Source organism: Pleurodeles waltl, chromosome 5, assembly GCF_031143425.1.
Source record: "Pleurodeles waltl isolate 20211129_DDA chromosome 5, aPleWal1.hap1.20221129, whole genome shotgun sequence".
In the NCBI taxonomy this organism is placed as follows: Eukaryota; Metazoa; Chordata; class Amphibia; order Caudata; family Salamandridae; genus Pleurodeles; species Pleurodeles waltl.
The window spans coordinates 1822194644-1822266732 of record NC_090444.1 but is presented as its reverse complement, the minus strand read 5'-3'; positions in this window follow the sequence as shown (position 1 = coordinate 1822266732).

Here is a 72089-nt window from a genome sequence, read left to right as displayed (position 1 = left end):
GGGTGCTTCACATAAACCATCACAAACCCCACTTTAAGAGGTCTGAAGTCACCATGCTCTTGGTGACAGCTGACTTAGTGGGAGAGAAGGTTGAACCTCTCCCTGACCTCCTGTCTACCCAGGAACACAATGGGTCATTAGAGGGTGTTAACCTCTCCCCTACTCTGACCCCAGAACAGCAAAGTGACTGTCACCAATTACTAGTGCATTTTTCTTCTCTGTGCTTCCTCCCCCCCTGTGGATACACATTTGTGTACCTAAGACATAGATAATGGAGACGTTTTGTCTGTCAAGAACGTAATTTACAGACTGTCGGATAAGGTGAGAGCCAGCATCGAAGATGAGGTCTTAGTGGTGATTGAGCCCTCCAACAGTCCTTGGTCCAGCCGAGTGATGGTAGTCAAGGCTGCCCCACTGGGTGCCACTCCAGAACGTAGGCTCTGTGTGGACTATAGGGGGCTCAATTCCGTCACTAAGATGGACGTCCACCTAATTCCCCAAGCTGATAAGCTCACAGACAGGCTGGGTGCTGCCAAATTCCTCAGTACTTTTGACTCACATCAGGGTAATAGCAGATTGCTGTGACTGAGGGGGCAACAGAGAGGTCTGTATTCTCAACCCCAGAGGGCCACTTCCAGTTCAGGCCGATGCCCCTGGCTTAAATAATGCTCTTGCCACCTTTCAGGGGTTGTTGCAAATAGTACTGGCTTGGATGGAGGCATTCTGTGCAGCCTACATGGACAACATAGCTGTCTTCATTTCTAGCTAGGAAGAACACATGTACCACCTCCAGGAGGAGCTTCAGGCCCTGCAGCAGGCAGGCCTGACTAGTAAGACTGACTGACTAGGCCAGTAAGTACCAGATAGGGCAGGGTACCATGGTGTATTTGGGCCACATGGTGGCTTCATTTCTAGCTAGGAAGAACACATGTACCACCTCCAGGAGGAGCTTCAGGCCCTGCAGCAGGCAGGCCTGACTAGTAAGACTGACTGACTAGGCCAGTAAGTACCAGATAGGGCAGGGTACCATGGTGTATTTGGGCCACATGGTAGCTGGGGGAAAGGTGCGGCCCCTCCAGGCCAAGATTGAGACTATCCTGGCCAGGCTGCCTCCCTAAACACCCCAGATATTACAGGTTTGTTAAGAGTTATGGCACCACTGTTGTACCACTGATGCCCCCTTAGCTGAGCTGACTTCAAAGAAGCAGCCCAAAAAGGTGATCTGGACAGAGGCGTGTCAGAAAGCCTTAGACACCCTTAAGGAGACCATGTGAACAGCGCTTGTACTCAAGGCTCCTGACTTCTCCAACGAGTTGATTGTGTAGATGGAAGCTTCAGAGCATGGCGCAGGGGCTGTCTTAGCATGGTTAAATTAGGAGGGCTAAGACTAACCTGTAGCCTTCATTAGCAGGAGGTTACTTCCCTGGGAACATAGGTGTTGAGAGGTAGGCCTTTTCTGTGGTCTGGGCACTGAAGAAGCTGAGACCATACTTATTTGGGACTCACTTCAGGGTTCAGACAGACCACAAACCCCCTCAGATGGATTATGCAAATGAGGGGTGAGAATCCCAAGCGGCTGAGGTGGTCCATCTACCTGCAGGGTAAGGACTTTACGGTGGAACACCGTCCTGGGTCAGATCACTCCATTGCTGATGGTCTCTCTAGGTTCTTCCGCCTTAGTGATGAGAAGTCCCAGGAGGTTGGGTAGTTCTTCCGACTTTTGGCTGAATGGGACACAAGTTAGACCTATCAGACTTAGGATGGTCGTCCCCCAAACATTTTGTTTTACTTTCCAGTTTTTGCTGATCTTGTTTTTGTTAGCCTTAGCACTTTGTGCATCTTACCACTGCTAATCAGTGCTAAAGTGTTTGTGCTGTCTCTTTTAAACATGGTGAAATTGGCTTATACCTGATTGGTATATTTAATTTACTGGTAAGTCCACAGTAAAGTGGTAATACACATACCCAGGGTCTATAAAGTAAATGTGTGTGCAGTTTAAAGTGCCATTTCTTCCTGGCAACATAAACCTTTTGCCAGGTCTAAACGTTCCTTTTTTGTAAATATTAGTCATCCCTCAGGTAGGCCCTAGACAGCCGATAGAGCAGGGCACAGTGTATTTAATAAGCTGAACATGTACTTCTAACTTTTGCATGTTCTGGTAGTTAACAACTCTTAACTTTGTTTTTCACTAATGCAAGGCCTACCTTCACCTTAGGATACCATTGGGTTACCCTATTACATTTAATAATAACTCTTAATTGAGGGCAGGTAAGAATATTGAGTTTGTTGGCTAATTAATTGTAATTTAAAAACCTTTTTAATGGTAAAGTCAGATTTTAAGTCACAATTCTGAAAATGTCACTTTTAGACATTTGGCATTTTGCTGTCCCAATCATTTGGTGTCTGCAGCCTGTTTCCTGGGTTACATGACGAGCTGTAGCTGGCAGTGGTCTTTTTATATTGCTCCTAGAAAGATAAAGGAGCATCAGTGTTGGCAGAATGACCAATCTCTGACTTGATTAGGGGGTGGATCAGTCACCTCCCACACTTACACATCACAAAGGATCTGCGTGACCACACTCACAAAGGATTTGTTTTGGACTTGGCCCTTTTTAAAGGGTAATCTTTAGACCTTTTGCCTTCTTCCTATTTTTGCTGATCTTGTTTCTGTTAGCCTTAGGATTCTGTACATTTTACCACTACTAACCAGTGCAAAGGTGCTTGTGCAGAGCTCATATACCACCCCAGAGATGAAGCCTGGGAAATTATAACCCCTCCTCTGTGGTCACTTTGAATCAGTTCAGGGGGCAGCTCATCCACACTGTGATCGGAAGGTGCTTGACTGGCGGAATGAAAAAGGGGACTTGTCAGGTGTCATTTAACATCTACCTTTGAAAGTAGATGCCCCTTTAAAAATAACTGACTTCCTGGGCACTGTTCAAATTGTCATCCTGCCGGAGGAACAGAAAAACCGGCCTACACCAAGGCTTTTTGTCTTCTGCACTATGAGCAGTTTTCAAACCTCAATCAGGGTTGAGCACTGAGAGAGACGCAGTTTTGGGCCAATGTAAATTAACCTCTACAGGCTTTAGGCAGGGAAAAGGTAACTTTATAAAAGAACATTTTCCTTAACATTAATTAAAACTACAACTACTTTAGTAAATTTGTCTTATACTAAATATTGCAAAGAGTTCAAGAATAAAATTTGTAGTTGTTTCCTAGTCGGAGATAGCATTTAACATTTAATACTGCATCCCCATGAAACAGATAGCTTCGCTACAGTGAAAATAGCTTTAGGGCTTTTTCAAGGTAATGAAGTGTTTAAGTTCTACATGTCCTACTTTCAAATACCATACACCCTGCTTTATGGACATTAAGTTCTACTTAGGAGTGACTTATTAATATTTCTAAAAAGGTTGATACCTGTTAAAAGGGTTTATTTTGATAGGCTGAATTTTAGTTTAAAAGCGGCTTTATTTAGGCTACAACGGTAGACCTGAAGCCATGTTTCACACTGTATCTATAGTGAATGGCAAAATAGGTGCTGCAGTCCACTAGTGACACTTAACTTACAGGCCCTGGGTACACTTTCAACCACATGCTGGGGACTTACAGGTAAGTTAACTATGCCATTTAGCAGTATACCAATTTCATCATGTTAAACGTGGAACACAGGCACATTTCCACTGTTTACCAGGGGTGAAGTGCATAGAGTTCTACAGCCAGCAAAAACAGTTAAGGCAAAGAAGCTGGGGGTACACCACACAAAAGATGGTCATTTCCTACACCAGGAAATCCCTGCATAATTTTGGTATAGAATTCCTATAACCAAAGAAAAGATTTTAATGTTTTTAATTCTCAGGTTTAGCTTAGATAATGGCTGATAAAAGGCAAGGTAGAGGAAAAATTCTCCTCCTGGACACTAAGGCCCATATTTATAGTTGGTTAGCATCGCCTTAGCACCATTTATTTTGGCACTAAAACAGCTCTGACCTAACTCCATATTTATATTTTGAAGGTAGACCCGTCAAAATATTGGAGTTAGCGCCATTTGGAGGATGCGTGACCCCACCTTGCGTCAATGAGATGCAAGGTAGGACTTCCTGTCCTAAAAATGACGCTAGCCCCCCCAGCGCCATATTTACCTCCCAGTGCAGAAACTATGCACATCTAGGAGGCGGGACTAAATAATGGCGCTAAGCCTGCTTAGCGGCATTATTTAACGCCTGGGTCAGACCAGGCGTTAATGTCCAGGTAGGCTGATTTCCATGGTGAAACACCATGGAATGGGCACAGAGATCCCAATCCCAAGTCCTAGCAACACCACCACCCACACCACAGGGACACTACAGGAGGGGGGACCCCATCCCAGGTAAGGTAAATATATTTTTGTTTTTTTTAAAGTGCCATTGGGGGCCCTTTACATCGGGCCCCTGTCTGGCACTGAGTATTTTGGGCTTGCCCAGGGGACACCGGTCCCCTGTGGTGGACGTTGGGTGGTGGGCATAACACCTGTCTAAACTTAGACAGGAGTCATTTTTTGGCTGCATGTGCATCAGAAAATTATGCTAGGCTGAGTAGCTGCAGAGATTTTGCCGTTAATCAGCCTAATGTTATTCTGACCCACTAGCGTCATTCCCCCTGGTGTCTTTTTTTTTACGCTAGCCATTCCTTAGCACCATCCTGCGTCATTCCATAAATATGACGCACGGATGGCTTTAGCCCGCGTTAAGAAAAATGACGCACAACTGCATTAACGCAGTTGTGCACCATTTTTCATAAATATGGGCTAAGTGACCTTGGCACTACACTTCTTCACCTTAGAATACAAGTCTTTATTAAGGGTTGGTCCTGTGTGATGAAAATAGTTAGGGGCAGATTTAAAGAAAGTGGCACTGCACCTAGTGCAGTGCTACTTTCCTTGCACCCCTTGGCGCCCCCCTACCACCACCATGTGTGCACTGTATCTAGGATATGGTGCACCATGGCACAGGGTAGGGGGCAATAGGGTACATTTTTTTGACTCTATTGATGGACTGTTCAGGGTTTGCACCAAAATGTTGGCACTAACCCTGAACAGTACATAGGGCCACTTTGTAAACAATGTTGTGCCCCCTTTTAATACCTGCTCTGAGCATGCATTAAAAGTGCCGAAAAAAATGATGCAGATAAATCTCTTAGAATTCTTTGTGCCATTTTATCCCCCCCCCCCCCCCCCCCAATGGCTGAATGCCGCCTTTGCATACATTATGACTTGTGCAACCATAATGTAGAACAAAGGGTTACAAAGTGGCGCAATGCATGCATTATGCCACTTTGTAAATCTGGCGCAGAGAAAAGGCCACCTTAGCACCACCTTAGTGTAAAGAAATGTGATGCTAAGGCAGCGCTAAAGTGGTGCTAGGCTCTCTTAAATCAGGGCCATATTACCTTTTTCAATGTAACATTGTGGAAAGTTTTCTCCTTTCAAAAAGTAATAATTCATCTTGAGACGTGATCACTACATCCAGATCTATGAATAATTTAGATACCAACCTCTGAAACACATACACCACAAGGGCCATGTGCAATGGTGTATGATAAAACTAGCATAAGCCATCTGGCATGAAAAAGCAGTAAGGTGTCTGCAATCTGCAGCCATTTGATATGGTGATTGGCAGAATGCATGTCAAGTTTGGAAAAAAATCTTGGCACAGGAAAGTTTAATAAGTTAGGGCCAGATGTAGAAAGATTCCAAATTGCGATTTGCAATTTGCGAGTCCCTGCGACTCGCAAATTGCAAGTCGCAATTTGGAATGCAGAAAGGTGTCTCAGACACCTTCTGCAACTCGCTATGGGGTCGCAAAGACCCACCTCATAAATATTTATTAGGTGGGTCGCAGTTTGCGACCCCATAGCGAGTCTAGGCACTCACGGGGATGGTGGCCTGCTGGAGACAGCAGACCACCATCTCCGTGACTGCTTTTAAATAAAGCAGTTTTTTTTTCTCTTTGCAGCCCGTTTTCCTTAAAGGAAAACGAGCTGCAAATAGAAAAAAATACCGAAACCTTTTGTTTCGTTTTTTTTCAGAGTAGACAGTGGTCCATAGGACCACTGCCTGCTCTGAAAAAATAATTTTGTGAGCATTCACAAAGGGGAAGGGGTCCCGTGGGGACCCCTTCCCCTTTGCGAATGAGTTACCATCCACTTCAAGTGGATGGTAACTGCGAGTTGATTTGCGACCGCTTTCGCGGTCACAAATCAACTTAAATCTCGGTGCGAGTCGCAAATAGGAAGGGAACACCCCTTCCTATTTGCGAGTCGGAAACACATTTTGCGAGTCGGTTCCGACTCGCAAAATGTGTTTCTGCATCGCTTGAGGGCTTTTGCACCTCGCAAACTGCGTTTTTCGCCGTTTGCGAGGTGCAAAAGCCTACCTACATCTGGCCCTAGGTTTTCAATCTGTGGAAGGAAAAAAATATCCATCCAAATGGCATGATTTACAGGAGATCAACACATACCCTTGAATACTGAGTCTTCTTTTCAACCATCACTAGAGGAAAAATCCAGAGAGAAGAATCAATGAGTTCTAAAATACCCTCATCGAGATGGATTTTTTTCCCTCTGGATAATTATTTCCTAACACTTAGGGACATGTTCCTCAATTGCTGTTTAACTAGTGTGCTTCTATCGTTTTATTTAATAATGTGTACAATTCCCAGAAATGTCTCCATGTGTTTGGAAATACATTGGATTCTTGCTTACCATAAGCATGATATCACCCACCATTGTTTACCTGAGAGATAGGAAGTCCTGAGAAGATTTAACATCTAAATCCTTACTATTCAAAAATGGCTAGCACCTGTTCTCAACACCAGTTTAAATTGTCCTTGATGAATCCATCTGAGAATATCAATCCCTTTGTGTGCAGCATATTCTTATCCATTGATTCTTCTGTTTGGTAGTTAAATATTGGTGGGAAAATAACTTAAGACAGCAGTTCCCAACATGGGGTCAGCGCCCTCTCCCAGGGGTCTGTGACGCATTCCCAGGGGGTCACAGGCCCTGGCCAGCAGGAAGGCACTTTTCCAGCTGGGGACTCTGACAGAAAAGTGTGTGTTTTTATATTTATTACTTTCTTTCTGCAGCAGTTTTCAAAACAATACAAAGTTCCTTTGGGCAAAAATAAAAGTGTCAAGATAGCTCTGGTGATTAATGTACCTGCTGGAGTGAGATGGGAGTTTTGTCTGGCGGCAGTTTTGACTCATCTAAGGGAACACAGATGGTTAATATGCCTGTTGCAAAGAATGTGTATCATGCAAAGAACAGTATTTAATGTGCATAGCGCAGTGAGTTACTGCTTTAGTTACAGAGATTCCTTTGTTACTGAGCATTTCACAAATTACAATTGTAATCTGGCACAGTGAGCTATAACCTGCCACCAAAGAGCTGCATGCAAACTGCATGACACAAATAAGAAAGTTATGTTTTATTTCCCACTTTTTCATTTACCTTATGCTACTAAAAGAGGTTCTTCTTGCGTCGAAATACATTCTTATTATTAAAGTCAACGCCAACCACTGTGTTATGTGCTTCTCCAGACCAAGCACTCTTAAAAAATGCCTACCAGTGTGAATGACATGTGAATCCTACACCTTGTAGTCCCTTGTAATGTGCTCCGACACCCTACACTGGTATGAGAGGTGCTATAACACAAATGAACTACATGTGAGATAGAGGCTATGGAGAAATGAAAGGTCCTTATGGTTTTACTTCCTTCCCATGCCACATATTTATGTGAAAAAGTTTTCTCAGATCTTATGTACCTAAATAATAAAAACAGAAATCACTTGGGAAATGTAAAATCTTACTTGAGGATTCAGCTTTCCTGAATAAAACCAAACATTGAAAAGTTAGTCGCCGAGATACCGCTTCAACCTTCCTATTAAAATGTTTCAATTTTTGCAAATTTTTAAAATATAAAATAATTATATCTGTAGTGATAAGAGTATTCGTTTGGTGTGTACTTTTTGCAAATTACTGTTTTAATTTAAAATTTTAATTGTGCAAACTGCTTGGGGGTCCCCGGCTTTCAGTAATGATTCAGTGGGGGTGCTCAGCAGTCAAAAGGTTGGGAACCACTGACCTAAGATATTCAACAGCTGATCTCCATATTTCCTGGGACGAGCATCACTTGAAAACAGATCAAGGGCCTCATTATCAGATTGGCAGTCCTAGGATCACCAAACTTGTGATGGCAGTCCAACCGCCAGATTATGATCCTGCAGATCGGACTGTCAGGAAACCACTGCCTCCACCAGGATCAGGTATCCCGATGGGTTGGCAGCGGTAAAAATCATGGTCAGCCACAGCGGTGCCGAGTTCGGCACTGCTTTGCTGATTACGTCTTTGCTTTCCTGCAGCCTTTTCATGGTGGCGTACCCACCATGAAAAGGCTGGCAGAAAGGCAGAGATGGGGGCCCACAAGAGGGCCCCTGCACTGCCCACAACCATGTTGTGGGCAGTGCAGGGGCCTCTTTGCAAGCACCCTCAGAATGTGCACTGTCTGTTATGGCAGACAGTGCACATTCTGAGGGTACTGTGTGTGACGGTATTGGCCTTGGCTCCCTGAGGAAGCTGAGGTCAATGCCCACACGCTGTTTTCAGTGGGCTGGTCGACAGGAATGTCGTAATATGACGTTTCTGCAAATCAGCACAATCGAAACATCGTAATACGATGGTGGTGAGTCCGCTGGCTTGATGGCTGCCTCACCACCACCATATTGGTAGTCTCTGCAGCAGTGCCACCAAGATCGTAATCAGGCCCTATGTCCTGGAGGCCACAAACCAAAGAAAGTTGTGTTTGACAGGACGATGGGTTTGGAACATGAATTCATCAAGTTCATCATGTTTCGTTTCACAGTACCGCATATGTAAGAATCACTCTACGAGATATTATAGTCATGAAATGTGTGTCATGTCCGTTTCTTCATAGAAGTTCACTACATCCACTGCGTCTGTAGCATCACTATCTAGCCCTTTACCTGCATCATCAACAATCTGCCAATGTTCTCTTCTGTATTGCTCATATCTCTGACAGAAAGAATTAAGGTATCCATTTGGTTTGTTATGCAGCTTTGTTCTACTTCAACTTTGGTAGCATTCACCATATTCTTTTAGTATTCCTGCACACACGGGCAAAGTATCCCTGTGTCTGCATGGCTTGCATTCCACTCTAAACACTGGGAGTTTCTTGAAATTCACAAAGTGAAAAATACTCCCACTTCAAAAGCATTATTGACATCATCAAACTAGACTTGTTCTTGAGAGGTCTGATCACATTAACATTGCTTGATGAAAAAAAATAGTATTCTGTAGGTGATCTTAATTATTCTGTTCATGATTTAGTAAATTCAATAATTTGGCCTCTGTTGGAGGGGGTGTTTCATTCTAATAGCTTCTCCTGAACTAATTTATAAATGCATTTAGTTGTGAGCTGACCAGAGTCAGCTGATCCCAGAAAATGTAAAACCCACAAGAGGCAGCAAGAATGTGAAGGGGTGCTACGTGTGAGTCAATGTTTACATTTGGTTGTTAAATTTGTGTTAATTTACAACCATACAAGACTCTATGTCAAAATGAACTTCTAAACGACTGATTGCATCTTCATATTTATCAAGTTCATCATTACCTGAATCTCCTTTTGTAGGGGGTAACGACAGCAAGTGCTAAGTTAGTTATACCTTCAAGCACCAAGAGGTAGAAACATTTTCCTGTGTGGTCAGAATCTCATACTATCAATCGCCACTGAATAGGTATTCAAGACACACATCCACATGATTAATGTTTAGTTTAGTTGAATAGATTTATAGAGCGCATGGCTACCCAAAAGCTTCCCAGGGCTAAGAGGAAGATTAAACTTTAAACAAGATCTACACTATGAACAGGAATGTCTTCAGCTTCTTCTGGAATACAGATTCTAATTGCTCTTGCCGGAGATCCAGAGGAAGCAAATTCTACAGATATGCAGCTTTGACTAGGAAAGAACTGCCTCCCCAGGTTACTTTCTTGAAACGTGGTATGGTCACCAAAGAGACAGAAGAGGAACTGAGTGCCCTCTGAGGGACATAGGGCGTGATATTCTTCCTAAGCAACATGGGACCTTTATTATGAAGAGCTTTGTGTGTTGTGCAGATATCCTTGAAATTGATCCAATGCTTAATTGGGAGCCAGTGAAGAGAAGCCAATGCTGGTTTGGCTGATAGCTGTCTGGGTGTGTTCCTGAGCAGGCGTGCAGCGTCATTCTGCACAACCTGCAGTCTATTTATTACATAGTTTGGAGAGCTGAGGAAAAGGGAGTTGCCATAGTCTAGGTGAGACAAAATCAAAGCTTTAATGATAAGTCTTCTGGCAATAAAAGGGAGAATATCAAGAATTTTCCTCAGGGATCTCAACATGGCGAAACAAGATGTGGCAAGATGTTTAGATTGACAGTCAATCCGATGGCGCAAGTACAGCCAGAAACCCAGACTTTTTATGTTTTCCTTAGGTGAAGGAAAATTTGTATAATCTTCAAGAACCAGAGAAGGAGATTTGAAAAGGTCTGGGTTTCCAACTATCATTATTTCAGATTTCTCATCATTCAATTTAAGCTTAGAGATGGTCATCCATCTGGCGATATCCACAAGACATGCAGATAGATTAGATTGAGAGGTGTGGCTGGTATTAGAAAGGGATACTACAAGCTGGGTGTGATCTGCATATGACACCGAGGAAAGACCATGGGGTTTAACAATTTTTTCTGGAGGAAGCATATAAACATTAAAAAGAGTGGGACTCAACGAAGAGCCCTGAGGGACCCTGCAGGTGAGAGGAAGCATATTGGAAAGGTATGTCCGGTTCAGAACTTGGAAGGTTCTATCTTCCAAGAATGACGAGAACCATTTTAATGTTGTACCCTCAATTCCTACAGCCAGGAGTCTTTGAAGTAATATATCATGATCAATTGTGTCGAAAGCAGCACTGAGATCAAGTAAAATTATGTCTGCAAGTATGCTTGAATCCAATAGTTTCCTAGTAATTTCCACAACAGCTAGCAGTGCTGATTCTGTACTATGCTGTGGTCTAAATCCCATTTGTGAAGGGCGGAGAAGCTTGTGATCTTCAAGAAAGCCTGTTAATTGTTTATTTATATGTTTTCCATTATCTGTGATACAATAGGAAAGAGGGCAATTGGCCTATATTTTGAGAGGAGAGAGGGATCAAGCTTGTCTTTTTTTTAATAGAGGTTTAACAACTGCATGTTTTAGGGGATGTGGCACAAAACCAGAAGTTAGGATCTGGGTCAGAATATTATTTAAAACGGGAGAAATTATGATTGAGACCGAGGATAAAGCATGTGGGGGAGCGGGGTCCAAAGGGGATCCAGATTTTATAGTACACAGATAGTTGATGACTAAAGCTTCAGTTGTAGGCTGGAAGGAGGCAAAGTAATGTAACAATAAATGCAGAGGAAAATGTTAATGTTTGATGTGTATATTGAGGATGTATATGTAGATTTTGTGCCCAAATGTAAGTATAACCTGCACCCTCACCATGCACTGCTAATTACCCCACATAATTACAACAGTCATGACATCTTCTATGACATAATTTATAATATCACAGCAAACATTTGCAATAAAATTATTGATGAGAAAACTGTGCCTGGCAGGGGTCCGAGTTATAGTTATCTTACCACACGAGTTATAGCTTCTTGTGGTAAGTATAACTATAACTGCTGAAATTCTATGGTTTTGTGTGTGTAAAATCTGAACTGAACTATATTGTCCCTGTAACCTTTGTTTTTTTAGTTACTTTCTAAGGTTTTTTAATTGCAACCTTTGTGTTTTGTCAGTATATATGTATATATGTATAGGAGTCTGCATGCTTCACCTGTTTATGCCCATGGGGATTGCAGTAAAGACTTGAAGTGTAAGCAGTTTTGGAGTGTGCGTGTACTTTCCTGGCGAAGGGAAGTTGAGTTTGGAATATATACACACACACATATATATATATATATATAACTAATTGATATGCAGTTTAAAAAATTTAAATGGCAGAGTTATGAAAAACAAATAATTTGAAATTTAACTAACAAATGGAACTACAACAAATGGTAAACATTACACTTAGGGGCTAATTACGAGTTTTGCAGTAGAGGTCTGACCCCCAAAGACCTGGCGGCGCGGATCGCCAAAATTATGAGTTTGGCGGTCATACAAATACAAGACTGTCAACCTTCTGCTGGCACTGCCAGCCAGAACCGGCCGGCACGGTCACCAGGAAGTACAAACAGTCCGGCGTAGACCATGTTTCCACCAGACCCATTAAGAGGTTGCACACTACCAATGTGACCGTGGCGGTCCAACCACCAGGTCCTAGTAGATGAAACGGGCAGTATAAAGGGAGACACTCACCTCCAGGAAGCCGTACACGTCCAGAGCCACCATGGAACCACAACTAGACGTCATCCCGCTGTTCCTGCTCATGCAAAGACAACAAACTCAACGTCGACAAGAACGACAGTAACCACATACACATACTTGTAACAACTACCTTTATATACACCAAGCAGCGCAGGAAAGCACATTATGGGGGGCGCTACATGCAGCACACACTCACAAAGACACTTCTATATGGACACCTATACTCCCACAAGACCCACACTTCGGACAACAAACACACACTGCACCGCAACACAACACTTCTACAAGCAACCACACAGCTCAGGCACAGGGACACTTAAGGCCACACAACAGTCACAAACACCTACAACAACACATCCACTGCACATATACAAATACAATGCTCATACTCACAAACAACACAGGCCAGGGACTGTTCACACATGGAACACAAATAGCCATCAGTGTGGCATGGAACACATGCAACACCACCATGAACCTACCGTGCAGTTGACACACACATCACAACACAATGGAAGCACGATGCCATGCACAAAACACAGACACAAAACAAAATAAAATAGGGCAAGGAACTCCATCAGTAACATACCAGTACAATTGGGATGGGAGTATCAGGACCATACATGGAAGGAGACTGCACACCACGTACAGCAGGGCCCTCAAACCACATGCGGACAGAAAATAGCGCTACATAGATCACAGGGACAAACCATACATAAACCAATTGTCATGCACACCAACACAATGGGGAAGGGCAAGTCTACAAGTCTACAAAGCACACAGAATTCACACTCCATGAAACACAACCCTACACCAACCACCTGCAAGTGACACACACATAAATGGGCACATGCACACTCAATTGCAATGCTACATAGCACCACTCATCGCACTCCATGTCTGCACTGACAAAACTCAAGGAGACACACATCACATGTACACAACAGTCACATCATGGGCACTAGTCCAACACCATACATGCCCACACTGCACAACACAAACCCAAATACTTATAATAACAATCACTATATAATGTCATTATACCAACACAGCAAATACAGCCACATATCAATCACACAACACATATCCTGCACTGCACACAAACTCACATACTGCATACAATGGAGCAACAAGCAGACACAAAATCACACAACTACAGGCACACTACCAATGTCACTCAGGAACAACAGAAACCTAGGAAAGTAACTGCAGGATAAAGGTGTACTCAACAAACCAACAATTGGTTGGGTTTATTAATAATGATCCTGATAAAAGTTCAAGGCCATAGGCCAGTCCAGAAATGGTCCAATTCATGGCACTGTGATGTGCCCAAACTTGACTCCTAACTGCCATGTAACCTCCAATGGAAGGGGCATCATGGGGGCATGCAAGCACTTCAGGGATTATCTGGGGGGGAGAGGAAGGAGTTTGGGTTTTGGAGGGGCTTTGGGTTTGGGCTTGGGAGGGGGATCCTTCTTGGGATGGGTGGGCTTCTTGGCAGGGGGAGGGGCATGGGTACTTGCAGGGGAGGCCTTTTGGGGCAGGAAGGGATAGCCTTGGCTAGGACTGTGGCCCTTTTGGGTGTGACACGGCGGGACAGGGGTAAGGTCAAGTTCACACAGGAAAAGTTTCTTAGACACACGGGGACGGTCATCAGAAGGGTGTGGGGTTCTGGAGGTTGAGGGAGTGGTTGTCTGACGTGGAGTAGTGGATGTCTTGGGTGTATGCTTGTGGAAGGTAAGCATGTGTGTGGCGGGTGCCTGTTGGGTGGGTGAGTGAGGGTGTTTATGTGTCTTGGGCTGAAGGGCGTGGAGCTGCCGGGGGATGTCGTTGTGGGTGGGTGGCTGTCTTTTGGGGTGGTGACTGTAGGTATGGTCGATGTGCTGCATGTAGGTGTGACTGAAGTTGTGGTGTCTGTGGGTATGGGGATTGGAGTGGATGTCTAATGGTCTGCTGGGGTGTTGTCTGCGGTTGGGATGGGTGTGTGGCTAGATCCGTGACTGTTGGTGTTGTTCATGTGGGTATGCTTGATGCTGTGTCTGTCATGCTGGGGATGTGGGTGGTGTCTGGGCAGGCTGTGACTGTTGCTGTGTCTGCAGTTGGATGTTTGTGTGAATGCCAGTGTGTCTTCTATTTGTGAGCACTACCTTTGTCTGTGGAGGTGGATATTAGAGAGTCAGTCTGTGTGCCTTTGGTAGTTCGGGGAATGGGGGAACTGGACTGGGAAGAGGAAGGTGGAAGTGGGGCGGAAGACAAGGGGTGACTGGCTGCTATTAATGTGGAGGCCAGAGCCTGAATAGATCTCTGTAGGCCAGCAATTGCACCGTGAATGCCCTCCAGGAACGTGTTTGTCTGCTGGAGTTGTGTCGCCAGTCCCTGGATGGCATTCACGACGACAGACTAACCCAGAGATGGACCTCAGGAGGTCAATAGCCTCCTCACTGAGGGCAACCGGGGCAACAGAGGCTGAGGCAGAGGTGTCTGGGCAAAGGGGATGCCCGCCATCTTGGATGAGCGGGCTTGGTCACTGTGTGGGGAGCATAAGGGAGGGCATTGATAGAATTGAGGGTGGAGGACAAAGATGGTGCTGGGGCCGCCAACACTAGGTAATGGCCACTGGAGGAGGACTGCAATGATGTTGATGCAGATCCGGTCTCCCCCATGGCACTCCCCTCGTCCTCCGGGCCACTGAGTCCCTCTGTCTCAGTGGTATCTTGACCTGAGGTATCATGGCCAGATGCTTCCCCACTCGGCTGTGCCCCATCTCCTTCACCTGCCTGTTCTGATGCTGCCAAAAAAAAGAGGGATAGGGTCAGTACATGGACATTAAAACACTTTAATCACAACTCTGAAAAACAAAAAATACCACCATGTCTAGCAGACCCACTGGGAGAGTGCCAGCAATTTGGAACACTCGTGCCAATACAAAACCGTGCAAGGAATCAGGAAAACTAAAACTTGCACATAAATAAATGTGGATCTCAACTGCAATAGCATTGATGTAGGTCTACCCAACACACTAACCATAATACAACTAGGTTAACACTCCATTTCAAACCAGTTGCACATGCAGCAGACCACAGCTGACTATTAGCCAACAATTGGGCCCCATTGTAAGGCACCCAACAATTACATAGACACAAGCCCATGCACACACCTAATCTGCACTGATGTTAGGTACCAACTATAACACTTGTAGGAAAGGCAATGCAGGCAACACAGCCACAAATGTGCAGTATTTTCAATTTGCATTCATGCAGAAAAGCATGTCACCATCTACACCTCACAACAATGAACATTTAACAAACATCATCAGTCCAAATAGAGTCCAGGGGTAGGGGCAATATCACATAGCTATGCCCCACAAGTGGCATCAAAGAAACAACTATGTAGTCAGCTCACAAAGAAATGAAGTGACATCTTCTGAATACACACAAGGGCAAAGATAGCCTCCACCAAGGTCTGACATCCTATTCCATGTCTACACCTCACTCTGTTTGTAATACAGAAATGTATCATACAGAATGGCGAGACACAGAACTCCCAATCAATATCAAACTTGGCCTCCAATTATAAGCAGTATTACTAGCCACATCTCCCACATTGCAAGCATTGCATCTGTCAGTGGATAAATTACTGAGTCCAATCATATGTGATGAAAACATCACTGCATGACAAGCCATGATGCATCCCAACAATCAGGGCACATTTTACAACCATTGCACATCTTCATTGTACGTAGAACATAGGCCCTCATTACGACCCCGGCGGTGGGTGATAAAGTGGCGGTAATACTGCCAACAGGCTGGCAGTAAGTACCACCAAATTATGACCATGGCGGTGGTAACTCACATACACAGCCAATGTACCATACCAACCGCCACGGCGGAAGCAACAGCCACCACAGCGGAAGCCGCCAACAGCCAGGCGGAAGTCAAAGTACCGCCCACCATATTTTGACCCTGTAAACCGCCACCTTTTCCGGGGTGGTACCACTGCCAACAAAAGCCTGGCGGAAACAGAGCTCATAAATGAAAGGACTCACCATTGGAGACACAGGGAAGAACTAAGCCGCCATGGAACCCGAACTGCATGTTTTCCCAATGATCTTCTACGTCATACTCCACCTGGAACACTGACGCCGACGACGGTGAGTACATCCGTCTAGCACACAAAAGAGGGTGGGAGGAAAACAAGAGTGACACACGCACCACACATACCCGACACACACACACCATCCACACAACCAACTGCACAAGAAAAACGATTTGTCCCCGAAAAATGGCAGAATAATGCAAGGACAGCAGGAATTGGCTACAGTGATTGTAATCAGATCAACATCAAAATTAATAATTTGATTTGTCAATGAAACAGATATGTATACATGTACACAAAGGGAAACTGCCCAGTCCAAAGTTCAAAGGGCCCACATGGCCACAGGGCACAGTCTAAGGCCCAACTCGAATCCTGACCATATCCGGATAGAACACTGCAGGGACATCAGTTTGCAAATAGACAGGCACCTCAGGGGGAGGGGAGGCACCTCAGCCGGATGCGGGAACAAGCCCACTGGTTCTGGAGGGGGCAACATGCCCATTGCTTTGTTTTGGGGAGTGCAAGGCCACAGTCTCTCGAGTGGGTGTCTTTTACACTGGTTCTGGAGAGGGTAACATGCCCATTTCTCTATCCTAGGGAGTGCAAGGCCACAGTCTCTGGAGTGGGTGACTTGCCCACTGGTTCTGGAGGGGGCAATATGCCCATTGCTTTGCCCTGGGAAGTGCAAAGCCATAGTCTCTGGAGTGGGTGACTTGCCCACTGGTTCTGGAGGGGGCTCCTGCCCATTGCTTTGTCCTGGGTAGTGCAAGGCCACAGTCTCTCGAGTGGGTGTCTTTCCCACTGGTTCTGGAGGGGGCAACATGCCAATTGCTCTGTCCTGGGAAGTTCAAGGCCACAGTCTCTCGAGTGGGTGTCTTTCCCACTGGTTCCGGAGGGGGCAACATGCCCATTGCTTTGTCCTGGGGAGTGCAAGGCCACAGTCTCTCGAGTGGGTGTCTTTCCCACGGGTCCTGGAGGGGGCAACATGCCCATTGCTTTGTCCTGGGGAGTGAAAGGCCACAGTCTCTCGAGTGGGTGTCTTTCTCACTGGTTCAGGAGGGGGCAGCCCGCACAATAGCCCCTGGAGGGTGGACTACATGGTGCCCGCCGGCGGTGATGGCTGCAAGGTGGTTGTGGTTGGAGGGGGCTCCTGGGCATCCCCTGCACTCACTGGTGGCTGCATGGGTGTGGTGGTTGGAGGAGGCTCCTGGGCAGCCCCTGAACTCACTGATGGCTGCATGGTGATAATGGTTGGAAGAGGCTCCTGGGCAGCTCCTGAACTCACTAATGGCTGCATGGTGGTGATGGTTGGAGGAAGCTCCTGGGCAGCCCCTGCACTCACTGATGGCTGCACATCCACAGCTGGTGGTGGGGTACCCGTGACAGCTGGTGGTGGTGGCGGTGTTAGCCTGACAGCTTCCGGTTACCCTTCCTGGACGGTATAGATGGGCTCTTCCACTCTGCCTGGTGGTGCAGGCTCCTTCCCCTTCCTCACAGCTGGTGCAGGCTCCTTCCCCTTATTCACAGCTGGTGCAGGCTCCTTCCTCTTCCTCACAGCTGGTGCAGGCCCCTTCCCCTTCTACACAGTTGGTGCAGGCTCCTTCACCTTCTTCACAGCTGGTGTAGGCTCCTTCCCCTTCCTCACAGCTGGTGTAGGCTCCTTCCCCTTCCTCACAGCTGGTGTAGGCTACTTTCCCTTCCTCACAGCTGGTGCAGGACTCTTCCCTTTCAGCCCTGGTGGTGCTGGCTCCTTCCCCTTCAGTGTCATAGGTCTGGTATCCTTACCACCATGAGTAGGTGGTGCTACCACTGTCCCCGTGGACTGTTTGGCTGAGGTGCTGGGCTGTGTCCTTGGTACCCTCCCCATACGTGCAAGACGGGGGGAAGGGGTAGGGAGGAGGTCAATTTGGGAAAGGAAAAGCTTTTTAGGGATGTTGGGGCGGGAGGGGGAGGAGTAATGGGAGTGGAGGATGGGAGAGTGGTTGTTGGAGGTGTATGTCTGCTAGATTTGGGTGCACATGCATGGGCTGTATGCTGATGGGAGGTGGATGGCTGCTGGGTGCCTGAGTGCTTGCGTTTGTGTCCTTTAGGAGTGGGGGACAGACACAGTGGGAGAGGACACAGGGGACGCATGCATGGATGTTGTGGAGGTGTCTGCCAGTGAGGTGTGTGTTCTGCTTGGTGTGGTGATGCTGATAGTGGATGTAGATGTAGTGCATGCAGGTGTGAGTGTGGACATAACTGGAAGGGAGGTGGAGGAGGAGGAGGAGGGGGAGACAGTGGAGACTGTAGATGTTGTTGTGTCTGCAACAGTATATTATTTGTGTGAGTGCCTGTGGGATGAAGTGTGGTGCTTGTGTTTGCATGTGCCACTCTTGTGTGTTGCCTTGTGTGCATGCTCGTCTATTTGTGTGCTTGGGGTGGGGTTGAGGAGAATGGGACTGGGAAGTGGTAGTTGGAGAGGGGACAGTAGAAACAGGGACAATGGCTGTCATCAGAGAGGAGGCCAGAGCCTGAATCGATCTCTGTTGGGCTGCCAAACCACTGTGAATGCCTTCCAGGAATACATTGCATTGCTGTATCTGGGATTCCAACCCCTGGATGGCATTCACAATGGTTGACTGCCCTACAGAGATGGATCTCAGGAGGTCAATAGCCTCCTCACTCATGGTAGCAGGGCCCACTAGGGCAGGGCCTGAGGTGCCTGCGGCAAAGGAGATGCCCACCCTCCTGGGTGAGTGAGCACGGGCAACTCACTGAGGGGCTGCTGGGAGGGCGGTGCTGGTACGGGGGTGGCCGCTGTACCTGTAGCTGGGGTGATCACAGAGGTGTCCGCCACCACCAGGGAGCTCCCATCAGAGGAGGTATCAGAGTCTGTGTTGTCCCCTCCAGTATCCACTGTGGTGCTCCCCTCACCCTCCGTCCCATTTTTTCCCTTGGGGTCTGTGGACTCTGCCTCCAGGGTCCTGTAGGATGCAGCTCCCTCTGTCGCTGGTACCTCTGCTCCTTCGCCAGATGATGCTAATGCACACAAGGACAGGATGGCAAAACAAGAAAGGGGGGAGAGAGACAAAGGATACACTGAGCCAATGCCTGCAGCAACACCACCGTTGGCGTACACAGCACCATCACACACAGGGAACAGGCCTACGCAATATGCATTGCACTACCAGTGAAATGGCTAGTCACCAAGGCATGAGGAGGAGCACACACCGCCAACTGCAGCACACCTCGGACCCACGAAGCCCTGCCTAGAAGTGAATACTAACAAGCTAGGTTACCTGTATTTGCCATGCAACCATTACCCTTCAGAGGACCTATGCTGCTATGTCTGGCCTGGCCTTAGGGGCACCCACTAACACACAACCACCACCCGGATACAACCCCACCAGCCATAAGTTGTAATTATACCCACTGTACTCACCCCCTTGTGGCTGCTGTAATTCCCTCAAGCGCCCATCCAGCTCACGGTACACCACCGCCAATATGCGGGCCATCGGGGGGTCAGAGTACGACGAGCACCCCTTACTAGTTGGGAGGCCATCCCCAGCTAAGCCTCTGCGGTCTTACGTGCCCAGCGTCTCAGGTCCTCCTACCGTTTGCGACAGGGGGTGCTCCGCCTGCCATAGAACCCCAGGGTTCGCACATCCTTGGCGATGGCACGCCATAATCCCTTCTTTTGATGGGCACTGACCTGCAGAGGTAATACATACAGGAGAACTCCATTAAACAAACAGTCCAGCCTGTCACACACATGGCCCACCATACCCAATCCCATCACCATTGCAACACACATAGACCAGCTCACAACATGTACACAGCCAACAGACAATCCCCCCACCCACCCTTACACAATGCTTCACACACATTGCCATGCATTCATGCCACATGCATCGTGCCCACAGTCTACTCACCGGTTGGTCTGGAAGCCCATACAGCAGTCCGTACTGGGGTAGGACTCCATCCACCAGTCGCACCAACTCCTCAGAAGTGAAGGCTGGGCCATTTCCCCAGTCACAGGAGCCATGGTAGTTTCCAGACACAGGTCACAACAGCACATGCAGTGTAGGTCTTCTCCTGTGGAAGGTCAGGAAACAAGTGATGATTGAGATAGAAAATGGTGGTTACATCCGTGCCGGTATATACCGTCACCACCGATGTAGATTCCCATTGGCCACTGTACCCCTAAGGGCCCAATATTATCCAATGAGGAATTGCACAGCAGTTCACAACCGCCTACCGCCATGGCGCACAACATCGGCGGAATTACCTCACTTCCACCTGTCCCTCCACGCAGGACAGGCGGTCGCCATTTTAGTGGGGAGGAACAGGCCTAGCGATGATTGTTGCGTCACAGGATAAATAGGCACATACTTTTAAATTCCACTGTCCCAAAACATGATTGCACGATGTGTACTGCTGTTGTGATATAGTTGTTCAAATTGTGACAGCCTACTCACTCTTGTGTCTCTTAGATACCTACCGCTGCGGATGAATAGGAGATGGAGACATACCCCCGTGTACAGACCCCTGGTGGACTTAGCTACACTGGAGGACAGGCACATTATACTCACCTATAGACTGGACAGGGCCACAATCACAGAGCTGTGTGCCCAGCTGGAGCATGACCTTATATCAGCTATCTGTCATCCCACTGGTGCAGGTTCTATCAGTGCTCCATTTCCTGGCAACTGGTTCTTTCCAAGTGACAGTGGGCTTGGCAGTAGGAATGTCACAGCCAATGTTCTCAATCGTGCTGGCAAGAGTCTTTTCCGCCCTGATAAAACACATGTGCAGCTACATTGTTTTCCCCAGGTGGAAGATTTGGCCACTGTGAAGGCCAGATTTTATGCAATGGGACATATCCCCAATATTATTGGGGCAATTGACGGTACACATATTGCTTTTGTGACCCCCACCCCCGGCAGAACGAACAGGTGTACAGGAATCGTAAGAGATCCCACTCCATGTATGTGCAGATGGTGTGCCTGGCGGACCAGTACATCTCCCACGTCAATGCTAAATATCTAGGGTCGGTGTATGATGCCTTTGTCCTCAGGAATAGCAACATCCCAAATGTGATGGCCCAACTACAGAGGCACAGGGTGTGGCATATAGGTGAGCCTTGGTCCCCACCCAGTGTATGTTAGTGTATGCCTATGCTGTTAGCCAAATAGGATAGTGTGTGGCTAAATGTTGTCCCTCAATACTTGCAGGTGACTCTGGCTACCCAAACCTATTGTGGCTGCTGACCCCTGTGAGGAATGCCAGTACAAGGGTTGAAGAATGTTATAATGAGGCACATGGGCGAACCAGAAGGATAATTGAGAGAAAGTTTGGCCTCCTGAAGGCCAGGTTCAGATGCCTCCATCTGACAGGTGGATCCCTGTGCTACTCACTCGAGAAGGTCTGCCAGATAGTAGTGGCATGCTGCATGTTGCACAACCTAGCCCTCAGGTGCCATGTACCTTTTCTGCAGGAGGAGGAGACTGGATAAACCCCTGTGGCAGCAGTGGACCCTGATGACAGTGAGGATGAGGAGGCAGAGGATGAGGATGTGGACAACAGAACATTAGTGATCCGTCAGTACTTCCAATGACACACAGGTGAAACAGTGCAACTTCACATTTCTATGACTAATGGTGTATTCTGTGTGGCATTGGCATGCTGGCATTACCCACTTGTTTCCTCTACTTACTGTCACCTATGGATTATCATTTTACAGATGTTGGTGATATAACAACAATGTTGTGATGTGATCACAACAGTCAGCAGCAGGTCATTCATTCTATGCTCTCACTATGTACAGTTCATTTACAATGGATGTAGCTGTTTCAATGAATACAATGAAATACTAGTAGTCGAAGTTTGTCCAAGGGTGTTTACTGTAGTGCTAAGATATTAAGGGGAAAGTGCAATGGAATGGGGTGATGATGGAGGAAAGTCCAGGGTATTGTTCCAGTCTGTTTGTAGCACAGGTGCAGTGTCCAAGGTGGACATAGGAAGGGGAGCAATGGCAGTTCAAGGTGGACAAGGTGACTGAGTGGGACACAAGGGGGACAATCAGGAGAGTCTCATTTCCTGGCGGTAGTATTGGCAAGTGTCTCTGGCTTCTTTCTGGTTCGCAGGGAACGTTTGTAGGGTGGTTCACCTTCTGCAGGGGGAGGGATGCTGGTGGCCTGTGGATCCTGCCCACTAGCGGCAGCGGAAGTGGATGGCTGTTCAGTTGACTAGCTAGTGGTAGGGGCCCACTGGTATGCTGTTGTCTCCCTCATGATGTTGGCCATCTCTGCCAGCACACCAGCTATGGAGATCAGGGTGTTGTTAATGGCCTGCAAGTCCTCCCTGATCCCCTGATACTGTCCCTCTTGCAGCTGCCTGTTCTCCTGCACGTTGTCAAGGATCTGGTCCATCGTGTCCTGGGAATGTTGGTAGGCTCCCAGGATCTCGGAGAGTGCCTCCTGGAGAGTCAGTTCCCGGTCCTGTCCTCCCCCTGGTGCACAGCAGTCTTCCCAGTGTCACTGTTGGCCTGTGCCTCTGTCCCTCGAACGGTGAGCCCACTGCTACTGACCCCAGGTCCCTGATTGTCTTGTGGGTGAGGTGTGGGCTGGGGTCCCTGTACAGGTGGGCACACTGCTAACTGACATGTCCTGGGGACAGAGGTGTTGGTACGCTGGGTGAGTGCTGGGTGTTGGTTCCTGATTGGGGAGGCTCTGTGGTGGTCTGTGAGTGGGCTTGGGTGACTGACTGTCCAGTGGTCCCTGATGGGCTAGGTAGGTCCTCCAGATCCTGAAGTCCAGAGTTACTGTCATCACTGGGTGCCTCTTCTGTTGGGGGACTGGATAGTGGTGGCACCTCATCTCCACTGACACTGGCTGGGCTACCTGTGGGGATCTAAGGGCCAGATGTAACTTATAATCGATTTGCGATTCTCAAATAGCGATTTTTAAGAAATCGCTATTTCAGAAATGCAAAAAGGTATGTATGATTTTTGCAATTCGGTAATAGCGATTTCTTAAAAATCGCAAATGCTATTACCGAATCGCAAATAGAGAATCTGTCCACATTCGCACCTATGGGCCTGTTGGCCCATTTCTGTGATTTTTTTGCATTTCCAAATTTGCTATTTCTTTACCAGAAATCGCAATTTTGGAAATGCAAAACCCCAGGGTGATGGGGGCCTAAGGCCCCCTCTGCTGAACCCTAAAACATTTTGGGGGGGACATGTAAGGTGCACACATGCCAAAAGAGCATATGTGCTTTACATGTACATTTTAAAAATGCATTTCAAATGCATTTTTAAAATTTTGCACATGGTTACCACCAGGTTGAACCTGGTGGTAATTAGCGATTCCTAAATGCCCAAATCGCATTAAGGAGTGGCTTCATACATGTGCTAAGAAATCGCAAATAAGGAATCATTATTTGCGATTTCTTATTTAGAGAGTCGCAATTTGCGACTCTCTAAACAGGGTCGCAATTTTAAGGAATCGCTATTTTTGCGATTCCTTAAAATTGCGTTCAGAATGGCTTTCATACATTCTGAACTGACTTTTTGCATTCGCAAATGGGCATTCGCACCGTTTGCGAATGCAAAAAACCTTGATACATCTGGCCCCAAATGATGTATTATGCTTCAAGTGTATGACATTTGTACTTCCTAGCTTCCCCTCTATGGTTGGTGTTGCCCTGCCAGCTTTTGCTTGTTTATGGTGATGTATTGTGGGATTGTTAGTTTCCCCATGCTGTGCATGCTTTGGTGATGGGTGTCCATGCAGGACTGGGAGGGCTGTCCATGCATTGGTATAGCATGCAGGGCTTGGCATAGTGGTTAGTCATATGTGTAGGTGCAGTTTGTGGGACGGTGTGGAGTGATGGGAGTGAGGGTGAGGTGGTGTGATGGCATGCAGGTATGGGAGGTGATGATTAGTAAATGTTGACTTACCAGTGTCCAGTCCTCCGGCTACTCCAGCGAGTCCCTCAGGATGCAGTATTGCCAGTACCTGCTCCTCTCATGCTGTGAGCTGTGGGGGAGGAGGTGGGGGTCCACCGCCACTCCTCTGTACGGTGAGCTGGTGTCTTGCTGCTATGGAACATACCTTCCCCCGTAGGTCGTTCTACCACTTCCTGATGTCGTCCGTGTTCTTGGGTGCTGTCCCACAGCGTTGACCCTGTCCACGATTCTCTGCCATAGCTCCATCTTCCTTGCTATAGATATTTGCTGTACCTGTGCTTCAAACAGCTGTGGCTCTACCCTGACAATTTCCTCCACCTGACCCTTACCTCCTCCTCAGTGAAACAGGGGTGCCTTTTTGGTGCCATGGGTGTTGTGTGATGTGTGTTGGTGAGGGTGTGTTGGGCAATGTCGTGGGGTGTGTGATGTGGGGTGCATGAAGGATGTATTGGAGTATGTGGTGTGTGTGTCTAGTTGTCTCTGAGCTGTTCATGTCAATCTCCTGGCAGTAATTGTTGTTTGTAAATGGTTGTGGGTATTGTGGGTATGTGTTTTGTAGTAGTGTGGATGTGGTGTGGGTGTGGTGTGTGTAAGAGTGTCAGGAGTGTGTTTTTCGTATTGCCCAATGTAGTGTTGTTTTGTATGTGGGTGTCCATTCTGAGCGCGGCGGTATGCACCTCCAATGGTTTACCGCCGCTGAATGTCCGCCGTGGTGATTCGTGGGCCATAATGTGATTGGTGTTAGACACTGCTCAGAGAGATAGAGACGGCTGAAAATGAATTGCGAATGAGAGAAAAACTAAGTCCAAAATGCCTTGAGCTGCGGAATAAAGTGACTGAGGCCAGGGAGAGAGTGGCAACCCACACAGAGAAGCTCAGATGCTTTGATTACAAAAACTATATGATAAAGGCACATGCACAGAGGGATAAAGTGGGAGCACTTCTGGCACAGCTGGCCAACCCCACGAAGCATGGAACCCCATATTAGAGATCACGACCCCACTAGGGAATAGACTGTACCGACAAGATGAAATCAATTGCCACTTCTTTGAATACTACGTGGTACTGTACACTAGCATACCACACGGGGTCGTGGATGACATACAGACCTTCTTAAGATACCTACCAAACAGAGGCCTCAGCGAGGAAGAGACCAATGGGCTGTGGGGCGAAATAGAGGCCTCGGAAATCATAGATGCCATCAAAGGCCTGGCGAGGGGAAAAGACCCAGGCACAGATGGACTGCCAATAGAGTGTTATACCGCATATGAGCAGGACCTGACCCCTAAACTAGTGCAATTATTTAACCAATATTAATATTAATAAAATATTAACCTTGCAGGCAGGTCGCTTCCTCCTCACCACTGCTCCGGTAAGTGCTGCCATTGTTTTGGGCTTGTTTGGGCTTGTCTGGGCTTGTCTGGGCTTGTTCGGGCTTGTTTGGGCTTCTTGGCTTCTCCTCTCCCGGAAGGCCCCACCCCCTCCCTCCTCCTCGGAGCTCTTCCCGCTCCTGACTCCTGCTGCTCCGCAACCCGCACTCCCATTGGAGGTTTCCCTCCCTCCTCCCAGCTGCCACTCCCTCCCACCTTCCCTCTCATGCCGGCCGCAGCGCGAGGTTAGAAGCGACCACTGACCCTGCATCCTCGCAGGCAGGTCGCTTCCTCCTCACCACTGCTCCGGTAAGTGCTGCCATTGTTTTGGGCTTCTTTGGGCTTGTCTGGGCTTGTTTGGGCTTGTTTGGGCTTCTTGGCTTCTCCTCTCCTGGAAGGCCCTGCACCCCTCCCACCTCCTCGGAGTTCTTCCTGCTCCTGATTCCTGCTGCCCCCGCCCCCGCACTCCCATTGGAGGTTTCCCTCCCTCCTCCCAGCTGCCACTCCGTCCCACCTCCCCTCTAATGCCGGCCGCAGCGCGAGGTTAGAAGTGACCTCTGACCCTGCATCCTTGCAGGCAGGTCACTTCCTCCTCACCACTGCTCCGGTAAGTGCTGCCATTGTTTTGGGCTTGTTTGGGCTTGTCTGGGCTTGTCTGGGCTTGTTTGGGCTTCTTGGCTTCTCCTCTCCCGGAAGGCCCCGCCCCCCTCCCTCCTCCTCGGAGCGCTTCCTGCTCCTGACTCCTGCTGCCCCCACTCCCCTGCACTCCCATTGGAGGTTTCCCTCCCTCCTCCCCTCTTATGCCGGCCAATGGCGTGCCGAAGGCACGTCAAACGCAAGCCCGTATGCGCCCGTCCGCGCCAAGACCGCTCCCAGCGCCAGACCCCCTGCCCAACACGCCTCCCGCGCCACATAACACCTTTACACTGCCAACGAACTCCACGCCCTTAATCCAGGATGCGCCTCCATCTGCTTGCAATCCACACCGACGCGCACCAAAGGACCCTTCTGCAAAGCCTGCAATTTCACCTGCAACCTAACCTCCAAACTCCAAATCAAAACAGACAACCACCTAAGATGCATCCTACTTAACACCCGCTCCGTCCACAAACATGCAATTGAACTCTGGGACCTCCTGACCACATACTCGCCCGACATCGCATTCCTCACCGAAACCTGGATGAATTCGGCCTCAGAACCAGACGTAGCCATAGCCATACCTGAAAACTACAAGATCACCAGTAGAGACCGAATCAACAGACCAGGAGGAGGAATCGCCATAGTCCACAAAAACACCATAAGAGTCTCCACCAACTCCCACGACACCATCAACTCTGCCGAGCACCTCCACTTCAAAATCCACATCAATGCCAACAACACACTCAGAGGAACACTAGTCTACAGACCCCCAGTTCTGCGACGACATCTCCGACGCCATCAGCTCCCAAGCACTCGCCTCAACAGACTACATCCTCCTCGGTGACCTAAACTTCCACCTAGAAAATAACAACGATATCAACACCAGCAACCTAATCGACAACCTCGCCAACTTCGGCCTCAAGCAACTCGTCACTACACCCACCCACTCCGCAGGCCACACACTCGACCCCATCTTCTCAGCCAGCAAACCACGTCTCTTTCAGCCACACCACCGAACTCAGCTGGACAGACCACCGCTGCATCCACTTCTCCTACCAGAAACCAGTCACTCACCACCACCGCACACAACCCCCGACACAACTGGAGCAAAATATAAATGGATCAACTGATCTCTACTCTCGCCCGCGCCCCACCCCCTGGGACCCTGGACCCCAACACAGCCACCACCAACCTGCATCACTGGATACAAGATTGCACCAACACCCTCGCACCGCTCCAAAAAAATCCAAACACCTCCCACAGTATCAAGGCCAGCTGGTTCATCCCAGAACTACAGGAATCCAAACAGCTATGTCGCAGAGTGGAAAAAACCTGGCACCTTGACCCTACCAACTCCAACCACATCGCTTTCAAGGATGCCCTACTGTAGGAAAGTACCATCTTGCCTGGCATGTTACCCCCATATTTCACTGTATATATGTTGTTTTAGTTGTATATGTCACTGGGACCCTGCCAGCCAGGGCCTCAGTGCTCATAAGTGTGCCCTGTATGTGTTACCTGTGTTATGACTAACTGTCTCACTGAGGCTCTGCTAATCAGAACCTCAGTGATTATGCTCTCTCATTTCTTCCCAAATTGTCACTAACAGGCTAGTGACCAATTTCACCAATTTACATTGGCATACTGGAAAACCCTTATAATTCCCTAGTATATGGTACTTAGGTACCCAGGGTATTGGGGTTCCAGGAGATCCCTATGGGTTGCAGCATTTCTTTTGCCACCCATAGGGAGCTCTGACAATTCTTACACAGGCCTGCCACTGCAGCCTGAGTGAAATAACGTCCACGTTATTTCACAGCCATTTACCACTGCACTTAAGTAACTTATAAGTCACCTATATGTCTAACCTTTACCTGGTAAAGGTTAGGTGCAAAGTTACTTAGTGTGTGGGCACCCTGGCACTAGCCAGGGTGCCCCCACATTGTTCAGGGCAAATTCCCCGGACTTTGTGAGTGCGGGGACACCATTACACGCGTGCACTACACATAGGTCACTACCTATGTGTAGCTTCACAATGGTAACTCTGAATATGGCCATGTAACATGTCTGTGATCACGGAATTGCCCCCTCTATGCCATCCTGGCATTGTTGGCACAATCCCATGATCCCACGGGTCTGTAGCACCCGGGTACTGCCAAACTGCCTTTTCAGTGGTTTCACTGCAGCTGCTGCTGCTGCTGCCAACCCCTCAGACAGGTTTCTGCCCTCCTGGGGTCCAGCCAGGCTTGGCCCAGGATGGCAGAACAAAGGACTTCCTCAGAGAGAGGGTGTTACACCCTCTCCCTTTGGAAAAAGGTGTTAAGGCAGGGGAGGAGTAGCCTCCCCCAGCCTCTGGAAATGCTTTCATGGGCACAGATAGTGCCCATTTCTGCATAAGCCAGTCTACACCAGTTCAGGGACCCCTCAGCCCTGCTCTGGCGCGAAACTGGACAAAGGAAAGGGGAGTGACCACTCCCCTGACCTGCACCTCCCCTGGGAGGTGCCAAGAGCTCCTCCAGTGTGCTCCAGACCTCTGCCATCTTGGAAACAGAGGTGCTGCTGGCACACTGGACTGCTCTGAGTGGCCAGGGCCAGCAGGTGACGTCAGAGACTCCTTCTGATAGGCTCCTTCAGGTGCTGCTAGCCTATCTTCTCTCCTAAGAGCCAAACCCTCTTTTCTGGCTATTTAGGGTCTCTGCTTTGGGGATTTCCTTAGATAACGAATGCAAGAGCTCATCCGAGTTCCTCTGCATCTCTCTCTTCACCTTCTGCCAAGGAATCGACTGCTGACCGTGCTGGAAGCCTGCAAAACTGCAACAAAGTAGCAACGACGACTACTGCGACACTGTAACGCTGATCCAGCCGCCTTCTCGACTGTTTTCCTGGTGGTGCATGCTGTGGGGGTAGTCTGCCTCCTCTCTGCACTAGAAGCTCCGAAGAAATCTCCCGTGGGTCGACGGAATCGTCCCCCTGCAACCGCAGGCACCAAAGAACTGCATCACCGGTCCTCTGGGTCTCCTCTCAGCACAACGAGCGAGGTCCCTTGAACTCAGCAACTCTGTCCAAGTGACTCCCACAGTCCAGTGACTCTTCAGTCCAAGTTTGGTGGAGGTAAGTCCTTGCCTCCCCACGCCAGACTGCATTGCTGAGAACCGCGTGTTTTGCAGCTACTCCGGCTCCTGTGCACTTTCCGAGGGAATCCTTTCTGCACAGCAAAGCCTGGGTCCACGGCACTCTAACCAGCATTGCACGACCTCCTGAGTTGTCCTCCGGCGGCATGGGACTCTCTTGTGCAACTTCAGGTGAGCACCGTTTCACTGCACTTCGTAGTGCCTGTTCCGGCACTTCTGCGGGTGCTGCCTGCTTCTGAGAGGGCTCCTTGTCTTGCTGGGTGCCCCCTCTGTCCCCTGACGCAATTGGCGACATCCTGGTCCCTCCTGGGCCACAGCAGCACCCAAAAACCCTAACCGCGAGCTTTGCAGCTAGCAAGGCTTGTTTACGGTCTTTCCGCAGGAAAACACTTCTGCACGACTCTCCACGGCGTGGGACATCTATCCTCCAAAGGGGAAGTTTCTAGTCCTTGTCGTTCTTGCAGAATCCTCAGCTTCTACTGTCCAGTAGCAGCTTCTTTGCACCCACAGCTGGCATTTCCTGGGCATCAGCCCACTCTCAACTTGATCGTGACTTTTGGACTTGGTCCCCTTGTTCCACAGGTACCCTCGTCTGGAAATCCATTGTTGTTGCATTGCTGGTTTTGGTCTTTCCTGCAGAATTCCCCTATCACGACTTCTGTGCTCTTTGGGGAACTTTAGTGCACTGTGCACTCACTTTTCAGGGTGGGCTATTTTTCTAACCCTCACTCTTTTCTTACAGTCCCAGCGACCCTCTACAAGGTCACATAGGTTTGGGGTCCATTTGTGGTTCGCATTCCACTTTTGGAGTATATAGTTTGTGTTGCCCCTATCCCTATGTGTCCCCATTGCATCCTATTGTAACTATACATTGTTTGCACTGTTTTCTAATACTATACTGCATATTTTTGGTATTGTGTACATATATCTTGTGTACATTTGCTATCCTCATACTGAGGGTACTCACTGAGATACTTTGGCATATTGTCATAAAAATAAAGTACCTTTATTTTTAGTATATCTGTGTATTGTGTTTTCTTATGATATTGTGCATATGACACTAGTGGTACTGTAGGAGCTTCACTAGTCTCCTAGTTCAGCCTAAGCTGCTCTGCTAAGCTACCATTATCTATCAGCCTAAGCTGCTAGACACCCTATACACTAATAAGGGATACCTGGGCCTGGTGCAAGGTGTAAGTACCCCTTGGTACTCACTACAAGCCAGTCCAGCCTCCTACATTGGTTGTGCAGCGGTGGGATAAGTACTTTGCAACTACTTACCACTTTTGTCATTGTACTTTTCATAAGAGAAAAATATACAAAACAAGTTCAGTGTATGTACACCTAACCAAAAAGTTTTGCTTTTCTTCTCTCACTTCTTTTCTAAGTGCTGAAAAGTACCTATAAAACTTTTAAAAAGTTCTTAAAAAGTTTTAAAAGTTTTTTTCCTGTTCTTTAAAAAGTTCTAAAACCTTTTTCTCACTTTTTCTATCACTTAAACACTTTCTAAAATGTCTGGCACAGGCCAAAGTGTTGATCTGTCCAAACTTGCTTATGATCACCTTAGCTGGAAAGGAGCAAGGAGTCTCTGCATAGAAAGAGGTTTAAGTGTAGGGAAGAATCCCTCTAGAGAACTGTTAGTTAATATGCTTATTGAACAGGATAAGGCCAGAGGTGGCACTTCTGTTGAAAAATTAGCTGATGGTTCCCAATCTGACCCTGGGGCAACCCTAGCAAAAGATTTAGAAAGGAAACTTCCTAGCCTGCCCATTATCAGACAACCTAGCATAGCTGGTACTGATGTAGAGTCACATCATACTGATAGTGTTGTCTCACATCACAGTAAGAGTATTCCTTCTCATCATAGTAGAAGTGATGTTTCTGTTAGCCAAGCTGTTAGGGTGCCATCTGTTAGGGACAGGTCTCCTTCTGTTCATTCTCACCATACTTCTGTTTCAAGGCATGCCCCACCCACCCACCCTGATGACAGAGTGTTAGAAAGGGAGCTCAATAGATTGAGAGTGGAACAAACCAGGCTGAAGCTCAAGAAGCAACAGCTGGATTTAGATAGGCAGTCCTTAGAAGTGGAAAGAGAAAGACAGAAATTGGGTTTAGAAACCCATGGTGGCAGCAGCAGTATTCCCAATACTCTAAAGAGCATGATTCTAGGAATCTGCACAAGATAGTTCCCCCTTATAAGGAGGGGGATGACATTAACAAGTGGTTTGCTGCACTTGAGAGGGCCTGTGTTGTACAGGATGTCCCTCAAAGGCAGTGGGCTGCTATCCTATGGCTATCATTTAGTGGAAAGGGTAGGGATAGGCTCCATACTGTGAAAGAAAGTGAAGCCAATGATTTCAAAGTTCTTAAGAATGCACTCCTAGATGGTTATGGCTTAACCACTGAACAGTACAGGATGAAGTTCAGAGAAACCAAAAAGGAGTCTTCACAAGACTGGGTAGACTTTGTTGACCATTCAGTGAAGGCCTTGGAGGGGTGGTTACATGGCAGTAAAGTTACTGATTATGAAAGCCTGTATAACTTAATCCTGAGAGAGCATATTCTTAATAATTGTGTGTCTGATTTGTTGCACCAGTACCTGGTGGACTCTGATCTGACCTCTCCCCAAGAATTGGGAAAGAAGGCAGACAAATGGGTTAGAACAAGGGTGAACAGAAAAGGTCATACAGGGGGTGACAAAGATGGCAAGAAGAAGGATGGTAAGTCTTCTGACAAGGGTGGGGACAAATCTAAAAATGAGTCTTCATCAGGCCCACAAAAGCACTCTGGTGGGGGGGTGGGCCCAAATCCTCTTCAAATCAAAACAAAGAAAAGAAACCATGGTGCTATTTATGTAAAATAAAAGGCCATTGGACAACAGATCCCAGTTGTCCAAATAAAAGCACCAAGCCTCCTACCACTACAACCCCTGCTGCTACACCTAGTGCCCATAGTAATAGCAGTGGTGGTGGGAGTAAACCTACTAATAGCCAATCCAAGGGAGTAGCTGGGCTCACTTTTGGTAACTTAGTTGGGGTTGGTCTTGTTAGGGAGACCACAGAGGCTGTGTTAGTCTCTGAAGGGGCTATTGATTTAGCCACCTTAGTTGCTTGTCCCCTTAACATGGATAAGTACAAGCAACTACCCCTAATAAATGGTGTTGAGGTTCAAGCCTACAGGGACACAGGTGCCAGTGTTACAATGGTAGTAGAGAAACTGGTCCACCCTGAACAACACCTACTTGGTCACCAGTACCAAGTAACCGATGCTCACAACAACACACTTAGCCACCCCATGGCTGTTGTAAATCTCAACTGGTGGGGGGTTACTGGTCCAAAGAAAGTTGTGGTTGCCTCAGATTTACCTGTAGACTGTCTACTAGGGAATGATTTAGAGACATCAGCTTGGTCAGATGTGGAGTTGGAGGCCCATGCAGCAATGCTGGGCATTCCAGGGCATATTTTTGCTTTAACCATAGCTCAGGCCAAAAAGCAAAAAGGACAGGGTGACTTGGATCCTGGAAGAATGGACCAAGTGCTCCCTAAAGCTAGGGCTAGTAGAAGTAAAGCACTACCTACTATCCCTCCCTCCCTCTACAGTGGATTCTACTTCTGAGGAAGAAGAATTTCCACCCTGCGCAGAACCTACACCAGAGGAGCTGGAAGCAGACACTGCTGAGCTTTTGGGTGAAGGGGGCCTGCCAGGGAGGAGCTGAGTGTGGCACAGCATACCTGTCCCACACTAGAGGGTCTAAGGCAGCAAGCTGTCAAACAAGCAAATGGGGATGTCAGTGACTCTCACAGAGTTTACTGGGAGGACAACCTCTTGTACACTGAAGCAAGGGATCCAAAACCTGGAACTGCCAGGAGATTGGTGATTCCTCAGGAGTACAGAAAGTTCCTCCTAACTCTAGCCCACGACATTCCCTTAGCTGGACATTTGGGGCAAATGAAAACTTGGGACAGGCTTGTTCCCTTGTTTCATTGGCCTAGAATGTCAGAGGACACAAAAGAATTTTGTAAGTCCTGTGAAACCTGTCAAGCCACTGGCAAGACAGGTGGCACTCCAAAGGCACCCCTTATCCCACTTCCTGTGGTTGGGGTTCCCTTTGAAAGGGTAGGGGTTGACATAGTTGGCCCCCTTGACCCTCCTACTGCTTCAGGCAATAGGTTTATCTTGGTGGTAGTGGACCATGCCACCAGATATCATGAAGCAATTCCTCTAAGGACCACTACAGCTCCTGCAGTGGCAAAGGCCCTCCTGGGAATCTTTTCCAGGGTGGGCTTCCCAAAAGAGGTGGTATCAGACAGAGGAAGCAATTTCATGTCTGCTTACTTAAAAGCCAAGTGGAAGGAGTGTGGTGTTACATACAAGTTCACCACACCCTATCACCCACAAACAAATGGACTGGTGGAGAGATTTAACAAAACTCTCAAAGGCATGATTATGGGACTCCCTGAAAAACTCAGCAGGAGATGGGATATCCTGTTACCTTGCCTCCTTTTTGCTTACAGGGAGGTACCCCAAAAAGGAGTAGGATTCAGCCCCTTTGAACTCCTATTTGGACACCCTGTGAGAGGTCCTCTAACACTTGTTAAGGAGGGTTGGGAACAACCTTTAAAAGCTCCAAAGCAAGACATAGTGGACTATGTACTTGGCCTAAGATCAAGGATGGCTGAGTACATGAAAAAGGCCAGTAAAAACCTTCAGGCCAGCCAAGAGCTCCAAAAGCAATGGCATGACCAGAAGGCTGTTTTGGTTCAGTACCAACCAGGGCAGAAAGTGTGGGTCTTGGAGCCTGTGGCCCCAAGAGCACTCCAAGACAAATGGAGTGGACCCCACATAATTGTTGAGAAAAAGGGTGAAGTCACCTACTTAGTTGACTTAGGCACTGCCAGGAGTCCCCTTAGGGTGCTCCATGTCAATCGCCTTAAACCCTACTATGACAGGGCTGATCTCACCCTGCTCATGGCAACAGATGAGGGACAGGAAGAAGAGAGTGACCCTCTCCCTGATCTCTTCTCTTCCACAGAACAAGATGCTCTAGTGGAAGGTGTAGTTTTGGCAGATTGTCTTACTGCTGAGCAGAAAGACCACTGCATAAATCTCCTAGGTCAGTTTTCTGAACTCTTCTCTACTGTGCCAGGCACCACTTCTTGGTGTGAGCACACTATAGATACTGGAGACAGCTTGCCTGTCAATAGTAAGATCTATAGGCAGCCTGACCATGTCAGAGACTGCATAAAGCAAGAAGTGCAGAAAATGCTTGAACTAGGAGTGGTTGAGCACTCTGAAAGTCCATGGGCCTCTCCTGTGGTACCTGTACCAAAACCTCATTCCAAGGATGGAAAGAAGGAAATGCGGTTTTGTGTAGACTATAGAGGTCTCAACCAGGTAACCAAAACGGATGCTCACCCTATACCTAGGGCAGATGAGCTAATAGATACACTGGCATCTGCCAAGTATCTAAGCACTTTTGATTTGACTGCAGGGTATTGGCAGATCAAATTATCAGAAGATGCAAAAGCAAAAACTGCATTTTCAACCATTGGAGGCCATTACCAATTCACAGTAATGCCTTTTGGATTGAAAAATGCACCTGCCACTTTTCAGAGGTTAGTGAACACAGTCCTGCAAGGGCTGGAAGCTTTTAGTGCAGCATATCTAGATGATATAGCTATCTTTAGCTCCAGCTGGGATGATCACCTGGTCCACCTATGGAAAGTTTTGGAGGCCCTGCAAAAGGCAGGCCTCACTATCAAGGCTTCAAAGTGCCAGATAGGGCAAGGGAAGGTGGTTTATCTGGGACACCTGGTAGGTGGAGAACAGATTGCACCACTTCAGGGGAAAATCCAAACTATTATAGATTGGGTTCCCCCTACAACACAGACCCAGGTGAGAGCCTTCTTAGGCCTCACTGAGTATTACAGAAGGTTCATAAAGAACTATGGCTCCATTGCAGCCCCTCTTAATGACCTCACATCCAAGAAAATGCCTAAAAAGGTATTATGGACAGCTAGCTGTCAGAAAGCTTTTGAGGAGCTGAAGCAGGCCATGTGCTCTGCACCTGTCCTGAAAAGCCCCTGTTACTCCAAAAAATTCATTGTCCAAACTGATGCATCTGAATTAGGGGTAGGGGCAGTCTTATCACAACTTAATTCTGAGGGCCAGGATCAACCTGTTGCTTTTATCAGCAGGAGGTTGACCCCTAGAGAAAAGCGTTGGTCTGCCATAGAGAGGGAGGCCTTTGCTGTGGTCTGGGCACTGAAGAAGTTGAGGCCATACCTGTTTGGCACTCACTTCATTGTTCAGACAGACCACAAACCTCTACTTTGGCTAAAACAAATGAAAGGTGAAAACCCTAAATTATTGAGGTGGTCCATATCCCTACAGGGAATGGATTATACAGTGGAACATAGACCTGGGAGTACCCACTCTAATGCAGATGGACTCTCCAGATATTTCCACTTAGACAATGAAGACAATGAAGACTCATCAGGTCATGGCTAGTCTTATTGTCCTTCGTTTGGGGGGGGTTGTGTAGGAAAGTACCATCTTGCCTGGCATGTTACCCTCATATTTCACTGTATATATGTTGTTTTAGTTGTATGTGTCACTGGGACCCTGCCAGCCAGGGCCCCAGTGCTCATAAGTGTGCCCTGTATGTGTTACCTGTGTTATGACTGACTGTCTCACTGAGGCTCTGCTAATCAGAACCTCAGTGGTTATGCTCTCTCATTTCTTCCCAAATTGTCACTAACAGGCTAGTGACCAATTTCACCAATTTACATTGGTCTTTCCTGCAGAATTCCCCTATCACGACTTCTGTGCTCTTTGGGGAACTTTAGTGCACTTTGCACTCACTTTTCAGGGTCTTGGGGTGGGCTATTTTTCTAACCCTCACTGTTTTCTTACAGTCCCAGCGACCCTCTACAAGGTCACATAGGTTTGGGGTCCATTCGTGGTTCGCATTCCACTTTTGGAGTATATGGTTTGTGTTGCCCCTATCCCTATGTGTCCCCATTGCATCCTATTGTAACTATACATTTTTTGCACTGTTTGCTAATACTATACTGCATATTTTTGGTATTGTGTACATATATCTTGTGTATATTTGATATCCTGATACTGAGGGTACTCACTGAGATACTTTGGCATATTGTCAGAAAAATAAAGTACCTTTATATTTAGTTTATCTGTGTATTGTCTTTTCTTATGATATTGTGCATATGACACTAGTGGTACTGTAGGTGCTTCACTCGTCTCCTAGTTCAGCCTAAGCTGCTCTGCTAAGCTACTAGCCTAAGCTGCTAGACACCCTATACACTAATAAGGGATACCTGGGCCTGGTGCAAGGTGTAAGTACCCCTTGGTACTCACTACAAGCCAGTCCAGCCGCCTACACCTACGCAAACATCACCAACTGATCCGCACCACCAAAAGGACCCACTTCAAAAACTGCATCGACCCCAACGCTCACAACAGTAAAGAGCTCTTCGGCATCATCAATTAGCTCTCCACACCCAGGACCTGCTACAATGAACCCCAGCCATCACAGGAGTACTGCAAATCACTGGCAACCCAGTTCCGTTGAAAGATAGAAGAAATCCACAATAGCTTCAAACCCCAGGCCCACCAGCTGACTACAAACACCCAAGAACCCAACACTCCAAGCAACACCCACCTCCTCCACACCTGGACCCCCGTCAACATAGAGGACACCGCCACCACCATAGCCTCCATCCACTCCGGATCACCATCGGACCCCTGCCCACACCATATCTCCAATAAGGCAAACATCATCATCACCCCCCACCTCTGCAAAACCATCAACAGCTCCTTCGAGTCAGCCACCTTCCCAGAAAGATGGAAGCACGCAGAAATCAATGCCCTGCTGAAGAACCCAAAGGCAGACCCAGACGACCCCAAGAACTACCAGCCGATCTCCCTCCTCCCCTTCCCAGCCAAGGTCATCGAAAAAATCATAAACGGCCAACTATCCTGGTTCCTGGAAGACAGCAAGGTACTCGACACCTCCCAATCCGGATTCCACAGAAACCACAGCACCGAGACTGCACTCATTGCTGCCACAGACGACATTAGGACCATGCTCGACGAAGGAGAAACAGCAGCACTCATCCTCCTGGACCTCTCCACAGCTTTCGACACGGTATGTCATCACACTCTCTGCACACGCTTCAATAACGCTGGAATCCGCTACAAGGCACTCGACTGGATCTCATTTCTCTCAGGCAGAACCCAGAGAGTCCGCCTCTCACCGTTCCTGTCATAAGCCTCCAGAATCATCTGTGGCGTTCCCCAAGGATCTTCGCTCAGCCCCACGCTCTTCAACGTTTACATGGCCCCACTCGCCAATATCGCACAAACCCACCACATATACATAGTTTCCTACGCAGACGACACTCAGCTCATCCTCTCCCTCACAAAAGACCCTACAACTGCAAAGAACAACCTCCACAACGGACTTCATGCCATCACCAGCTGGATGGAATCAAGCCACCTCAAGTTAAACACAGACAAGACAGAAATCCTCATCATTGGCACCAACCCCTCAACTTGGAATGACTCCTGGTGGCCCACCTCCCTAGGAACCGCGCCCTCACCCACCACCCACCACCCACGCACGCAACCTAGGCTTCATCTTGGACTCCACACTCAGCATGACTCAGCAGGTCAATGCCATCTCCTCTTCCTGCTACAGCACTCTCTGCATGCTCCGCAAATTCTTCAAGTGGATTCCCGTCGAAACCAGGAAAACTGTCACCCACGCCCTGGTCAGCAGCCGATTGGACTACGGAAACGCCCTATATGCAGGAATAACAACCAAATTCCTAACAAAGCTGCAAAGAATCCAGAACGCATCCGCCCACCTCATTCTGGACATCCCACGCCGCGACCACATTTCCCCCCACCTCAGAGACCTTCACTGGCTACCAGTATCAAAGAGGATCACCTTCAAACTCCTCATCCACGCACACAAGGCCCTCCACGACACATGCCCAGCCTACCTCAACGACAGACTCACCTTCCACACCCCCACCCGCAATCTTCGCTCCGCCAGTCTCGCCCTCGCCTCCATCCCCCGCATCCGCCGCACCACCGCCGGAGGAAGATCCTTCTCTCACCTAGCTGCCAAGTCCTGGAACTCCCTACCGCTCCACCTTCGCCAGACCCAAGACCTCTTGACATTCAGGAAACGCCTCAAGACATGGCTCTACGACTAGTAGCTCCCCCCCCCCAGCGCCTTGAGACCCTAACGGGTGATTAGTGCGCTATATAAATCCTTGATTGATTGATTGATTGATTGAACAATACTCAGTAGAAAGGGGCACTAGACATGGTTTCCCTTATTATTTGCCTTGGCTATGGAACCCCTAGCTGCCCAGGCTAGAACCGCCAATTGGGGTCAGGGATTGCCGCCGATTGGTATCAGCGCTTTATGCAGATGACCTCCTCCTATTTTTAAAAGACACTGACTCGGACCTTAGGGGAGCTTGTGCCCTCTTACACTATTCAGCTGCTTAACGGGCTTACAGGTAAATTGGCAGAAATCGTACTTGTTCCCGTTGCTGGAGAATCGCGGGGCACCTGAGAGGCTAGAGAATGTGACATGGGAACCCTGTTGCATGTCGTACATTGGAGTGAGAATATATCACACAAGGGCGGTTGTCTTGGAGAGTAACATTGGGGGAGCCATAAGGGCATTGAAAACCAACATGGGCTTCTGGGGATCACTCCCAATCTCTGTGGCTGGGTGCATAGCACTTATTAAGATGATCGTGCTGCCACAGCTCTTATATTATTTTGCAGCATTGCCGGTCTGGATCCCTGCCACGTTATTCCGGGAAAGCGACTCCTTGCTCACGGCATTCCTGTGGGGAGACGGGAGACACAGAGTGGCTCTAACCACTTTAAAGCAACCTAGAGCAGAGGGGGGCCGTAGTAATAGATTGGAACGGAACGCCCCCCCCCCCCCCTTGTTTCGAAACTGGCGGGTGTATTTCTCAACCTCACTCGATCGGAACGAACACTCGCCCCGGAGACTCGGGTTCTCTGCCGGTGCTGGAGAAGATGCCTTTATAGAACGCACACGTCCGAGATCCCGATGACATGGTTGCAGTGGCTACTTAGGGCAGGAGACTGGAGGTGACTGACAGAGGCGGGGGCCTTACAGATGGGAGACCTTTATAGCGAGAGTAATCTGTTACTGTTCGAAGATTTTCAACAGACCCATGACCTGCCACTGGGCCACTTCCTGTTGTATCGAGCACTGACACGCACCATTAGCATGCACTGGCGCTTGAGAAGTGTTGAGCCATGCCCCCTTGGACCCAACACTTACATAATGACCTCCGATGGCACACAAAAAGTAATTTCTGGTTTATATAGGGCGATTCGCTAGGGAATGATGCACCCTGTAGATGACGTACGGCATAAATGGGAGACAGATCTGGGGACCCATATACCGGAGGAGGCCTGGGACCAGATATTAGACAGAGTACCGAAGGTCTCTAGAAATGCCAGGTTTCAACTTATACACTACTACGTCATACATAGGACATAAGCTAGCCCGAAAAGACTCCAGGAGCACCTACATATACTTGATGCGAAATGCCCTAGATGCGGAGAAGAGGCGGCGGACTTCATACACATGTTGTGGTCCTGCCCCCATTTGACTACATACTGGAAGGCAGTGATTACATACGTAGTGGAAATAATTGAGCGAGAAGAGGAGAGTACACCAGCCCACTGCTTGTAGCACTGGTTCCCCCACACTTCCAAGACCAGGACAACTAGTAAACTCCAGGACCTAGCGTACATTCTGTTCAAACGGGAATTAACAAAAAACTGGAAGAATTCCATGGCTCCCAATATCCAAAGCTGGAAAAGGGAGGTAAGGCGATGGGCAGAATATGAAGGTTTGGTTCTGAAAAGGTGTAGTGTGGTTAGTTTTACGTATTCATTGCGCTTTAGCTTCAGGCTTTAGGCCTTTGTGCATTTTGCCCTGAATATATTTTATTCATTTGCTGACAGCTTAGAGCCTCTGTGCACTCTGCTCTACATGCTTTTTATTAGGCTTCGTACTGTTATTTTTCAAATAGCCAGTTCTACGGTGTTGTTTTTTATTCATATCACACTGTTTTGCCTACTTCAGCACTGGAGTTCTCCATAACATATTCACTCTGTGCTTCAGTCAAGGATACAGTCTGGTACATTGCCGATAGACGTGGTAAGAGTTTAGACTTGGCATTCCTGCGTAGGGACATTTTGTGATCACGATGACATGTTAGTTATAAAATCACTTCCTTGTCCCAATACACGCAAGAGGGAGATTCCGACCAGGGAACCACAGCTTGACGTTGACTGCCTCGTTGCAGATGCTGAACCAAGATCACAGGTCTTTGCTCAGGTATGAGGGCTGATATCCCCATAGTGATTCTAATAGGCAAACTAGAAGCTTAACATGCTGTGCTCTAGATAGAACAAGCAGAGGGAGAGTAGAAACTGTTTGACAATATGATAGCTTTGTTTTTATGTTTTACTCTCCTGGTAACTATCACAATCCTACTGTGTTGTATCGTTCTGGTTATTGCGGCTCACGCCTTAATATCTAAAATACAGTCGTTTTATTAAAACATTATATAAAACCTATACTGTCTTTGTCATTTGTATATGAGATCATATTGGAAATAAGAGAGTTGGTTTGGATCTGAGTAACCACGACTTCCCTGAGAAGTTCCGAAGATGTCATGCGCTCGGCTGCCAAATCATTCCTTCCACAGGGGAGAAATGAGGCACTGCTAGTTAGCCGGAGCAAAAACCGGATTTAGGGTGACAGAGTTCTTTACACGTGGGTCAGACTCAGTCCCCCACACCGTTATCGATCCTGCTACCTAGAAATCCAGTAGTCTCATTTAGAATAATGAGAGCCCACGCGACATGGCGCCGCCAACGTTTGGTCTGGCTCTAATGATTAGGTCCGACTGACTCTCTTGGTCTCATATATATTTTGACTCCTCGGTTCCGTATACGGAGACGTCCGTGGGGCTGAGGGTTTCCGCCACCACGGCATAGGTGTCCTATTGCTTAGTGGTTGGTTGTTCAAGCTTGAACTTTGAAAGGAAAAAACCCCGATATTGGTGTGCCTTCTCTGACCTGCAGCTGTTTTTTAATAAAATGGCGAATCCTAATGTAGTGAACATAGCAATTAATATGCGACATCCGCTCACGGGACATCTATTGACACATGGACTGACAGTCCAGGGGGGTCCGGTCACTTTTGTGGTGGACGCCCATGCAGCCTATAGAACTGAACTTTTTTATTCTTGGGTCGCTTTTCCAGCAGTGGATGGGGGAACAAATACTTTTCACGAATACACAGTTGCGAATGTCCCTGGACAATACAGGGCTTACGCTTATTTAGAAATACCTCTATCTTATCAAGAACACCATAATTGGCTTGATGGCGCCCTCCCACACACAATAGCACAAGTAAGGTTAGGGCCACTGAGTAATGATGGTCCTACCTGGCCTTTATTGGCTACATATACACCACATCCTGCGGTTGCTCAGTTGGCAGTGGTTGAAGTTCGTCGTTTATATACAGAATTAATGGCTACATATAGACGATTAGTTCAGTTTGTGATGCAGACATTAAACACGAATGCAGCGCGTGCTGCTCCAGCGCACCCACAGGCGGTGGTTCCGGGTCTTAATCAGGCCACTGTACACTCAGTTATGGGTAAAGTACCGGCTAAACGAGAGGAGACTCCGTTTTGGCTGGCGCAAAAAATTAATACGCTGGAAGCAGTATTTCCCCATACGGGACCTCAGGATAAACATAGAATTTTGACGATGTGTTTGCCGTACGGGATGGTTCCTCCGGTGGACCTTTGTACTACCTGGGGCACCGTGTTTGCCGCGCTCTACACTACGGCACACGGTACACCGACATTAGCTAATTTACCGGACGTACTTAAACAGATTCAGGATGAATATGGGGCTGCCCCTGCCTTGGATTTGGGCATGCAGTTGCTGGGCAATTTTGCCACAGTTTCTTCTATTATTTTGAGTAATCTCAAAGGAGAGGCAGTCGCACTAGCAGTGCGTATGCGTCTTCGGGATGTTCCGCTGCTTCAACAGGAGCGGGAGCTTCCGAGAATAATAGCGGAAACATATTCTAGTATTGGTCGTGATAGCCTAGGGGCTAGACCACAAAAACCCCAGTTACAGGGTAAAAATAATAAAGATAATGCTAAACAGCAACAACCTGAGGGTTCGAAAAAGCGCTGGGAAAAGAAACAGCAAACACCTAAGAAAGATGATGGGCAGTCTCCGCAACCGGAGACCCCACAGAATAAGTATAATCTCAGGAATAGGGATACTTTGAAGACGCCTGATAGATATCAATATACTGATACACGCCAATCTCGTTCCTTTCAGGACTCCTCGGAAAAGAGAAGTGAGAGAGGTGGGCGGTCAGAGCGGAGGACGGAGTACGTGAAACCGAGACAGGATTCACAACGCTCAGCGGAGGTTTCTATTAAACAAGAAGAGAAACCGCTGCAACAGAAACAGCAATTCAAAAAGAAGAAGGTGGCAGCTGTCTCAGTTAGACATGCCGCTCAAGAAGAGAGTTCTCTTGACGAACAAGACATGGGCGTTAGCACTGTTAGACAGCGCGGCAGAGGTCACAATAGTTCGCCGGAGTCTTCTAGAGCATCTGGAGGTGAAAGCAACTGATGACTTCATACAAGTCGAAACGGCGTATATGCGAGTCTCTGATCCTGATAGAGTATATGAAGTAACTCTGCGATTGGAAGGGGACATTGACCGTATTATAAACGCCATTTTTTGGGACCATGTGGTAAAATCATATGATGTTCTGTTGGCCGAACAAGATTGGCCACCTGACTTTGTTCGCGACTGTCCAGTTGGGGAGGAGGTTATTACACCTTCCTTCTCACCACTTGTTAAGAGAGAACTCGTGGAGTCCTATAGTAATTCATGGGCTCTAGCACAGGCTCCCGCCTTGTATAGAAATAACGTGGGGTGGGACAGACAATCACCTTATCATGTAATACTGATAAAGGGCGAACCTCAGCCACAACCGCAATATCCTATCAAATTTGAAGCTAGGGCATCGGTTAGACAAATTCTTACAGAATTGGAGTATCAGGGTGTAATTGAGCCCTGTGTCTCGCCGATGAATAATCCCTTGTTTCCGGTTGCTAAACCGGACCATTCATAGAGGATAGTGGTGGATTACCGACATTTAAATAGTCATACACGCACATATGCAATACAGAATTCGCACAGCGCAGCGCTTATGAATAATATAGTGCGTAAAAAATACAAGACAACATTAGATATCTTGAATGTATTTTTCTGCCAGAATATAGCGCCCGAGAGTCGGGACTATACCTGTTTCAGTGCGTTTGGCACTCAGAAAATTTTTTGTCGTTTGCCTCAGGGGTATAAGAATAGCCCAGGACTGTTTTCGGCTCGTGTAACTGAACTGCTGCATGAGTTCGACCCTGAAGCATTATCATATGTTGATGACATATATCTGACAGATGATGAGATTCTGCAACATCTAAGGCGTGTATCGCGCATTGTTGTGGGGTTTGCTGATATTGGCTATAAGTTTAATTTTAAGAAATCGAAGATTGCCTTCCTCAGCGTCATTTTCCTGGGATATGAGTTGTCGAGTGAGGGCAAGAGCCTAGCGCCACATTTTTGGGAGAAATGTGCTTTATTGCAGCCTCCTAATACGGTTCGGAAGCTCCAGTCATTGTTGGGGTTTCTGAATTTTGGCAGAACTTACATTCCTGATTATGCAACGTGTATAAAACCCTTATACGAGTTGATTCGCCCGAATTTTTCGAGTAAATTTTGGACGATTGAACATACACACATACTGCGGGAATTACAGAGTGATCTTTTAGCAGTTAAACACTTACACACTCGGGACAATAAGACACATTTAGTGATCAGGGTGATACCTGGGGCTGTTGGGTTTACTTATGTCACCTTTAATGAAGGGGAGACTGTCCCAATTGCATACAAATCTCACTTGTATTCTGCTGCAGAGCAACGTTTTGCACAAACTGAGAAAATTCTCACTGCAGTACAGATGGCTGTTATTAAAGAAAGACCGCTGGCCCAGGGTCAACGCATTGTTGTCGTTTCACCGGTTCCGGCCTTAGAGGCTGTTACAAAAGCGAGTGTTCCTAATTCAAAGGCTCTACACCCGCGATGGATACAATGGGCTACGTCTTTGACAGCCACTGATGTAGATTATGTATTTGACCCTAAACTGCAGACTCAAGAATTTCTTCAATATGAAATAGAATACCCTGTTCCTGCTGGTACATTGCCTATTGACCAATATGAAGTGGTCATGTATACTGATGGCTCTGCGCAACCAGCGGTTGGGACTAAACAACAGTATTCTGCTGCATGTGTGGTGGTGAGCGGCACTATGGAGGGGGAAGTGTTCTGCCCCAGACATACTTATACTAAAACCTTGGGAGATTGCACGGCACAGCTGGCTGAGCTCAAAGCTCTATTGTTAGCATTGGAGCACGCGGATCCGGCACTTTTAACCTTGCTGGTCTGTGACTCCTACTACTGTGTGCAGTCTTTCAACGAATATTTACACTATTGGAAGATGAATGGGTTCAGAGATTCTAAAGGCAACACCATTAAGCATAAAATGTTGTGGGGTAAGGTTGCGGATCTGAAGGAAACGCTTCCTAAAGTCCATGTTGTGCATACACTTGGACACCAGCGCGTTGGAATACACGTTGCTGGGAATACTTTCGCTGATGAAGCCGCGAAATCGACAGTGGCTGTCGCCACTGTGGCCGCAGTGACTCGTTCGAGTTCCAAACCAGACACAGAAATATCGGCTGCCATAAAAGCTACTGCTGATGGCACGCCCTTTCCTAAAGGATTTCCTTCAAAATATAGTTACTGCTTGAATGGTGCGCTAAATGCTACTGTTACAATTCCAGGCATTGGTGTATGTGAAATTCCGAATAAAATAGAGAGACCTCGATTGATTTCTGCAGCCCATGAGGGGGTGGCTTCTGCACATGCTGGGGTGGCTGCCACAATTTCACTTTTACAGGCTCGTTACTGGTGGCCTGGTCTCTATAAAGAGACGAAGCAGTATGTCCTTTGTTGTGACATTTGTCAACAAATTAAGGCATCGTCGGCTAGACGCCCGCAGCAGACGCCCCTTCTGATTTCAAACAAACCATTACAGTGTGTGTACTTGGATCATTGTGGTCCGCTGACGCCAGATAGTGCATACAAGTATATATTGGTTGCTGTAGATTCGTGCTCCAGATTTGTATGGGTATGGCCACAACGCTCGGCTGACGCTCGCACTGTTATTAAAGATTTGCGCATCTTTGTCGATATATTTGCAGTTGCGGCTTTTCATTCGGACCAGGGCCCTGCTTTTGCCTCTAAGGCATTCAGGGACACCATGGCTTAGTTGGGGGTCCAACTCCAATTCTCGTCTCCGTTTCATCCCGAGGGAAATTCTGTCGTGGAGCGTTTAAATCGTGATTTAAAGCAGTCCTTAACGGCCAGAGTTATAGGTACGGGTCGTGGTTGGCTAGCCCACCTATATGGAGTACAGAGAGCACTTAATAACTTGCCTAGAAGGTCACTGGGGGGTCGTACTTCATATGAGTGCCTGTTTGGAACACAAATGTATGTTCCTGATCTTGATGGTCCTGGTGTGGAGGCGGCAGATACGCCCTTTGACATAAATGATCGTGTCACTGTTTTGCAGGATTTACAACAATTCCGTGAAGATAACTCTTCTGCCAATGCTGCCTCCTCAGGAATTAAGGATGGGCCAGTAACACCTACTGGTTGGATACCCAGAATTGGGGATCTAGTGCGTGAAAAGGTCGCAGTTAAAAAAGAATTTGGTCCTTCCTATCGAGAACCTGTCCCTGTGTTAGGGGTAAGCGGCACGAGAACTGTGATTTTACCGCCGCTGCGAGGGGCCAAAGGAAATCGCTTTGTTTCCATTGATAATGTCAAGTTACAACATGTGGCCGATTCTGCACAGCAGACCAAGAGGGACACCCAGTAGTTCCGGAATCCCTCTCACTACTGGGGACGAGGTCCCGCTGCAGGTGATTTTCACCGACACTGTTTCCTCTCCGAGCTTGGGGAGGGTGGATGATGATCTTGCGATTGTTCCACCGACGGCGATTAATATGGAATCTTGTGATCAAATTGCTGTACGTTCTACTGACGTTTCTGAACATGTGGTTTATAGCGTGCCACGGCGAGAGCCTCCGTCTGCTTCTTCGTTCACAGTTGCACCTTTTGCTAGAACTGCTTCTGGCTGCTTCAACGATGCTGATAATGATGGGTCCGGCTCCTCGTCTTCGATGTCTTCTGTCCACGGTCCACGACGGCTGCTGGGATGGCTTAAACAAACATATTTTGTTTTTCCTTGGAACTATTTTTGGCTGTTTTTGGCCGTGATGACTATTTTATTATGGTTGGGATTTGTGGTTACTTTTTTTCTGATAATACATGGTCATTTTCTTCCTGATCGATCTGACATTGAGCACGTGGAGACTGTGTTAAAACCACATTTTTCGTCTCATATGGTTCGAAGAGACTTGTCCACAGTGAACATTTCTGCTATACCAGTTCCGGATGGAATTGTATGGGATAAAGTAATGTTTGATATATATGGTCCCACTGAATTGATTCAAATACCGTATGTCCTCAAATTATCAATGAATGATATTGTTATACCTGGGATTGTTTCTGATGATTGGGATGTGAAGACAGTAGATTCTATGCTAACGGATTTGCAATATTATACTGTCTATGACGATGAAGATGCTTACCAGTTTAGAGATAATCATGGTGACATGTTTTGTTACAACTATTATGGACACCACTTTCTTCATAAAGCTAGTAGCCCTAAGCCCATGTTTAATTATGTGCAATGGGAACATTGCTCGACTCCTCCACAAGGGAGTTCAAAAACGTATTATGACAAATTTGCATACTTTGCTGGGCATGATCCACGTAATGCTAGGTCCTACTATTTTAAAGTTACGCCGTATTCTAATAAGCAAATGTTATTGACCGATACTAAATTACTGTATTCCAATTTGTTTGTATCTAAACTGTCAGTCGAGGGATATGAATACTGGTTCAAAACTGTTGACTTGAAAAGTGTTTGGGGTACGAAAAATTGGCAAATGCAAGGCAGGGACACGTTATTTAGAGCATGTATTATCCCTGTGCAGATGATTTTCCTCAATGACACAGTACAACAGACTAGCTGTTTGGGCTTAGCGACGATTAAGGAGTTAACTTTGCCTAGTATACCTGTCCCTTCTAAATTAAAAAATTGGCAGCATTATGTCAATGCTACTTTCAGTGACTTTACACATTGGATCCAGAATGGTACACTTAACACTTCATCGTTACATCCAGGCGGGTGGTTATTATGGCCTGTAGACACTAATATGTGTCATCAACGTTTTGTCACCTCTTCAGGGGGGTTCAGGACTAGTAGGGCAGACCCTCGTTACGTTTCACCAGAACATGCTGATATTATAACTACATACAGTGTGGGGAAGCTTTGTCAGCAATGGTTGAAGTCATCCACGCTGGATGCAGTTAAGTCACATCTCATGTTACTGTCTAATAATACGGATTTACAAGATTTTTTGTCAGGTCCCAGAGTACCACGGAAGAAAAGGTTCTTATACGAGGTTTATAATGAGATTTGGAAGCTTTCACAACAAGAGGCTGCAGCCCGGTTGAGGCAGATTGATCAAGAAAATCTGATGCAGGCTTTGTCTGTTGTTGATAATGGCATGCATACCCTTTCCGAACGTGTTTACACGATTGACAGCATTGTTTCCTCTGCCATTGACATTATTAAATCGGACATGTCTTCTTTATATCATGGGCAGAGTCAGACGCGGTCCATCAAGCAGCTGGGTTGGACTCTTCAGACCTTGAAGGCGGGTCGCGTTCCATGGCAGCACGTTCGTGCCAGGGAGATCTTTATCTCTTTTAATTTGACTCATCAACAACAACTTATGGCTAAAAAGGAAGCGACATATGTTATGTTAAATATTGAAAAATTAGAGAAACTGCCTTTCACGGTAGCTGAGATTCCGTCAGCTGAATGGTTGATCCATGGGGTTATTAATTTGCCTATCTCTACTTTGCAATTTACTTTGTGTTTGAAGCACATTCCGGTGGGTAGATATGAACTATTGGGAGACAGTTACATACACGAGGTGTGGGACCTTCCCTTTCAGTACAGATGTGTTAATGGTTTGTAGGAGGTTTTTCTTAGCGGCAGCGAATGCGAAGCTTCTGTCAGCCATTCAATGGTTTGTAAACAGCTGTCCTTGCACGGGGCGTGTAACGCTTCGATTGCTAACTTAGCTTGTTATCTGAAGGGAGTTCCAGTCCCGGTTATTAAAAACACTTTCCAGGTGCTTTCTAATGGCAGTTACATTGTTCTTAACAGCGAACGCTGCTGTGGCATGCGTGCCGGAATAGTTTACATCGTCGTTGTCAACAAGGCCGTTACGTGCTGCGGGAATGTGTTGTTTCCCCCCACTCAAATTAGGGAGGTAGCGGACATCTGGCCTCATATTGCTACTTCCAAGGTTGATTTTGACAAGTTGAGTTGGCTAAAAGCTTTATTGTTTCAAAAGCATGTGGCCCTTACATCTGCTAGCGAGGCCTACGCACTTCAGGTGGCAAGGTCATCGGCGGAGATACAGTCCCTTTTGAATACTAACTTTCCGACTCACTTCGGTGAACTTGAGGGACGTATATTTAATGCTTCCAGCACTGCTGGTATTGCACATTTTTTCAAAGTTGTTGGTGTTGGTTTTGCTCATACCTTCTCTTCCATATTCGGTTTGATACCTTCGGCTATACATTCTATTTTCTGAAGCATTTTTGGGGGTTTCCCGATTACTTTGGCTTTAATGGCTGGAGTCTTGCTGTTATTGCTATTTTTTCGCAATGGCTGTCCCGTCACGACGAGATCCTGTACTGCTGCTCCCATCAGCGCAGCTGTGTCGTGAACGCATGATGCAGCATTTTGGAGCAACACTCCTGGGACATTTGGAGTGCGACTGGTCTCTGTCATTCAGACCGGTTTTGGATTGTATGCAACCCGTGTTTCGATGCCTTTGGTACTCGTTTGAACATGCACTGGCTCTCTGTCTCTCATTGCAGCGCTCTCCAATGGTCGATACTGATCTGTTGATGTTCCCGATTAGGGCTCATTCCCAGACTTGTGCACTACGGATGCGCTTGCTTCGTGAGGCAGTTTATGAGATTCCCCTCCTGGAGGAAGATGGTATTGTCTCTTTCATAGGCCCTGCACGGGGTGCCGCCCTGAATGGTTTTGGGGCTTTGGATCACACCTGCTCCATAGTACTTTGTGGCGTGGATCTTCCGATATTGACATATATCGAAGTGGAGGAACTCCTGCGTTCTATTGCTTCTATTTGACGATTGGATTTTTACAAAATTGACACTATATTGAATTTGGTTTTATGACCACATGTTACCTAAATTTATGACTTTGTTGTCTTCTCACCTTGTCGAAATACTTGTTTTAGGTATTGTTTATATTTAGGGCATCCTTTTATATTATTGGAACCACTTGCTACCGACAAGGGGAGGGTGTAGTGTGGTTAGTTTTACGTATTCATTGCGCTTTAGCTTCAGGCTTTAGGCCTTTGTGCATTTTGCCCTGAATATATTTTATTCATTTGCTGACAGCTTAGAGCCTCTGTGCACTCTGCTCTACATGCTTTTTATTAGGCTTCGTACTGTTATTTTTCAAATAGTCAGTTCTACGGTGTTGTTTTTTATTCATATCACACTGTTTTGCCTACTTCAGCACTGGAGTTCTCCATAACATATTCACTCTGTGCTTCAGTCAAGGATACAGTCTGGTACATTGCCGATAGACGTGGTAAGAGTTTAGACTTGGCATTCCTGCGTAGGGACATTTTGTGATCACGATGACATGTTAGTTATAAAATCACTTCCTTGTCCCAATACACGCAAGAGGGAGATTCCGACCAGGGAACCACAACTTGACGTTGACTGCCTCGTTGCAGATGCTGAACCAAGATCACAGGTCTTTGCTCAGGTATGAGGGCTGATATCCCCATAGTGATTCTAATAGGCAAACTAGAAGCTTAACATGCTGTGCTCTAGATAGAACAAGCAGAGGGAGAGTAGAAACTGTTTGACAATATGATAGCTTTGTTTTTATGTTTTACTCTCCTGGTAACTATCACAATCCTACTGTGTTGTATCGTTCTGGTTATTGCGGCTCACGCCTTAATATCTAAAATGCAGTTGTTTTATTAAAACATTATCTAAAACTTATACTGTCTTTGTCATTTGTATATGAGATCATATTGGAAATAAGAGAGTTGGTTTGGATCTGAGTAACCACGACTTCCCTGAGAAGTTCCGAAGATGTCATGCGCTCGGCTGCCAAATCATTCCTTCCACAGGGGAGAAATGAGGCACTGCTAGTTAGCCGGAGCAAAAACCGGATTTAGGGTGACAGAGTTCTTTACACGTGGGTCAGACTCAGTCCCCCACACCGTTATCGATCCTGCTACCTAGAAATCCAGTAGTCTCATTTAGAATAATGAGAGCCCACGCGACAAAGGGAGCTGGCTCGTGGAGGGGGTTCCCCGGACCTGACGAATGCTTGGGAGCAGATCGTCGCAGCACTGCAGGAAGAGGTAGAGCCTTCCCAGACAGAATAGACTATCCATACCATACCGACTGCACCATGCAGTGACACTCCCTCCATAACAGACCATTGGCAGAAAAGAGGCCTGAACACATACAAGTCCCATAACTAGGAGCAAACAGAGAGGCACCTTGACGCAACACAAGCTTGGGCGCAGCCCGAGATATTGGCACAGGGCAGGGCGCGGGTGGGCGGAGGGGGCGATGGGGTGTGGGGGGTGGGATGGGGCTGGATGGAACTGAGCATATATGAACCCTAGTCTGCTTACTAGAGCAATACACCCACTACTGTTTTCCTCAAGCATGTATACAATGAGACCAGGATGTACTGATAGGGATGAGCAATAGCAGATTGTATTATCCCTCTGTCATGATTTCAGTGCTCTGTGGATATCTACTATAAGTGAAGCAGCGACTAGTCTAGAATGGAACAGACCTGTTCATGGATCTATATTGTATAAATACAGCATTTGAGAACCCCAGTGGGGGAGTTGTTGTGGAATTGAAAAACCAATAAAATATGTTTACAAAAAAAATAATGTGATGGGCGTTGTTTTGTTCGCGTAACGGTATGGGTTTTGGGACTGCCACTTTTGCATTGACCTTTGGTCTGGCGGATTTGGGTATGTGGCTGAATTCTGTCGGATTGGTGTGTGTGTGTCATGATATGGTGAATGGATATCTGCCACCATGGCGGTAAGTTGGCGCCCGTCAGTGTGGCGGTAAGCAGGATTTACCACCAATGTCATAATGAGGGCCATAATCACACATCAAGGGTACATATGAACATGAACTGGAAAACATATCTCTCTGGCCCTAGCACTCATGACCCTCAATGCTACTGCAGTTGTACATGACTAATGACACACTGTGATGCATTATGGTATCAGTCTAATAAGGTATGATGGTGAAACACTCCTGTCTGCGGATCCTCAAGAACAGGGCGAATTATTTTAGCCTGCTATTACAACCAGAGCTCACAAAACACATGTATGTGAGAGACTCCAGACATAATCCCATCCACATGGATAGCACATGCCTTCTCCATTAGCATAAATATGTAATTTTAAGGGGAATGGTGCACATACTGACATGTAGCCAAAATGAATTTTGGATATAGTAAAGAGACAGAACACTTTCTCCTGCACATTCCCCATTTACAAAGGGAAAGTAGTGTGCTACAGTAGCCAAGGTGTAGCCATGTAAGTCATCACACATGTATGACTGACACCTACACATCATAAATTGCAGTGATGCACCTGATGCCAATATATGATTAACAACACCTGCCCCAGGGTGCCATATGTCAATATCCACATCATCCCAGACACATAGCAGGGGACATTGACCCACTTCATACTCACGTTTGGACTGCAACAACTAGGAGGAGTAACCTGTTGCTGAAAACTGAGAGTCACCAGAAGAACAAATGATTTGTATTGGATCACTAAAGACACACATATGTCCCCCCGCTGAGTTGAGGGTCTGAGAGTTTCCCACAGTGGTATCTATGATGCCAGTGCAAAAACGCACAGCCCATCAGTTGGAAACACTTGGCCTGTCACTAATTCTACAAAAAATATGAACTATAACACATTGGACATCCCTCATGGTCAAGGGTAATAGTCACTCCCTCACCAAAACACCTTATCAAAGGCTCTAACTAGAAATTTCACTTGTACGCACCCTCTTGTGGCTGTTGTGCTACCCTCAAACACCCATCCCTCTCCGGGTAAGCCACCACAAGAATGTAGGTCATTAGGGGGCCAATGTCCCACGGGCACCCCGTCCACGTTGGGAGGACAGCCCAAGCTGAGTCTCAACAATTCCAGGACCAGCGTCTTCGGACCTCCTACCTCTTCCGACATTGGGCGCTCTGCCGGCTGTGGACTCCCAGGGTCCACAAATTCTTGGCAATGGCTCACCAGATCCCCTTATTCTGATGGGCGTTGACCTGCATAGATTCAAAAGACAAGAAAGGAAATCATGTCAAAAAGTCCAACAAAATTAAAGGCAGAGTCACATACATGCCAGTGTGCCTAGCTAAAACATCCTGTATTGACCATCTGTAGAAAAATAGCTCCTTGTTGCAGTTACCCCCTCCCCCACTTTTTGCCTGAAATTGATGCTGACTTGACTGCAAGTGTGCTGGGACCCTTCTAACCAGGCCCCAGCACCACTGTTCTTTCACTACAAATGTACCATTGTTTCCACAATTGGCACACCCCTGGCACACAGATAAGTCCCTTGTAAAAGGTACCAGTGGTACCAAGGGCCCTGTGACTAGGGAAGGTCCCTAAAGGATGCAGCATGTGTTGTACCCCTCACCTAACACAAGTACACTGCCATTGCAGATTGTGTGTGTTGGTGTGGAGAAAAAGGCAAAGTCCACATGGCATCCCCCTCAGGATGCCATGCACACAAAATACTGCCTGTGGCCTAGGTAAGTCACCCATCTAGCAGGCCTTAAAGACCTAAGGCAGGATGCACTTTACCACAGGTGAGGGCATAGCTGTATGAGCAATATGCCCCTACAGTGTCCAAGTCCATTCTTAGACATTCTAAGTACAGTGTGGCCATTTTAAGTCTATGGTCTAGGAGTTTGTCAAAACAAACTCCACAGCTCCATAATGGCTACACTGAATACTGGAAGGTTTGGTATCAAACTTCTCAGAATAATAAACCCACACTGATGCCAGTGTTGCATTCATTAACAAATGCACACAGAGCTCATCTTAGAGATGCCCCCTGTATTTTACTCAATCCTTCAGTGCAGGACTGACTAGTCTGTGCCAGCCTGCCTCTGAGAGATGGGGTTCTGACCCCCTGCAGTGAGCCTCAAAGGCTCAGGCTTTGTGTTACAATGCCCCAGGGCACTCCAGCTAGTGGAGATGCCCGCCCCCCCGGACACAGCCCCCACTTTTGGCGGCAAGTCCAGGAGATAATGAGAAAAACAAGGTCACCCCGTCAGCCAGGTCCACCCCTAAGGTGAGCAAAGCTGAAGTGACCCCCTCTTTGGAAAATCCTCCATCTTGTTTTGGAGGATTTAGCCCAATAGGAATAGGGAAGTGCCCCGCTCGCCAAAGGGAGGAGGCACAAGGAGGGTGTAGCCACCCTCAGGGACGGTAGCCATTGGCTACTGCCCTCCAGCCCTAACACACCCATAAATTTAGTATTTAGGAGCGACCCTGAACCCAGGAAATCAGATTCCTGACAACCTACAAAGAAGAAGGACTGCCTAAACCCCGGAGAGAAGAAGGAAGACAGCAACTGCTTTGGCCCTAGCCCGACCGGCCTGTCTCCAACTTCAGAGAACCTGCACCAGCGACACACCCTGGGGGCCCAGGGACCTTAGCCGACTCAGAGGACTGCCCTGCAACTACAACGGATCAAGAACTTCTGTGGACAGCGACCTGTCCAACCAAAGAAAGAAGAAACTATCTTTAAAGGGACTCTCACCTCACTCCAGAAGTGTGAGTCCCCAACACTCTGCACCCGACGCCTCGGGCCCGTGTCCGGAGAAACAAACGACCCATAGAGTATCCCCAGGTGACCCCGACGACGTGTCCACCCTGGGCTAACTTCTCTGCACCCCCACGACCACGCCTGCAGAGGGAATCCCGAGGACCCCCCTGACCGCAACTGCCTGGGACGAAGATATCCGACACCTGGAGAAGCACTGCATCCACAGCCCCCAAGCCTGTGAGAAACCGACCACCGGTGCAGCAGTGACCAGCAGGCAGCCTTCACCCTTGCCCAGTCAGTGGCTGGCCCGGGAAGCCCCCCTGTGCCCTGCCTGCAACGTCTGAGTGACCCCTGGTCCCCCAATTAAACCTATTCAAAACCCTATGCCCTGTTTGCCCACTGAACCCTGCAGCCCCTGTGCCGCTGAGGGTGTGTTTTGTGTGCCCCAGTGCTCTACTAAACCCCCCTGGTCTGCTCCCCGAGGACGCGGGTACTTATCTGCCAGCAGACCAGAACTGGAGCACCCCCTGTCTCCATAAGCGTCCATGTTATTTGGGCTCCTTTTTGACCTCTGCACCTGACTGGCCCTGTGTTGCTGGTGCTGGGTGTATGGGGTTGACTTTAACCACCAGCAGTGGGCTACCTATGCCCTGGAGACTGAACTTGTAAGTGCTTTACTTACCACATTAACCTAACTATACTTACCTCCCCAAGGAACTGTTGAATTTTGCACTGTGTCCACTTTTAAAACAGCTTATTGCCATTTTATGAGAAACTGTGTACATTACTGTTTTGGTTCAAAGTTATAAATATACCTATGCAAAGTACCTTACATTTAATGTACTTACCTGCAATCTGAATCTTGTGGTTCTAAAAATAAATTAACAAAAGAATATTTTTCTATATAGAAACCTATTGGCCTGGAGTTGAGTCATTGAGTGTGTGTTTTCACTTATTGCTTGTGTGTGTACAACAAATGCTTAACACTAACCTCTGATAAGCCTAACTGCTCGACCACACTACCACAAATAGAGCATTAGTATTATCTATTATTGTCTCTGTAAAGCCTCTTGGGGACTCTGTGCACACAATGGCCCTCATTACAACCCTGGTGGTCGGTGTTAAAGTGGTGGTAATACCGGCAACAGGGCGGCGGAAAAAAAATTGGGATTATGACTGTGGAGGAAACCACCAACATAGACAGCCACTTTAACACTCCGACCGCCACGGCGGTACAAACAAACAGCGCGGCGGACACCGCCAACAGACAGGCGGAAGACAACGTACTGCCCACCCTATCACAACACGGCAATCCGCCACCTTTTCCGGGGCGGAACCAACGCAAATAAAAACACGGCGGAAACAGTACACAGAAGGGAAAACATTACCTCTGCACAACGCACGAGGAACCAGGACGCCATAGAGCCAGAGTTACAGATACTGCCGGCGATGGTCTTCCTGCTCCTCTATCAGGAGCTCCAACGACAGCGGCGACGACCACGGTGAGTACTGCACCTACAACACAGGGGAGGGGGAGGGAAAAGAGAGTGACACACACACGCAACACGCAACACCCCCACCCTCACCCACAACACCATGCACACAAATATATGCTAAAACATTACATATACACCCCCCCACCCCCTTGAATAACGTCAGGACAAAAGGAAATGATTGTCACGATTCTAATCAATAAAAATACATAAGTCAAAAGTCTAAATCCAGTATATACAATTATGTACACCAAATATACAAGTCCGGATAGTGCACCAATCATTGTCCATGGACCACTGGGCCCAAAATGCATGGGCGAGGCCCACACTAGATACCTGACTCCAAACGAAGAGAACACTGGAGGGGCATCAGATAGAAAATATACAGGCACCTCGGGGGAGGAGGGGGGCACCTCAGCCTGATGAACGCACAACGCCACTGCTCCACGAGGGGGCTCCATGCCCATTGATGTATCCTGGGGAGTGCAAAGCCACAGTCTCTCAAGTCTTTACAGTGGGTGGTTTGCCCACTGCTTTATCCTGGGGAGTGCAAAGCCACAGTCTCTCAAGTCTTTACAGTGGGTGGTTTGCCCACTGCTTTATCCTGGGGAGTGCAAAGCCACAGTCTCTCAAGTCTTTTCAGTGGGTGGTTTGCCCACTGCTGCATCCTGGGGAGTGCAAAGCCACAGTCTCTCAAGTCTCTCAAGTGGGTTGTTTGCCCACTGCTTTATCATGGGGAGTGCAAAGCCACAGTCTCTCAAGTCTCTCAAGTGGGTGGTTTGCCCATTGCTTTATCCTGGGGAGTGCAAAGCCACAGTCTCTCAAGCCTCTCAAATGGGTGGTTTGCCCACTGCTTTATCCTGGGGAGTGCAAAGCCACAGTCTCTCAAGTGGATAAGTCTCCACTGGTTCTGGAGGGGGCATGGTGCCCAGAGTGCTTCATCCTGCCAAGGATTGAGGTAGTGGATGTGATACTCCACTGGTTCTGGAGGGGGCTTTGTGCCCAGAGTGCTTCATCCTGCCAAGGACTGAGGTAGTGGATGCCTTTCTCCACTGGTTCTGGAGGGGGCTTTGTGCCCAGAGTGCTCCACGTGCATTGTTGCCGGAACAAAACACTCGCCTGGGTGTGTGTGCCACGAGATTGCCAAGGTACAGATAGGATGATACGCCATGGAGGCAGAGACATACCCCACACTGCTGCGGCTTCGCATTCCATATGCAGGTGACAACTGCGATGACAGTGATGCTTCATGGAAGCTGCCCAGGGTCCACAAACTCACCACCAGCCTCGGACCACTCACCACTGGGGATGGTAGGCATGTCTGCGGTGGTGCCACTGTCTCAGGATGTCGCGGGACCGCTGGCGGTGCTTGCGGCGGTGTCAGTCGCGGCGGTGTCAGTCGCAGCAGTGCTGGCTGCGGCTCTGTGGCGGCGGTGCTGGCTGCGGGCTCTGTGGCGGCGGGGCTGGCTGCGGGCTCCGTGGCAGCAGTGCTGGCTGCGGGCTCCGTGGCGGCGGTGCTGGCTGCGGGCTCTGTGGCGGCGGTGCTGGCTGCGGGCTCTGTGGCGGCGGTGCTGGCTGCGGGCTTGGTGGCGGTGTTCTCCGCCGTACAGGTTGGCGTTGACGTGGACAGAAGGTGTGACACTGGTCCCTCAGTTGGTGCCACCATGCACTCTCCTGATCTGTCCTTCACTTTTTGGCCCTTCCCCACCTTTGATGGTGGCACAGTTGTCTTGCCACTATCCCCTTTCGTTTTCCCTGACCCCTTGGAGGCAGGTGTTTTCGGCTTCTCCCTCTGGGATGTGGGCACCTTTTTTACCTTGGCAGGTGGCGGAATGTCCTTGCCCTCGCTCCGTGGCACACTGGCAGCCCTGATGGTTGGCGCACTCCAATACCCCGCAGTTGCTGGCACCACTGTGGCTGGTGATGTGGTGGCTGAGGTGCTGGGCTGGGACATGGAAAGCCTGGCCCTAGGGGAAGGACGGGGGGAGGTGTAGGGAAGAGGTCAATATTAGCCAGGACATTTTTTTAGACACACTGGGATGGGTAGATGGAGGGGGTTTGGGAGTGGAGGAAGAGGTAGTGGTTGTAGGAGGTGTACGTTTGCTGAATTTGGGTGAAGGTGCATGGGGCGGAAGCTGTTGTGAGGTGGATGGCTGTTGGGTGGGTGTGTGCCTGCGTTTGTGTACTTTGGGAGGAGGGCTCACAGACACAATGGGAGAGGACACAGGGGATGTGTGAATGGTAGTGGGGATGGTGAGTGCACGTGAGCGGTGTGTGGCGATGGGCGTGCTGGTGATGGAGGTAGTGGATGAAGATGTAGTGCATGCAGGTGTGAGTGGGGACGAGACTGGGAGGCGAGGAGGGAGACGTGGAGGAGGGGGACACAGTAGAGGCAGTGGATGTTGGTATGTGTGCATGGGTTTGATGCTTGTGTGAGTGCCTGTGGGATGTGTGGTGCTTATGTTTGCCTGAGCCACCCTTGTGTGTTGATGTGTGTGCATACTGGTCTGATGATGTGCTTGGGATAGGCTGAGGTACAGGGGATTGGGTCTGGGTGGAGGAAGTTGGAGGGGGGAGGCTGCACACAGGGACAATGGCTGCCATCAGTGCTGAAGCCAGAGCCTGAAATGCTCTCTGTTGGGCTGCCTACCCAGAATGAATGCCCTCCAGGTATGCATTTGTTTGTGGCATTCAGAATGGTAGACTGCCCAACTGTGAGGGATCTCAGGAGGTCAATAGCCTCCTCACTGAGGGCAGCAGGGCTGACTGGGGCAGGGCCTGAGGTGCCTGGGGCGAAGGAGATGCCCACCCTCCTGGGTGAGCGGGCACGGGACACACGCTGAGGGGCTGCTGGGAGGGCAGTGCTGGTGGGGGGGTGGCGTCTGTATCTGTTGATGCGGGGGCACAGAGGGGCCCGCCACCGCAAGGGAGCTCCCATCAGAGGAGGAGTCATTGTCACTGCTGTCTGCTCCTGTCCCCGCCGTGGAGCTCCCCTCGCCCTCCGTCCTACTGGTGGCTTCAGACTCCGTTGTTTCGCCCTCCAGGGCCAAGTGACATGCAGCTTCCTCCTGCTCCGGTGCCACTGCTCCTCCACCTGATGATGCTATTCCACACAAGAACAGGGAGACCACAAAAAGGGGGGGGAAGACAGAAGAAAGACATGTTCAGTGCATGCAACACCACTACCGTTGGCGGACACTACAGACACAGCAGCCCTCTGCACTAAGCCATGCACTTACAGTTCCTAGATTAATCACATCCACAATACATGGAAGTCACAGTAACCACTAGTGGGGTTGGGGTGCCAATGAGACTGCCTCACAAGGGACCTTGCCTACCAAGATCGCCCTGGCCTAGGGGAACCCACAGCCCACCTCCCCCACCCAGACACCTGGTAATGCACGCAGAGTCAGCTGAATGAGAGTGTACTCATCCCTTTGTGGCTGCTGTGATGCCCTCAAGCGCCCATCCAACTCTGGATACGCCACCGCCAGGATCCGGAACATCAGGGGGGTCATGGTGCGACGGGCACCCCTCCCACGTTGGGAGGCCATCCCCAGCTGGGCCTCCGCCGTCTTCTTGCTTCAGCGGCGAAGGTCCTCCCATCTTTTACGGCAGTGGGTGCTCCGTCTGTGGTGGACCCCCAGGGTCCGGACGTCCTTGGCTATGGCACACCAAATATCCTTCTTCTGGTGGGCGCTGACCTAGAGGAACAGTACAGGGGAAAACGGGAAAAGGAAAATCTTTACCCATCCGGACCATCATACACATTGGCCCACATTCCCACCCTTGCCCTGACGCACATTCACTCACCGTCCGCACATGCAGGTTTCAGTCCCCCCCCCATTTATCATCCATCCACACCACTCCAAACAGGCATTGCCCATGCAGTATGCTCACAGTGTACTCGCCTGTTTGTCTGGAGGACCGTACAGTTGGGTGTAGTGGGGGAGGACCCCATCCACTAGTTTCGCCAACTCCTCCGAAGTGAAGGCTGGGGCCCTTGATCCAGACACGAGCCATGGTCGCTTCCAGACTGAGGTCACAGCAGCACTTGCAGTGTAGGTCCTCTCCTGTGGAAGGTCAGGTATCAAGTGAGTGAACAGACAGAAAATGGCAGTCACGTCCACGGCGGTGCGTACCGTCACCGCCGGCGTACATCGTCATTGGCTCCTCGGACCCATAGGGTCCAATGTTAACCAATGCAGGATTGCGCTGCGGTCTTCCACCGCCTACCGCGACGGTGTACAACGCCAGCGCAGTTACCTCATATCCCTTTGTCCCACCTTACAGGTCAGACAGCCGCCATTTCAGGGGGCCACATGACATCAATATCAACTGCGTCACACCAATGTAGGCCTTGAATAAACACAGTAACAGGCCCATTGCGGATTAATAAATGTGTGCAAATGACATGTTGTGATACCTCAGTGTTGGCTGACTCTCTGCTCGCAGTTCTCGTCCATAGGGCACGTCTGCTGGGGCAGGTGATGAGATGGCGGCATCCTCTGGTGTACAGACCGCTGGTGGACCTGTCGACAATGGAAGAGAGACATGTAATAGTCACCTACAGACTTGATCGTGCAACAATCCATGAACTGTGTGCCCAGTTAGAGCCAGACCCCATGTCAGCTATCCGCCATCCCACTGGAATCCCCCCCTCTATTGCAGGCCCTGTCAGTACTCCATTTCCTGGCAAGTGGTTCCTTTCAAACAACAATGGCCATTGCATCAGGGATGTCCCAGCCAATGTTCTCTAACGTCGTCCAGAGTGTTGTCTGCCCTGCTGAAACACATGCGCAGCTACATCGTTTTCCCTCAGGTGGAGGATTTGCCCACAGTGAAAGGTGACTTCTATGCCCTGGGACATATCCCCAACATCATAGGTGCCATTGATGGGACACATGTGGCCTTGGTACCCCCCCGCAGGAGTGAACAGGTGTACAGAAACCGGAAGAGCTACCATTCGATGAATGTACAGATGGTGTGTTTGGCAGACCAGTGCATCTCCCATGTGAATGCCAAATTTCCTGGCTCCGTGCATGACGCTTACATACTGAGGAATAGCAGCATCCCTTATGTGATGGGGCAACTCCAGAGGCACCGTGTGTGGCTAATAGGTGAGGACAGGGACCCTATACAGTGTGATTCGTTGTCTGGGTATGGGGTTGTCCCTACGGGTTAGTGTGTGTCTAACAGTTGTCTCTTGACATTTGCAGGTGACTCTGGTTACCCCAATCTGTCATGGCTGCTGACCCCAGTGAGAAATCCCAGGACAAGGGCAGAGGAACGCTACAATGAGGCACATGGGCGAACTAGGAGGGTGATAGAAAGGACCTTCGGCCTCCTGAAGGCCAGGTTCCGGTGCTTCCATATGACAGGTGGTTCTCTCTACTACTCACCAAAGAAGGTGTGCCAGATCATCGTGGCCTGCTGTATGCTGCACAACCTGGCTTTGCGACGGCAGGTGCCTTTTCTGCAGGAGGATGGTCCAGCTGGTGGTCTTGTGGCAGCTGTGGAGCCTGTGGACAGTGAAGAAGAGGAGGCAGAAGAGGATATCGAAAACAGAAACAGCATAATCATGGAATATTTCCAGTGAGACACAGGTAAGAAGATGTCACTGCCTTCCACATCTCATAATATTGTTGGAGCTAGCATAAGTCTGTCATTTTCACGCAGTGTATGGACCCTGACTTGTCCCTTTGCCTTTCCATTTCACAGATGTGGGTCCCACTTGGTGTCCTCTGCTATATTTCCTCCAGCTCTACAGCTGTGTTACATCGGTATGTTCACATGTAATTTTACATTGCTATATGTCATGGTTATTGCAGTTACATGTTTGAGAAAGCACAGACTGACTCCAGATTGTTTTGTGATTGAAGTGTGTTTATTTATGTGCAAGTAAGTGGAGGGGGTTGTAAAATGGGCAGGGGTGATGGTGGAGGAATGTCCACGGCAGAGTCCAGTCTATTTGTTTCACAGGTGCATTGTCCAAAGGGGAATAGGAAGTGGAGCAATGGCAGTTGAAGGATGGACAGGGTGACAAAGTGGGGCAGAAGGGTGACATTCACGGGGGTCTCATTTCCTGGCGGGGTCTTGGCAATGATCTCTGTCTTGTTCCTGGATCTCAGGGACCGTTTGCGGGGTGGTTCTCCATCTGCAGGGGCTGGGGTGCTGGTGTCGTGTTCCTGTAGCGGTGCCTCATGTCCACTAGCGCCGGCGGAGGTGGAGGGCTGTTCATCGTCCAGGCTAGTGTCAGGGGCCCCTTGTTCTGCCACAGTGTCCTTCCTGGTGTTGACGAGGTCTTGCGGCACCCCTACAATGGTGACTAGGGTGTTGTTTATGGACTTCAGGTCCTCCCTGATCCCCAGATAGTGTTCCTCCTGCAGCCGCTGGGTATCCTGAAACTTGGCCAGTACCTTTGCCATCGTCTCCTGGGAATGATGGTAAGCTCCCATGATGTTGGAGAGGGCCTCGTGGAGAGTGGGTTCCCTGGGCCTGTCCTCCCCCTGTCGCACAGCAGTCCTCCCAGTTTCCCTGTTTTCCTGAGCCTCTGTCCCCTGAACCGTGTGCCCACTGCCACTGCCCCCAGGTCCCTGATTTTCTTGGGTTGGTGGGTTTGCCTGATTTCCCTGTAGTGGTGGACACACTGCTGCTTGACGTGTCCTGGGGACAGAGGGATGGGCACGCTGGGTGGGTGCTGTGCTGGTGTTTCCTGAGGGGGGAGGGTCTGTGGTGGCTTGTGTCAGTGTCAGGGGAACTGACTGTCCTGAGGTCCCTGATGGTCCGGGCTGGTCATCTTGATCCAGTTGTGCAGAGCTGCTGTCATCACTGTGGGTCTCTTCTGTGGGAGGACTGGATATGTCTGGTACCTCCTGTCCGGTGACGTTGGGTTGGGTCCTGCAGGGGTGAAAAGGCCTGATTATTGCATCTGTGTGTGCCATTGTGTGCAATGGGTGAGTGACTCTGTACTTCAGTGCTTGCATTCTTGTCTTGGTCCTTGTGTGATAGTTGGTTTGGGGTCTGTGTGGGTATCTGTAGTGGACAAGCTTTGGTGATGGGTGTCCATGCTTTGGTGTTGCATGCAGGGCTTAGTATTGGGATGGGTGGGTTGTGATAGTGGGGCATATGTGAGGTGTTGGAGTGATGGGGGTGAGGGTGGGAGTAAGTTATGGCATGCAGGTAGGGTGGGGGATATAGTAGTAAAGATTTGACTTACCAGAGTCCAGTCCGCCTGCTACTCCTGCGAGACCCTCAGGATGCAGTAGTGCCAAGACCTGCTCCTTCCATGTTGTTAGTTGTGGGGGAGGAGGTAGGGGTCCACCGCCAGTCCTCTGTACAGCAATCTGGTGTCTGGAGACCACGGAACGCACCATCCCCCGTAGGTCGTTCCACTTCTTCCTGATGTGATCCCTTGTTCTTGGATGCTGTCCCACTGCGTTGACCCTGTCGACAATTCTGCGCCATAGCTCCATCTTCCTTGCAATGGAGGTGTGCTGCACCTGTGATCCGAATAGCTGTGGCTCTGCCCGGACGACTTCCTCCACCATGACCCTGAGCTCCTCCTCAGAGAACCTGGGGTGTCGTTGAGGTGTCCTGATGTGGTGTGGGTGATGTGTGAGGTGGTGTGTGTTGTGATGTGTGAGGGGATGTGTTGTTGTGTGTTGTTTGAGGTGCGTGGATGTTGTGTGAGTGATGGTGTTGTGTGTCTGTGGATGCTAGTCTTGTGTTAGGTAGTCTCTCTCTCTCTGGCCTTCTTTCAAATTTTTGGGTGATGCGGGTGTGTGTTTTATATTGGATTGGGTGTGTGGGCGTGGTGTGTGTATGTGTGTCAGGTGTGTGTATTTTGAATTGTCCAATGTGGTTGTGTTTTGTATATGTGTGTGTATTTTGAGCGCGGCGGTGTGTACCGCCAATGGAAAACTGCGGTTGAAAGACCGCGGCGTGGATTCGTGGGTCGTGATAGTGTGGGCGTATTCCTGTTGGCGTGACGGTGGAGGTTTTGTTATCACCAGTTTATCACTGACCTTTGGTGTGGCGGACTTGTGTGGGTGTCGGGATTATGGCGGATTACAAGCTATGGGTCGTAACAGTTGTAGCGGATTTCTGCGGCCGCAGCAGTATGTTGGCGGTCTTCTGCACGGCGGTAAGCAGCATTTACCAGGGTTGTAATGAGGGCCTATATCTCATTTTGATATAGTGTATACAGACCCAGCTTCCTACACCATCCTAACCACCTGTGGCACATTACAATCACTGGACACAGGGACAAGCCTACAGACAGTGTCCAACTGGCTGACGCACACACCACCCAGATCAGGCCCAGCACTAAATAGGCAGGTCAACTGTAATATCTGTGACACAAGGAATGGCCAACTGACAGAGACCAGGAACACAATGATAAGTAACACACCAAGAGGCCATTGATTTGTAAGATCCACACAGCAATATGTTTGATTAACAACCACAGTATACAGTCCATACAGATCACAGCCAGTCTACTAACTCCACTATCACACTTGGCTCACACTGAGGCATGCTTTTTGACTCACCAATCAATGCACACTCATAGAACCTACAGCCATCGCAATCCATCACATTACATGATGTGATAAAGTCTACCCTGTTTGACCAGCTCGGACTCATTGTAGTGTGTAATTTTCTTCCAGGTGTCTTCACCATGCCATCCTCATGTGAGCATTTCCAAGTTGTGTCATTAACATGTTGCAATTGCTGGTTTGACATGTTAAGTGAAAATGGATTGATCCAGGTAATGTTGCTGACAGTGTGGGTGTATGAGTTCTGTGCCCAAGCAGCCTGGACATTGGGTGCGTAAGAAGGTAATGTTCACAATACACTTGATTTTAGTGGTGTGCTGGTGCAACCTTCTCATGCGTGTGATCATTTGGCCTAGACACGTCATCAAGTTAAATGCATGCATTCTCCCTTCAGAATATTTGGACAATGAACTTGTATGTCCTGTTTGTAGCTGTTGATGTGTTTTCACATTGCATGATACAGTGCCTGTGTCACAACACTGACATGGGTTAGTGTATTAGCAGCATCTGCTTGGTCATTGTAACAGGATGGAGCTATGATCGGGGTCTGTCGTACTGCCCTCTGTCTGTGTCATGGTGTATGTTAAGTTGGCAGACATGGTTTTGGCATGTGATAAGTGTCTATCTGGTGTACACATCCACTAATATGATGGCCTAATTTCCAGGGCAAGGTCTGTGTAAACCCTTTCATTTATGGTGTGGGGGATGGTACATTGGCATACCTTGCCTGATTCTACATGTTTTCAGACATACCGGACTATGGCAATGGGATTGGGTATCCCTATGTGCTGTAGTGTGCAAATACATTTTAGATGTGACAACAAACGTGTTTCAGTGTGTAGATAGTTATCCCTTACATGACACTACCACTGATATATCCTTCTTTCAATTACCATCTTGTGTCTTCTTCCTTTGCATCCCAATGGCTTCTTACATTTCAACATTTCAACATGTGTAACAGAAGCAAGAAGTCAATATTTACCTTATTGGTGCATTTATTTAGATAGGTGCACACACTAAGTGAGCAGAGGACAACAAAGTAATGATATGTGAGTGAATCAGTAATGGCGAATGAAATCATTTTAGTAGAATTCACTACATTGGGAGCCAAATGTCCAGTGTCCTACTACCATGGAAAATAGAAAGTTGTTGGAGTACAGTCAACAGGGTGGATACCTGACACACAAAGGACTGTCATCAGGAAGAGTTCACTTTCTGGCAGTGGTGTCTGTCTTGCCATCCAATGCTCCTATCTTCTTGACTGGGCATCCCCGCTTGCGGGGGGATCAGTAGATACAGAGGCAGGGTTGTTGAAGGTGGTAGCTTCTCCTGAGAGGGACTCCCTTCCACTTGCTGGCACTGATGTCGAAGGGCCTGGTGTTGCAGGGCCACTGGAAGGCATGTAGTATTGTTCATGGTCCCTGCTCAGGATGGTGTGGATGTCAGTGAACACCCCAGATATTGAGTATAAGATGTTGTTGGTGGCCTCCCACTTCTCCATAGCCTCTTGATGGTTGATCCTCAGCATCTGCCTCATTTTTCTGAGTTCAGTGAGTACCTGACTCATCACGCCTTGGGTTTGCAAGTATGCTCCCAAGACTTGGGCGATGGTGTCCTGGCCAGGCTCTTCCCTAGTGGCCTCACACCACCGGACCACAGCATCCCTCCCACGCACCCTACCCCCATGTGCCTACACCCATGGTGCAGCTTGCACCCTCCCACTGGTTCCAGGACCATCATTGTCGGAGGTGGGTTGCTGAGACTCAGGAACCTGAACTGGGGGGCACGAGATGTTTGTAACTGGCCTTGTGCACAGGTTTGGGGGCAATAGGCTTCCTGTGATGTTGATGCAAAAGGGCTGAAAGGATCTGATTTGGTCAGACTGAGGCTCACAGGTGTTGTCTGAGCAGGTTCCCTGGATGGGCCAGCACAGTCCTCAACGTCCACTGATCCAGGAGTGTTCTCCCCACTGAGGGCTTCCTCCATGAGGGTGGTGGCAATCTCTTCAATGGTCTCTATGGTTGCAGTGGCAGCTCAACCTGTTGATGTAAGAGATACAAGGTTATAGGTTGTATTTTGACATCTACCTCCTACATTTGACAGTGACATTGGTCTAAGTCCCTGGTCACAATGGATTTGCTGATTTACCTATTGTAACAAGTACACATCTTAAGATTTGTAATGTCCTGACAATGTAGTTACATGCCTGTCCCATTCGAGTGCAGTAAGGTCAGACTGTCTGTAAGTTTTTAGCTATTGGAGGGATGGCTGTAGACTACTAACTGTGCATGCAGAACAATGTGTGGGCAGACTGTACTTTGTGTTATCTTGACATCAGTTTTGTGTCATGCAGCCAGTGATGGGACTCAGCCCGTGATGTGTTAGTTGTCAACTTATGGTCATGGCATTATGGATGTGACAGCTGCCAAAGCCAATCAGATTACACATGCGGTGGCCTTAGATCTGTCTTAGATGTTTTTTCACAACATTTTGTGGTGTCCTTCCTCACCACACAATTTCCATCTTGGCTTAGTTGCTGGAGATGGATTAGATATGTGTTGACACATCAGAGGATGTATCCATATCCTGTATCCTTGTCCCTCCCAGGTGTGTCAAGTTCATAAGTGAGTTTGTAGACAGTGGGACATTACCTTATGTAGAGTGGCCTGGTATTTGAGGTTGCATGGGTTTGGGCTCCTGGGCTTTAGAGTGAAGTTGCTCAAAACACAACTCACAGTTTACATTGTCACTCCTCTAAGGAGGGCTTTCTTCCAATGCAAGTATGTCTACAGGGATAGGTGACCTTGTGCAGAGTGGGTTGCGTCACTGGATGAAGTATACATATCCTCCTGACATTAGCAGTCCTGTGTTTTCCTGTACTACAGGCAATTCCTTTGTATCTTCCCCGGGAATTTGCACTTCATGTGTGAATTTCAGATATCACAGTTATTTTTGCAGGTGTTTGATATACTGCTGCTTTTTGTGAGAGTAAGAGATCCTCCTATGAGATGCAGCCATTTTCCTGCCAGTACTGCACTCACACACTATATAGGTGTCCTTCCCTCAGGTGAGTACATTTCAATGGGTAAGTGGAGGGAGAAGGGTGTATTGTTTGAGGTGTTCAGTGTGTTGGCTGGGGTGGGTAACACTACTATTGCCCCCTGACCTTAGCATTCCTGTCAGTGCCTGTCCAGCACTCACACAGTCCAGCTGTCCCCAGCTGTCTAAAGTGAGTACAGTTCACAAGGGATTTGCACAATAAGGTTAATTTGGGTGTGGGTGTGGTACACTGTTCTTGTTTTTGTTATGGTAGAACACTGCCTGCTGGGAGTTGTGGTGCTGCCTGTCCCTGTATTACCCACACCATACCCAGGTGCTGTGCCCCTAGGCGAGTTAACTTCACATGTGAGATGCCATATAGGGGTATTTGTACAGTTGGACACAGAGGTGGTGAGTGGGGTGACATTTTAATTGTGACTTACACAACTCCACTTCCCCACGTATTCCTGTCAAGCTCTCAGGATGCAGGATGGTGAAAACCTCCTCCCATGATGTGAGCGGTATGGAAGGAGGTGGGGGACCACCGCCAGTCTTCGGAATAGCCTGCTGGTACCTGGATCCCATGGAACACACCTTGCCCCTGAGGTCGTTCCACCTCTTCTTGATGTCATCCCTTGTGCGTGAGGTGGTCCCTACAGCATTCACCCTGTTGACTATCCTCTGCCACATGTCCATTTTCCTAGTGATAGTAGTCTGCTGGACTTAGGCTCCAAATAATTGTGGTTCTACTCTAATGATTTCATCCACCATGTCTCTCAACTCATCATCAGTGAAATGGGGATTTTTCTTTTGTGACATGGTGAAGGGTGCTATGTGCCAAACAGGTGATAGTGAGTGATTACAATAGTGATGTGCAAATGGGGTGATGTGCATGTTGAGAGTGTGTGGTATGTGAATGTGTGAGTTGGTGGGGTGCCTAATCTATCTTGCTCTGGCTGCTGTATTTCACGTGGGAGTAACAAAGGATTGTGGTTTGTGAAGGGGAGTGTTTTATGGTGTTGTTTGTGGGTGTGTCAGGTGTGTGAATGTGTGTCAGCTGTATGGCTTTTGAATCCATCCAATGTGGTTGTGTGTTTTACTGTGGTGACTGCAGACCGCTGTGGTTCGGACTGCCATTGGAAGACCGTCATGGTGGAACCGCCATTGTGATTTTCCACTTGTTATACGGTCGGTGGTAGGTTGACGAGCTGGGGTGCCGGTGGTTTGACCTCCTATTTCCCACCCTCCAGAGTCCTGGTGGTGTCAGTTTTTTGGCTGAGTTTTGGCGGGCCTGGCTGTGCAACTCGTAATACAGCGGTCTGTATGACCGCCAACTTGGTGGTCCTTTGGCGGCTGCCAGTATGGCGGTCTGCCAGTCTGCCCACCAAACTCGTAATGAGGCCCTGAGTCTTCCTTTAAGCACATTTGAAAAGCTGCAATGCCCCTAAAATGACACTAAGCACACAACAGTGGAAGTGACCCTGAGAATTTATTGTAACAATCCTTGCAATTGGTTGGCAAAGGGCTTAGATAAGCATGAGCAGTGAGGATATTTCTGTGGACGATTGGACAATATTGGAAAGGTCAGTGCATGGAATACCCTTGGCAATTAGTGCTGTGCCTAATGGCCTACCTTACAGACTAGGCTGTGTGTCACAATCACTGATGAAAACTAACAGGGTCTTCTGAGCCCTGTTGTGAAGAGTACTGAAGGTCTGTTCCACAGTGGGATGCGCATGTTAACAGGATCCAATGGCACTAACAAGCAGTAGCATGGGGGGTGTTTCAACAAATATTGAGTTGTAAATATTGGGAGACAGAAAAATCTGTAATAAAATATTGTAATACAAAAACATTTTGATGCAAAATTATCGCTGTGACAATATTGTCTTTTTAGGTAATACCGTTTTTTTAGGAATGGTGTTCTTTTTTATGACTGTTTTCAGTCATAAAGCAGACTGTGAACATTGCGAGAATGCTGCTGGCCGGGGGGGGGGGGAGAGACCTGCACTGCCCATGCCAAGTGCATGGGCAGTGCAGGGTTCCCCCTGGGGCCCCTGCACCCATTCTCTACCAGCCTTTTCATGGCGGTGTTACCGCCATGAAATGGCTGGTGGAGAACGAGGTTGTAATCCCCAGGGCAGTGCTTGTGCAGTGCTGCCCTAGCAGATTAGGACCGCCGCAATTGCCAGACCGCCGGGATCTCTGATCCTGGCTGTCCCACCGAGGCAGGACTGCCATGGTCAAAATATGCTCCTCTGACTGCTGACCGCGTAGTCTGGGGGTCAAGTGATCACCAGACTTGTAATGAGGCCCTATATGTTTCAGTTATATTTAAGGTGTTTCAGTTATATTTGTAGGGCTTGGGGTGTGGAATGAAATAAGTAAAATGTAACTAACCATTAATTATTGTTAATTGATTACTTAGTTGATTATCAATTATGTACATTCTATAATACTTATATATTTTAGTTATTTAGTTATATTTTAGGTGTGGTCTGCTGGGCTTGTCGGGGTATATGGTGGGAAGCTAATTACATAATATAGAATTAACAACTAATTATTAATTGTTAATGTTTTAATTATCAGTTTTGTAAATTGTGCTTTACTTATCTATTTTTGTTTTTTTCAGGTCTGGGACTTTTGTAAGGGTAAGGGTATAGGGTGGGAAGTTAGTTAAGTAATAATTAAATCAGTATGTTATTAATATTTTATTTAATAGTAAATCATTATTACAATTATTTTTAAAATAGTAAATAGTTATTAAAATAGTAAACATTGATTTTTACAATTGATACTTATTTCAATAATTATTTATGTAAATTGCTCATTTTTTTATTTGTTTAATTAATTTTTAATATTAAATAATAACGTTTATATTATGAGTTTAATATTTATTCTAATTCAATATGGTTATTCAAATATGTAATGTGTTTGAATTGAAGTGAAGTACTTTCCCTACTATTGCTTAGACTGGAGTAGGAATAATAAATGTAATCACTTCGAAGTCTAACACTTTCTCTACGGTTGCACGGACTGGAGTGGGAATAGTAAATTTTACCCCTTCAAAGTTCAACAACACTTTTCCGACTATTGCGCTGTTTGGAGCAGGAATAGTACATGTAACCCCTCCAAAGTTCAACACTTTTCCTACTGTTACACTGACTGGAGTGGGAATAGTAAATGTAACCCCTCCAAAATCAAACGTTTTTCCTACTTGCTTAGACTTAGGGGATAAATGTAATCCCTCTGAAGTCCAACGCTTTCCCTGCTGCTGCAGAGACTGGGAATACTGAACCTAACCTGACCAAAGTTCCCTAGTGTTGCCCTGTGTGGAGTGTGAATAGTAAATTTAACCCCTTCAAAGTCCAACAGTTACAGTGTGTAACAGTGTTGTTTTGACTGGAGTAGAAATAGTACATCTAACCTCATCGAAGTCCAACACTTTCCCTACGGTTGCGCTGTTTGGAGTGGGAACAGTAAATCTATCCCCTCCTAAGTCCAACAACTTACCTACTGTTGAACTGTTTGGATAAGAATGATAAATATAACCCCTCTGAAGTCCAAACAGTTCCCCTATTGTTCCATTAACTAGAGTGGGAATATTATATGTAATATTCCAAGACTCCAATACTTCGCACTTTTAATTGTATATATATATTTTTTTATTATTAATATTTCTAATTGTGTTTTTTTGGTTTTTATTTTTTTGTGTTTTTGTATTTTATTTATTTGGTAATTAAATATTTTGTAATTAAACTGTTAATATTTTTTACGTTTTATTTAAATATATATTTAGAGATAAATAGCTTATATGGATATAAATGCTTTTCATAGTAGTAAATAAAAAAAGCAACAAAATTAATTTAATGAATAATAATTGTTACACTATATATATATATATATATATATATATATATAAACGCATATATGAGGTGTGTATATATAAGTATATATTTATATATAGTGTTAAGTATTAGTAGAATGTACATAACTGATGTTATATTAAAGTTATATACTAAAATATTTAATATTTACTACTTCAAACTAAATACATATTAA